This window comes from Hemiscyllium ocellatum, chromosome 15 (assembly GCF_020745735.1).
Source record: "Hemiscyllium ocellatum isolate sHemOce1 chromosome 15, sHemOce1.pat.X.cur, whole genome shotgun sequence".
Classification (NCBI taxonomy): Eukaryota; Metazoa; Chordata; class Chondrichthyes; order Orectolobiformes; family Hemiscylliidae; genus Hemiscyllium; species Hemiscyllium ocellatum.
This window is the reverse complement of record NC_083415.1, coordinates 7,814,082-7,885,306: the sequence shown is the minus strand read 5'-3', so window position 1 is coordinate 7,885,306 and position 71,225 is coordinate 7,814,082.

Genomic DNA, 71,225 nt, shown 5'->3' with positions numbered 1-71,225 from the left:
CCCTCACTACAGCTCACCCTCACTACAGTTCACTCTCAATACAGCTCACACTCACTCCAACTCACTCACACTACAGCTCACTCTCAGTACATCCACTCTCAATACAGCTCACCCTCACTTCTGCCCATGCTCACTACAGCTCACCCACACTACAGCTCACACTCACTACAGCTCACCCTCACTACAGCCCATTCTCACTACAACTCACACTCACTACAGATCACACTCACTCCAGCTCACTCACACTACAGCTCTCTCACTACATCTCACTCTCACTACAGTTCACCCTTACTATAACTCACGCTCACTATAGCTCATTCACACTACAGCTCACACTCACTACAGCTCACTCTCACTCCAGAGCACTCTCACAGCAGCTCACCCTCACTTCAGCCCATACACACTACAGCACATTTTCACTACATCCCACTCTCACTACACTTCGCCCTCACTACAGCTCACTCTCACGACACTTCACCCTCACTACAGCTCACTCCCAATGCAGCTCACACACACTACAGCACACGGTCCCTACAGCTCACCCACACCACAGCTCAACTCACTACAGTTCACTCTCACTACGGAGCACGCTCACTACAGCTCACTCTCACTACAACTCACTAACACTACAGCTCACTCTCAGTACATCCCACTCTCAATACAGCTCACCCTCACTACAGCTCACACTCACTACAGCTCACCCGCACTACAGACCATGTTCACTACAGCTCACTCTCACTACAGCTCACTCTCACTGCAGCTCACACAACAGCTCACGCTCACTACAGCTCACTCTCACTCCAGCTCACTCTCACTGCAGCTCACTCTCACTACAGCTCACCCTCACTATAACCCACGCTCACAACAGCTCACCCGCACAACAGCTCACCCACACTACAGCTCAGTCTTACTACAGCTCACCCTCACTACAGCTCACCCACATTATAGCTCACTCTCACTACAGCTCATTCTCACTACAGTTCACTCTCACTACAGCCCATGCTCATTACAGCTCACCCTCACTCCAGCTCACGCTCACTACAGTTCATTCTCACTACAGCTCACTCTTACTACAGCTCACACTCACTCCAGCTAACCCACACTACAGCTCACACTCACTACAGCTCACGCTCACCACATCTCACCCTCACTACAACCCACGCTCACTACAGCTCACCCACACTACAGCTCACACTCACCACAGCTCACCCACACTACAGCTCACTCTCACTACAGCTCACTCTCACTGCAGCTCACACTCAATGCAGCTCACCCTCACTACAACCCACGCTCACCACAACTCACTACAGCTCACCCTCACTACAGGCCAGGCTCACTACAGCTCACCCACACCACAGCACACTCTCACTATAGCTCACTCTCACTACAGAGCACGCTCACTACAGCTTACACTCACTACTGCTCACACTCACTACAGCTCACTCTGACTACAGCTCACTCTCACTACAGCTCACCCTCACTCCCGCTCAATCACTCTATAGCCCACTCTCACTCCTGCTCACTCTAACTACAGCTCACCCTCATTGAAGCTCACTCTCACTACAGCTCACTCTCACTCCAGCTCACTCTCACTGCAGCTCACCCTCACTACACCTCACCCTCACTACAGCTCACTCTCACTCTCGCTCACTCTCAGTATAGCCGATCTCACTCCTGCTCAGTCTCACTACAGCCCACACTCACTACTGCTCACCCTCACTCCCGCTCAATCTGTCCATAGCCCACTCTCACTCCTGCTCACTCTTATCACAGCCCACACTCACTACAGCTCACTCTCACTGCATCTCACTCTCACTACATCTCACCCTCACTATAACCCACGCTCACTACAGCTCACCCTCACTACAGCTCACCCACATTACAGCTCACTCTCACTACAGCTCACTCTCACTACAGTTCACTCTCACTACAGCCCATGCTCATTACAGCTCACCCTCACTACAGCTCACTCTCACTACAGTTCATTCTCACTACAGCTGACTCTCACTACAGCTCACGCTCACTCCAGCTTACCCACACGACAGCTCACACTCACTGCAGGTCACCCTCACTATAGCCCATGCTCACTACAGCTCACACTCACTACAGCTCACTCTCACCACATCACACCCTCACTACAACCCACGCTCACTACAGCACACCCACACTACAGCTCACTCTCACTACTGCCCACTCTCACTGCAGCTCACACTCAATGCAGCTCACCCGCACTACAACCCACGCTCATTACAGCTCACCCACACCACAGCTCACACTCACTACAGTTCACTCTCACTACAGCGCACTCTCACTGCAGCTCACTCTCACTCTCGCTCACTCTCAGTACAGCTGACTCTCACTCCTGTTCACTCTCACTACAGCCCACACTCACTACTGCTCACCCTCACTCCCGCGCACTCTCACTACAGCTCACCCTCACAACAACCCACGCTCACCAGAGTTCACCCACACTACAGCTCACACTCACTACAGCTCACTCTCACTGCACTTCACCTTCACTACAGCTCACTTTCACTCCAGCTAACCCTCACTCCCGCTCAATCTCTCTATAGCCCACTCTCACTCCTGTTCACTCTTACTACAGCTCACACTCACTACAGCTCACCCTCACTACACTTCACTCTCACTACAGCTCACATTTACTACAACTCACCCTCACTCCAGCTCACCCTCACTCCCGCTCAATCACTCTATAGCCCACTCTCGCTCCTTTTCACTCTTACTACAGCTCACTATCATTGCATCTCACTCTCACTCCAGCTCACTCTCACTCCAGCTCACTCTCACTACAGCTCACATGTACTACAAGTCACCCTCACTACAGCTCACTCCCACTCCATCTCACTCTCACTACAGAGCACGCTCACTACAGCTCACACTCACTACAGCTCACCCTCACTACAGCTCACCCTCACTACAACTCACCCTCACTCCTGCCCAATCACTCTATAGCCCACTCTCACTCCTGCTCACTCTTACTACAGCCCACACTCACTACACCTCACCCTCACTACAGCTCACTCTCACTCTCGCTCGCTCTCAGTATAGCCGTTCTCACTCCTGCTCACTCTCACTACAGCCCACACTCACTACAGCTCACTCTCACCACATCTCACTCTCACTACATCTCACCCTCACTCCTGCTTAATCTCTCTATAGCCCACTCTCACTCCTGCTCACTCTTACTACAGCTCACCCTCATTGCAGCTCACTCTCACCACATCTCACGCTCACTACAGCTCACACTCACTCCAGCTGACCCACACTACAGCTCACACTCACTGCAGGTCACCCTCACTACAGCCCATGCTCACTACAGCTCACACTCACTACAGCTCACTCTCACTACAGCTCACCCTCACTACAGCTCACTCTCACCACAGCTCACCCTCACTACAGCTCACTCTCACTACACCTCACTCTCACTGCAGCTCACACCCAATGCAGCTCACCCGCACTACAACCCACGCTCACTACAGCTCACCCACACCACAGTTCACACTCACTACAGTTCACCCTCACTACACTTCACCCTCACTCAAGCTCACATTCACCACAACTCACCCTCACTCCCGCTCACCCTCACAACAGCCCAATTCCACTCCTGCTCACTCTCACCTCAGATCACCCTCACTACAGCTCACTCTCACTACAGCTCACTCTCAGTAGAGCCGACTCTCACTCCTCACTCTCACTACAGCCCACAATCACTACTGCTCACCCTCACTCCCGCGCACACTCACTACAGCTCACCCTCACAACAACTCACCCTCACTACAGCTCACCCACACTACAGCTCACACTCACCACAGCTCACCCTCACTACAGCTCACTCTCACTACAGCTCACTCTCACTGCAGCTCACCCTCAATGCAGCTCACCCGCACTACAACCCACGCTCACTACAGCTCACTCTCACCACATCTCACTCTCACTATAGCTCACCCTCACTCCTGCTTAATCTCTCTATAGCCCACTCTCACTCCTGCTCACTCTTACTACAGCTCACCCTCATTGCAGCTCACTCTCACCACATCTCACGCTCACTACAGCTCACGCTCACTACAGCTCACCCACATTACAGCTCACTCTCACTACAGTTCACTCTCACTACAGTTCACTCTCACTACAGCCCATGCTCATTACAGCTCACCCTCACTACAGCTCACTCTCACTACAGTTCATTCTCACTGCAGCTCACTCTCACTACAGCTCACACTCACTCCAGCTGACCCACACTACAGCTCACACTCACTGCAGGTCACCCTCACTACAGCCCATGCTCACTACAGCTCACACTCACTACAGCTCACTCTCACTACAGCTCACCCTCACTACAGCTCACTCTCACCACAGCTCACCCTCACTACAGCTCACTCTCACTACACCTCACTCTCACTGCAGCTCACACCCAATGCAGCACACCCGCACTACAACCCACGCTCACTACAGCTCACCCACACCACAGTTCACACTCACTACAGATCGCCCTCACTACACTTCACCCTCACTCCAGCTCACATTCACCACAACTCACCCTCACTGCAGCTTACTCTCACTACAGCTCACTCTCACTCCCGCTCACTCTCACTACAGCCCAATTCCACTCCTGCTCACTCTCACCTCAGATCACCCTCACTACAGCTCACTCTCACTACAGCTCACTCTCACTCTCGCTCACTCTCAGTAGAGCTGACTCTCACTCCTCACTCTCACTATAGCCCACAATCACTACTGCTCACCCTCACTCCCGCGCACTCTCACTACAGCTCACCCTCACAACAACCCACGCTCACCAGAGCTCACCCACACTACAGCTCACACTCACTACACTTCACCCTCACTACAGCTCACTTTCACTCCAGCTCACACTCACTACAGCTCACTCTGACTAGAGCTCACTCTAACTACAGCTCACCCTCACTCCCGCTCAATCACTCTATAGCCCACTCTCACTCCTGCTCACTCTTACTACAGCTCACCCTCACTACACCTCACTCTCACTACAGCTCATGCTTACTACAGCTCACCCTCACTACAGCTCACTCTCACTCTCGCTCACTCTCAGTATAGCCGATCTCACTCCTGCTCACTCTCACTACAGCCCACACTCACTACTGCTCAGCCTCACTCCCGCTCACTCTCACTACAGCTCACCCTCACAACAACCTACGCTCACTACAGCTCACCCATACAACAGTTCACACTCACTCCAGCTCACTCTCTCTGCAGCTCACTCTCACTACAGCTCACTCTCACCACATCTCACTCTCACTACAGCTCACCCTCACTACAGCCCATGCTCACAACAGCTCACACTCACTAAAGCTCGCTCTCACCACATCTCACCCTCACTACAACCCACGCTCACTACAGCTCACCCACACTCCAGCTCACACTCACCACAGCTCACCCTCACTACAGCTCACTCTCACTACAGCTCACTCTCACTGCAGCTCACCCTCAATGCAGCTCACCCGCACTACAACCCACGCTCACTACAGCTCACACACAACACAGCTCACACTCCCCACAGCTCACTCTCACTACAACCCACGCTCACTTCAACTAACACACACTACAGCACACATTCACTACAGCTCACTCTCTATACACTTCACCCTCACTACAGCTCACTCTCACTACAACTCACTCTCAATGCAGCTCACACGCACTGCAGCTCACTCACTACATCGCACTCTCACTACAACTCATCCTCACTACAGCTCACGCTCACTACAGCTCACCCACACTACAGCTCACCCACACTACAGCTCACACTCACTATAGCTCACTCTCACTATACTTCACCCTCAATACAGCTCACTTTCACAACAGCTCACTCTCACTACAGCTCACTCTCACAAAAGATCACCCGCACTACAGCTCTTGTGGGCGGCACGGTGGCACAGTGGTTAGCACTGCTGCCTCACAGCGCCTGAGACCCGGGTTCAATTCCCGCCTCAGGTGACTGACTGTGTGGAGTTTGCACGTTCTCCCCGTGTCTGCGTGGGTTTCCTCCGGGTGCTCCGGTTTCCTCCCACAGTCCAAAGATGTGCGGGTCAGGTGAACTGGCCACGCTAAATTGCCCGTAGTGTTAGGTAACGGGTAAATGTAGGGGTATGGGTGGGTTACGCTTCAGTGGGTCGGTGTGGACTTGTTGGGCCGAAGGGCCTGTTTCCACACTGTAAGTAATCTAATCTAATCTCTCCCTCACTACAGCTCACTCTCACTACAGCCTACCCTCACTACAGCCTACCCTCACTACAGCTAGCCCACACCACAACTCAAACTCACTACTGTTCACCTTCACTACACTTCACCGTCACTACAGCTCAGCTCACTACAGTTCACGCTCTCTACAGCTCACTCTCACAAAAGATCACCCCCACTACAGTTCTCCCTCACTCCAGCTCACCCTCACTACAGCTCACCCTCACTACAGGCCATGCTCACTACTGCTCACTCTCACTGCAGCTCACACTCACTACAGCTCACCCGCACTACAGACCATGCTCACTACTGCTCACTCTCACTGCAGCTCACACTCAATGCAGCTCACCCACACTACAACCCACGCTCACTACAGATCATCCACACCACAGCTCACACTCACTACAGTTCGCCCTCACTACAGCCCATCCTCTCTACAGCTAGCCCACACCACAACTCACACTCACTACTGTTCACTCTCACTACAGCTCACCCTCACTACAGCTCACTCTCACTACAGCTCACACTCACTACAGCTCACCCACACTACAGCTCACTCTCACTACAGGTCACTCTCACTCTCGCTCAGTCTCAATACAGCTGACTGTCATCCTGCTCACTCTCACTACAGCCCACACTCACTACTGCTCACCCTCACTCCCGCGCACTCTCACTACAGCCCACAATCACTACTGCTCACCCTCTCTCCCGCTCACTCTCACTACAGCTCACAATCACTATTGCTCACCCTCACTCCCGCACACTCTCACTACAGCTCACCCTCACAACAACCCACGCTCACCAGAGCTCACCCACACTACAGATCACACTCACTACAGCTCACTCTCACTACACTTCACCCTCACTACAGCTCACTTTCACTCCAGCTCACTCTCACTACAACCCACGCTCACTTCAACTAACACACACTACAGCACACATTCACTACAGCTCACTCTCTATACACTTCACCCTCGCTACAGCTCACGCTCACTACAGCTCACTCACACTGCAGCTCACTCTCACTATATCTCACTCTTTCACTACAGCTCACCCTCCCTACTGCCCACGCTCACTACAGCTCACCCTCAATACAGCTCACTTTCACAACAGCTCACTCTCACTACAGCTCACTCTCACAAAAGATCACCCGCACTACAGCTTTTGTGGGCGGCACGGTGGCACAGTGGTTAGCACTGCTGCCTCACAGCGCCAGAGACCTGGGTTCAATTCCCGACTCGGGCGACTGACTGTGTGGAGTTTGCACATTCTCCCCGTGTCTGCGTGGGTTTCCTCCGGGTGCTCCGGTTTCCTCCCACAGTCCAAAGATGTGTGGGTCAGGTGAATTGGCCATACTAAATTGTCCGTAGTGTTAGGTAAGGGGCAAATGTAGGGGTATGGGTGCGTGGCGCTTCGGCGGGTCGGTGTGGACTTGTTGGGCCGAAGGGCCTGTTTCCACACTGTAAGTAATCTAATCTAATCTCTCACTCACACTGCAGCTCGCTCTCACTACAGCTCGCCCTCACTACAGCTAGCCCACACCACAACTCAAACTCACTACTGTTCACCGTCACTACAGCTCACGCTCTCTACAGCTCACACTCACAAAAGATCATCCGCACTACAGCCCACACTCACTGCAGCTAGCCCACACCACAACTCACACTCACTACAGTTCACCCTCAGTACTTCACCATCACTACAGCTCACACTCACTACAGCTCACCCGCACTACAGTTCACACTCACTACAGCTCAGTCTGACTACAGCTCACTCTCACTACAGCTCTCCCTCACTACAGCTCACACTCACTACAGCTCACCCTCACAACAGACCACGCTCATTGCAGCTCACCCACACCACAGGTCACGTTCACTACAGTTCACTCTCACTACACTTCAACCTCAATACAGCTCACTCTCACTCTGTCACACTCTCACTACAGCTCACTCTCACTCCACCCCATGCTCTCTACAGCTCACTCTCTCTACAGCTCACACTCACTCCAGCTCACTCTCACTTCAGATCACACCTTGTGGGCGGCACGGTGGCACAGTGGTTAGCACTGCTGCCTCACAGCGCCTGTAGACCCGGGTTCAATTCCCGACTCAGGTGACTGACTGTGTGGAGTTTGCACGTTCTCCCTGTGTCTGCGTGGGTTTCCTCCGGGTGCTCCGGTTTCCTCCCACAGTCCAAAGATGTGCGGGTCAGGTGAATTGGCCATGCTAAATTCCCCGTAGTGTTAGGTAGGGGGTGAATGTAGGGGTATGGGTGGGTTGCGCTTCGGCGGGTCGGTGTGGACTTGTTGGGCCGAAGGGCCTGTTTCCACACTGTAAGTCTAATCTCTAATCCCTCACTGCAGCTCACTCTCACTCTCGCTCACTCTCAGTACAGCTGACTCTCATTCCTGCTCACTCTCACTACAGCCCACACTCACTACTGCTCAGCCTCACTCCCGCTCACTCTCACTACAACTCACCTTCACAACAACCCATGCTCACTACAGCTCACCCACACTACAGCTCACTCTTACTACACTTCACCCTCATTACAGCTCACACTCACTACAGCTCACCTTCACTCCAACTCACTCTCATTACAACCCACGCTCACTACAGCTCACTCTCACAACTCACTCTCACTCCAACTCACTCTCAATGCAGCTCACTCTCACTACATCTCACTCTCACTACAGCTCACCCTCCCTACAGCCCACGCTCACTACAGCGCACCGTCACTACAGCTCACAGTCACTACAGTTCACCCTCATTACAGCTCACACTCACTATAGCTCACCCTCAATACAGCTCATCCCCACTACAGCAACCTCACTACACCTCACTTTCTCCCCCGCTCACTCTCACTCCAGCCCACCCCGACTACAACTCACTCTCACTACAGCCCACTCTCACTGCAGCTCACTCTCACTCCAGCTCACCCTCACTACAGCTCACTCTCACTGCAGCTCACCCTCACTCTTGCTCACACCCACTACAGCTCACTCTCACTGAGCTCACCCTCACTGCAGCTCACCCACACTACAGCTCACTCTCACTATTGCTCACCCTCACTACTGCTCACTCTCACTACAGCTCACTCTCATTCTTGCTCACACCCACTACAGCTCACTCTCACTGAGCTCACCCTCACTGCAGCTCACCCACACTACAGCTCACTCTCACTATTGCTCACCCTCACTACTGCTCACTCTCACTACAGCTCACTCTCACTCCCGCTCACACTCACTACACCTCACCCTCACTACAACTCACTCCCACTACAGCTCACCCTCACTACAGCTCACTCTCACTACAGCTCACACTCACTCTCACTCACTCTCACTACTGCTCACCTCCACTCCATCTCACCCTCACTCCAGCTCACTCTCACTCAAGCTCACCCTCAAAGGTTACATTGTACTTTGCTCAAAAACTGCATGAATTTATGTCAAACACTGTTATCTCACCTTTTAGATTAGAATCAATCTAAACATCATGGCATAGACAGAGAACACAGGGGGCTAACACCTTCAACATATTGTCTAGCTATCACCATTGTTAACAGCTAACCCGAGAATGCAACTTTAAAAAGAAAGGTTTTGCGATTTACACATGAAGTGAAGCTATCCCTGTATTCTAACAGATGAAAGGCTTAACAGACAGTCAATTTTTCAATGTATAATTTCAGTTACACGCACTGTAAATTTTTGCTGTAAATTCTGTGTTACGATCGAGCCCTCCACTATCACCTGATGAAGGAACAACGCTCCGAAAGCTAGTGCTTCCAATTAAACCTGTTAGGCTATAACCTGGTGTTGTGTGATTTTTAACTATGTACACCTCAGTCCAACACCGTCGTCTCCAAATCATGGGATAATATGAACATTCAAGTCAGGAGTTGGCACACAATTACCCATGCTCCCTTTCAGATGAGACCTTATCACAGTCACAACTGGTCCTTTATGATGGCCATACCAGAGTCCTTGCACTAACAGGGAAACAGCCAGATACCCTCCCTGATATCCGGGCCCAAATGATGTCTAAACCAAACTCCCACTGCCTTCATCACTGTGCTACTGACCAACGTTTACTATGAAGCCATTAACTGCCTCATCCTCCACACTAAGAATACCATTAGCAGTAAATTAGTCTTCTGGTCATAGAGTAAGGGGGTAATGCTCATAGCTAGGCACTGATATGGAGATTGGTTAGCTTAGATAGTTGGTTTGTGATGCAGACTGACGCCAACAGAATGGGTTCAGTTCCCACACTGGCTGAGATTCCTGTAAAGGAGTCTCCTTCTCAAACTCTCCCCCAGGGACTCGCCCTCTGGTTAAACCATCACCAATTCTCCCTCTCTTTCTCTCTCTAATGAGAGAGCAGCCTCATGTTCAGGAAGGACTATGGTGGTTTTTTGTTTAGACAATGATATAGCAGAAGATTCCAGAGGCTGGAGATGTTCTGCGCAGCCTTCTGTTAACCGTAGTCACAGAAACAGCATAGGGCTAAAGAAAGTGAGATTTTCCCAGCAGTCCAAATTCTAACCACCTCTCCAGATCCCACCAGGGTGATAACCTCTTCCAAGACCAACCCAACTTAATAATCCAGAGAAGTGCCCATTGCTTTTGACAGCACTGCCAATAACTCTGGGTTGCCAACTCTCCATTTGTGGGATGTGGGTGCCCCTGGCTGGGCCAGCACTGATTTCCTGTCCCTAGCTGCCCCTTGAGAAGGTGGGGGTGAGCTGCCTTCTTGAACCGCTGCAGCCCACCTGCTGTGGGTTGACCCACAATGCCCTTATGGAGGGAATTCCAGGATTCTGACCCAGTGCCCCTGAAGGGACAGCGATATATTTCCAAGTCAGGATGAGGAGTGGCTTGGAAGAATTTGCAGGTGGTGCTGTTCCCAAATATCTGCTGCCCTCGTCCTTCTAAATGGAAGTGCTTATAATTTTGGAAAGTACTGAGAGAGGATCTTTGGTGAATTTCTGCAGTGCATCGTGTCGGTAGTACACACTGCTGCTGCTGAGCGTCGGGGGTGGGAGTGGATGCTTGTGGATGTACTGCCATTTAGCAGGTTGCTTTGAACTGAATGGTGTCAAGCTTCATGAGTGTTGTTGGCAGGAGGGGAGTATTCCATCACACTCCTGCATTGTGCTTTGTAGATATTGGCCAGATTTCGGGGGAGTCAGAAGGTGACTTACTCATTGCAGTATTCCTAGCCTCTAACTTGTTCCTGTTCAAAGGTAACCCTCAGGATGTTGATAGCAGGGGATTCAGCAACACCATTGAATGTCAAAGGACGGTGGTTAGATTCTGGAGACGGCCATTGCCTGGCATTTGTATGGCGTAAATGTTGCCGGTGATTTGTCAGCCCTGACGTGCATGTTGCCCAGGACTTGCTGCATTCAGACAGGCTGCTTCAGTGTGGAAGGAGCAATCATTAACGGTGCTGAATGATACTCCTCAATTTTTCATGATTGATCTCTGGGAAACTGCTGCAATAACCCAGGAAGGAAAACATACAAATAGTAAAATAAAAGAAATACCCTTCAAATCATCTCCATAATCGCAACCAAATGAGCAGGTGAGTGAGGAGAGGAGTCAGTAACTAAGGAAATTGGGCCCCAGGAATTTCTATAACACACAGTTTATTACCGATATCAATCCAATACTGAGTGAAAGATCCAGCCGACAAAATCATGCAGGATTGGACAGGATTGATTGAGACAGGTAGGGGAGTCCAGAACTAGAGGGCATAGGTTTAGGGTGAGAGGGGGAAGATATAAAAGAGACCTACGGAGCAACATTTTCACGCAGAGGGTGGTACGTGTAAGGAATGAGCTGCCAGAGGAAGTGGTGGAGGCTGGTACAATTGCAACATTCAAGAGGCATCTGGATAAGTACGTGAATACGAAACGTTTAGAGAGGGTTCAGATGAGATTGACCAGGATGTTGCCGGGGATGGAAGGTTTGAAAGTTATAAAGAAAGGCTGGTTGGGCTGGGAGTTTTTTCACTGGAAGGTTGAGAGGTGACCTTATACAAGTGTATAAAGCATTGTGTATAGATAAAGTTCATGTACGTTGTTTATTTTTGCTAGGATGTGGAATTCCAAGATGAGAGGGCACTTTGTTAAGGTGAGGGGAAAAAGGCTGAAAAAAAGACATGAAGGGGCGATTTTTTTTCACTCAGAGGGTGGCTCATGTGTGGAAGGAACTTCCTGGATGTGGGTACAATTATAACATTTTTTTTTAAAATTGGATAAGTAGGTGAATGGGAAAGGGTTGGAGGGATATGGAGCGGGAGCAGGCAGCTGGGACTAGTTTTTAGATTAGATTACTTACAGTGTGGAAACAGGCCCTTCGGCCCAACAAGTCCACACCGACCCGCCAAAGCTCAACCCACCCAGACCCCTACATTTACCCCTTCACCTAACACTACGGGCAATTTAGCATGGCCAATTCACCTGACCTGCACATCTTTGGACTGTGGGAGGAAACCGGAGCACCCGGAGGAAACCCACGCAGACACGGGGAGAACGTGCAAACTCCACACAGTCAGTCGCCTGAGTCGGGAATTGATCCCGGGTCTCTGCCGCTGTGAGGCAGCAGTGCTAACCACTGTGCCACCGTGCCGCCCATAATCTTTGGGATTATGGTCAGCATGGACCAAAGGGTGTGCTTCTGTGTTGCATGACTCTGTGACACGAAGCAGTGTGAAGGAGGGAGTATTCTAGAGCATTCGGCTGTGCAAATGTACTCATTCCAAGAGAACTTGCTGGTTGTTGTGGTGTTAGCTACAGAGAGCAGCTGGCTGGCTCCCACATGCTGGGCTGTGTACAAAGGACCCTGTGAGAGAGTGCCACAAACCGGCCATCTGTGCTCAAAGTCCTGAAAGTGGGACACCACATGTCGCATTGCTGTTTTATAAAGAGGGCTGCACCAGTTTAAAATGGTCTGCACTGAGCCTTCTGAAATTCACTCAAACTCACTCCTCATCAGAAACACAGGATTTGAACGGTGCTGTTGCTGACTGGAACACAGTCTGAGCACCATTTTGAACCTCGGTTCTCCATTTCCCCATGTGATGGCAATGACCATTTAAATCGCTGGCGGTATGAGAGACGCAGGCGATCATACGGTGAAGGGGGACCGTGTCCATTGGTTAAACCCGCTGTCAGCTGACTATAGAGCAGATATGATTGGCTAGAAAGCAACCCCAGGGACAACGAGGGAGGTTCTTCATCATGGTCACAATATTCCTGTCTGACTCCACTGGCATCAACATAGGACACACTGAGAGCACAAAGAGGGGTCTTTCAAATTCAGTTTTCACTTGTAGGTGTTTCACATGATGTTGGTTTCACTTTGTTCACGTGGCATTTGTTGAGACTGGTTTGGTCAGAGAGTGAGATGTCCTGGCACACCCTGATGGTTGACACACATTGATGGTTACCGGGTCTCTGTGGGTCTTAGCTGAACTCTCAGGGTCAGGCCCTGCTTTGTAAAGATTCTTGTCCGAGATCTGTCTCAGGGAGTATGTTGCTGCCCTCAAAGCCTGCTGTCTGAGATGTATCCAGAAGCATAGAGAATAGGAGCATGGTAGGCCATTCAGCCCTTCAAACCTGCTCCACCATCCGCCATGATTATGCTTCCTGCTTTCACTCCCATACCCTTTGATCCCCTTAGCCCTAAGAACTATACCGAACTCCTTCCTGAAAACATTCAATGTTGGCTTCAACCTGTTCCTGTGGCAGAGAACTCCAGGGGCTTACCACTCTCTGGGAGAAGACATTTCTCCCCATCTCAGTCCCAGGTGACCGACCCCATATCCTTACACTGTGATCCCTGATCCCGGTTATTTACGGTGTCTAGTCCCGTTAGGATGTTATAGGCTTCTTTGTGATGCCCCTCATTTTTCTAAACTCCAGTGAATATAGTCCTAACTGATCCAGTTTGCGTTAGTACATCCGTCCTGCCATCTCAGGACTCATTCTGGTAAACCCCTCCCTCCACAGCCAGACTCGCCTTCCTTCAGACAGTGTTAACCGTTGGTGCACCACCCAGGAACCAGGCGCCTCCCATTTCACTCATCTGTGCTCTCAGCCCCACCACCTGGCCCTGTTTAGACCCTTCCTTCACCAAGCCTGGAGATGACCCCCCACTCCCCTCCCGCCCCCCCCCCCCCACTTCCCTCCTCACCTCTGACTCCCCTCGCCAGGTCTGACACTCTGTGTGCTTGCTTCTGGCCATTGGCTGTTCAGTTAAACACAGGAAACTGCTGAGCTGATGAAGGGCTTATGCCCGGAACGTCGAATTTCCTGTTCCTTGGATGCTGCCTGACCTGCTGCGCTTTAACCAGCAACACATTTTCAGCTCTGAGCTGAAATACCACTCTCCAAAACCAACGGGTGCACCTCTATCTTTAACCCATTACGAACCAGTCATCGTAACAATCTCATCAGCTGCTGATTTTGTCTGAACAGCAGGGTATCATTGGAAAATGCTTCTCATGAATGGATTTTCACAGCATGCAACAATTTCTCAAGCAGGAACCCCCCCCCCACTCTAGGAATGTATCACTCCCAACACACCACAAACATGGCTCCCAGCATGCCACAAACATGGCTCAGAACACACTACAAACATGGCTCCCAACACACTACAAACATGGCTCAGCATACACTATAAACATGGCTCCTAACATGACACAAACATGGCTCAGCACACACTATAAACATGGCTCCTAACATGACACAAACATGGCTCAGAACACATTACAAACATAGCTCCCAATATGACACAAACATGGCTCAGCACACACTACAAACATGGCTCCCAACACGCCAAAAACATGGCTCAGAACACACTACAAACATGGCTCCCAACACACCACAAACATGGCTCAGCACACACTATAAACATGGCTCCTAACATGACACAAACATGGCTCAGAACACATGACAAACATGGCTCCCAATATGACACAAACATGGCTCAGCACACACGACAAACATGGCTCCCAACATGACACAAACATGGCTCAGAACACACTACAAACATGGCTCCCAATACGCCACAAACATGGCTCAGAACACACTACAAACATGGCTCCCAACACACCACAAACATGGCTCAGCACACACTATAAACATGGCTCCTAACATGCCACAAACATGGCTCAGAACACACTACAAACATGACTCCCAACACACCACAAACATGGTCAGAACACACTACAAACATGGCTCCCAACACACCACAAACATGGCTCAGAACACACTACAAACATGACTCCCAACATGACACAAACATGGCTCAGAACACACTACAAACATGACTCCCAACACACCACAAACATGGTCAAAACACACTACAAACATGGCTCAGAACACTCTACAAACATGACTCCCAACATGACACAAACATGGCTCAGAACACACTACAAACATGGTTCCCAACATGACACAAACATAGCTCAGCACACATGACAAACATGACTCCCAGCACGACACAAGCATGGCTCTGAACATACCATAGACATGGCTCTTGACATGGCAGCAACATGACTCCCAACGTGACATGACTCCTGACACCACAAACATGACGCAGAAAGCACCACAAACATGCCATTGACTTTGTACCATTTTGTTTGCATTCCAATTGGTTGGGGAAGTGGGATATCATGGAGAGGTACATGTCGTGCAGCCAATGGCTGCAGTGTTGAGTGAGCAGAATGCTTGGGGGCAGGAGATCATGTGAATGAACCTCCAGTAATGCATCCCACCATACAACCCAATGGCACCACCATGACTTGCCTTGGCAAACAGTCACAATGAAGCCTGCTCTGAACTCCTTAGCAGCACCTTTCCGAACCAATCCCCAGCCTTTCCCATCTCCAGCTGGTGTTGTGCTTTCTGAACTTTCTTGTGTTGCCTTTTGGTTTTCTTGTGAGGCAATGATTCCAATGTGTAACCTCATCAACTGGGCCAGTAGGTCCAGGCTTCAGGCCTGTGTTGAGTTTACCAGGAGGGCCCATCACCCACTCCAGCTCACAGCTCACGCTTAACTTGAGGACAGGATTCTACCTGACCATGATGTCTACAGATGGCCAACAATCCTCACACAGCCCCAAAATACCCTCCATCGGGCCCAGTCAGGCAGGTCAGGCCACATCACAGCCCATGGGGATAATGCTGCAGACTCCGTGAATAACATCCTCACTCCTGAGGCCGATGGTTGAGAGTTCAAGACTTACTTCAGAGGCCTGAGAGCGTAAACATGGCTGACAATCCGACACAGTGCTGGTTGTAAAAGATTAAAACAATGACTGCAGATGCTGGAAAACAGATTCTGGATTAGTGGTGCTGGAAGAGCACAGCAGTTCAGGCAGCATCCAACGAGCAGCAAAATCGACGTTTCGGGCAACAGCCCTTTATCAGGAATAAAGGCAGTGAGCTGGAAGCATGGAGAGATAAGCTTGGGGAGGGTGGGGGTGGGGATAAAGTAGCATAGAGTACAATGGGTGAGGGGAGGGGATGAAGGTGATAGGTCAAGGAGGAGAGGGTAGAGTGGATAGGTGGAAAAGGAGCTAGTCATGTCGGACAAGTCCGGACAAGTCATGGGGACAGTGCTGAGCTGGAAGTTTGAAATTAGGATGAGGTGGGGGAAGGGGAAATGAGGAAACTGTTGAAGTCCACATTGATGCCCTGGGGTTGAAGTGTTCCGAGGCGGAAGATGAGGCGTTCTTCCTCCAGGCGTCTGGTGGTGAGGGAGCGGCGGTGAAGGAGGCCCAGGACCTCCATGTCCTTGGCAGAGTGGGAGGGGGGGTTGAAATGTTGGGCCACGGGGCAGTGGGATTGACTAGTGCAGGTGTGCCAGAGATGTTCCCTAAAGCGCTCTGCTAGGTGGCGCCCAGTCTCCCCAATGTAGAGGAGACTGCATCGGGAGCAACGGATACAATAAATGATATTAGTGGATGTGCAGGTAAAACTTTGGTGGATGTGAAAGGCTCCTTTAGGGCCTTGGATAGAGGTGAGGGAGGAGGTGTGGGCACAGGTTTTACAGTTCCTGCGGTGGCAGGGGAAAGTGCCAGGATGGGAGGGTGGGTCGTAGGGGGGCGTGGACCTGACCAGGTAGTCACAGAGGAAATGGTCTTTGCGGAAGGTGGAAAGGGGTGGGGAGGGAAATATATCCCTGGTGGTGGGGTCTGTTTGGAGGTGGCGGAAATGTCGGCGGTTGATTTGGTTTATGCGAAGGTTGGTAGGCTGGAAGGTGAGCACCAGGGGTGTTCTGTCCTTGTTATGGTTGGAGGGGTGTGGTCTGAGGGCTGAGGTGTGGGATGTGGATGAGATGCGTTGGAGGGCATCTTTAACCACGTGGGAAGGAAAATTGTGGTCTCTAAAGAAGGAGGCCATCTGGTGTGTTCTATGGTGGAACTGGTCTTCCTGGGAGTAGATATGGCGGAGGCGGAGGAATTGGGAATACGGGATGGCATTTTTGCAAGAGATAGGGTGGGAAGAGGTGTAATCCAGGGATCTGTGGGAGTCATTGGGTTTGTAAAAAATGTCAGTGTCAAGTCGGTCGTCAGTAATGGAGATGGAGAGGTCCAGGAAGGGGAGGGAGGTGTCAGAGATGGTCCAGGTAAATTTAAGGTCAGGGTCGAAAGTGTTGGTGAAGTTGATGAATTGCCCAACCTCCTCGTGGGAGTGCTGGTTGAGTTGTTTCAACTGGAGGCAAAATTGTGCTTGATGAAAAATAAACTAAATCTCCTTCTGCCCTCTCAAGTGGGCAAAAGATCCTGAGGCACTACTCTCAAGAAACCCAGCGTATTCTTGCTGTGTTCAGGATATCCCCTGATGATGATGCAGAGCTGAACTTCCCACAAACACGCCCACTTCACACCAATTTCAATACAATATTGGCCATGATCACTTTGAATGGTGAAGCAAGCTCGAGGGGTCGAATGGCCTCCTGGCTTAAAGATGGGGTCACAGCCAAACAACATCCACTTAGATTTCCAAAGGCCTGGACTGGCCAGAAACCTCCAAGTTCTTTGTGTTTGACAGCAGCTTGGCTTAAAATATTTAAGCTGAAAACGTGTTGCTGGAAAAGCGCAGCAGGTCAGGCTGCATCCAAGGAGCAGGAGAGTCGACGTTTCGGGCATGAGCCCTTCTTCAGGAAAGCTCTTCTTCAGCCCTTTCCTGAAGAAGGGCTCATGCCCGAAACGTCGATTCTCCTGCTCCTTGGATGCTGCCTGACCTGCTGCGCTTTTCCAGCAACACGTTTTCAGCTCTGATCTCCAGCGTCTGCAGTCCTCACTTTCTGCTTAAAATATTTAATGTTGCATATTCAAAACTCAGCTACACAAATAATTGCTAGGTTGTGATTGAACGAGAGCATTTTCACTTGTGTCGATGTCAGCCAGTGTGATCTCACTTTGTTAATGTAATGTGCTTTTGAATATTCACGGAGGAATGTCACTCTGGTACAGAGCTTCCTGAGCAGTCAACACTTGCAACTTTTCTTTGCATTTAGTTGCTGGGGGAAGGGACATGACAGACAGTGCCTACAATCCATTAAGACAAGTAGCATTGAAGGGTACTCCACTGGAGTGCCTGATGATTTATTGTCACCAAGCCTGGAAATTCACAGAACAGTCAGATTCACACTCGGTATGATCCCGGTCCATTCCGATTCACACTTGGAATGATTACAGTCCAATCAGATTCACACTCGGAATGATCCCAGCCCAGTCAGTTTCACACTCAGAGTAATTCCGGTCCAGTCAGATTCACACTCGGAATGACCCCGGCCCAGTCAGATTCTTGCTCCTTAAACAATAGACCAGAGACTTTATAAGTTCTAAACCAGTCACCCTGCGCTACCTGAAAGCAAGTGAAAGATCAAGGGGCAGTGACAACCCAGTGAACTCTGGGTTCGGGTTAGGGTTAGGCTTCGTGAACTCTGTGGACAGGGAGCACTGAACTTCTTTTCCAGTCTTCCCTGGCACACCATTAGTTGATTCATTACTTCCCACAAAGACTTTATCCCATTGTCCCAGCTCCCCCAACTCCATTGCACCTGCTCTGATGATGCCAGCTTTGACAGGACAGCCTCTGAAATGTCTACCTTCCCCCTCAACTAAGGATTCTCCAGCACCTCAGCCCCCAAGGCCCTCAGCCAGGTCGGACCCATCTCCCACACTTCAGCCCTCACACCCTCTCTTCCCTCCCACAACATCGATAGGATTGCCCTTGTCATTATCTGCCATCTCGCCAGCATTCATGTCCAGAGGGTCATCAGCCGTCATTTCCATCACCTCCAGCAGGATGACACCACCAGACACCTATTCCCCTCCACTCCCTTGTCTGCCTTCTGGAGAGACCGCTCCTTCTGGGACACCCTGGTCCACTCCTCCTTTACCCCCAACAAACCCCCACAGCCCCATGGCTCCTTCCCCTGCAACTGCAGAATGTGTAATACCTACCTGTTTACTTCCTCCATCCTTAGTATGCAAGGGCCTAAACGGTGGCTCAGTGGTTAGCACTGCTGCCTCACAGCGCCAGGGATCCAGGTTCAATCCCAGCCTCGGGCAACTGGGTGTGTGGAGTTTGCACATTCTCCCCGTGTCTGCGTGAGTTTCCTCCGGGTGCTCCGGTTTCCTCCCACAGTCCAAAGATGTGCGGGTCAGGTGAATTGGCCATGCTAAATTGCCCGTAGTGTTCGGGGATGTGTAGGCTAGGTGCCATTAGTCAGGGGTAAGTGTGGGGCAATAGGATAGGGGAATGAGTCTGGGTGGTTGCTCTTCAGAGGGTCGGTGTGGACTTGTTGGGCTGAAGGGCCTGTTTCCAGGGATTCTATGAAACACCTTCCAGGTGAAGCAGCGCTTTACCTGGATTTCACACAATCTAGTTTAGTACGTTTGCTGCTCACAATGTGGTCTCCTCTACATTGGGGAAATGAAGTGTAGACTGAGAGACTATTTCACAGAACATCTACATTCTGTCTGCACAAAAGACCCTGAGCTTCCAGCTGCCTGCCACTTCCACACCCCACCCTGTTCCCTGGCCAACGTCTCTGTCTCAGACATGCTGCAGTGCTCCAGTGAAGCTCAGAGTGAGCTGGTAGAACAGCACCTCTTGTTCCACTTGGTAACCCAACAGCCTTTTATTCTCAATATTGGATTCAACAACTTTATGGCTTGAGGAACCTTCTCCCAAGGTTCCCCACACACCAGGTCTTGTCACATGGTCTGCTATTACACACACGACCCATTGTTAGCTTCTGACGATCGCCATTCGCAGTTGAGAGTATGGTACTAGAAAAGCACAGCAGGTCAGGCAGCATCCGAGGAGCAGGAAAATCGACGTTTCGGGCAAAAGCCCTTCATCAGGCATGCCTGAGGATGCTGCCTGACCTGCTGTGCTTTTCCAGCACCACACTCGACTCTAATCTCCAGCATCTGCAGTCCTCACTTTTGCCTAATCCCCATTAGCAGCCATTCGTTCTCCCAGGCTGACCACTATCCACTCCTTTGTCTGTCCAAATGTTCTTCCCTCTGGATGTAGGTTTGCTCGCTGAGCTGGAAGGTTCATTTCCAGATGTTTCGTTACCGTGTCGGTAACATCTTCAGTGGGCCTCATGCGAAGCAATGCTGAAAATTCCTGCTTTCTATTTATATGTTTGGGTTGGTGATGTCATTTCCTGTGGTGATGTTATTTCCTGTGGTGAAGTCACTTCTTGTTCCTTTTCTCAGAGGGTGGTAGATGGGGTCTAACTGTTTGTTGATAGAGTTCCGGCTGGAATGCCATGCTTCTAGGAATTCTCATGCGTGTCTGTGTTTGGCTTGTCCTAGGATGGATGTGTTGTCCCAGACGAAGTGGTGTCCTTCCTCATCTGTATGTGAGGATACCAGTGAGAGAGGGTCATCTCATTTTGTGGCTAGGTGATGTTCATGTACCCTGGTGGCTAGTTTTCTGCCTGTTTGTCCAATATAGTGTTTGTTACAGTCCTTGCAAGGTATTTTGTAAATGACGTGAGTTTTGCTTGTTGTCCGAATGGGGTCTTTCAAGTCCATTAGCTGCTGTTTTAGTGTGTTGGGGGGTTTGTGGGCTACCATGATGCCAAGGGGTCTGAGTAGTCTGGTAGTCAATTCTGAGACGTCTTTGATGTAGGGGAGAGTGGCTAGTGTTGTGTCTGCTTGTTTGGGTTTGTTGCTGAGAGATCGGCGGACTGTGTTCATTGGGTACCCATTCTTTTTGATTACACTGTATAGGTGATTTTCCTCTGCTCTGCGCAGTTCCTCTGTGCTACAGTGTGTGTTGGCTCATTGAAGTAATGTTCTGATGCAGCTTCGTTTGTGGCTGTTCAGTGTTTCCTTGGCCAGGTTAATGTTGATGGATGTGAACAGGGCTGTTACAGCAAAGGAGACCAATATTTCATCCTCTTCTATCTTTGTATCTTTGGAAGTCTTCAGGAATTCTTGGGTGAAGTGGATGGAGTAGCGTGAGTCTTCCACTCAGTGTTTTAGTCATTGGTGTAGCTCCTTGGCTAATCTGTAAGTTGGTGTTCCAGGTAGCGAGACTATGGGTCTGAGGGGATTGTGAATTTTGGGAATCTGTAGAAGCGTGGTGTGTTGGATCCGTCTGGTTTCGTTTTTTGGAAATCGGTCTTATCTATTTGTCCAGATTTCTGAAGTTTTTTGAGTAGGGCTGTGACTCGGTTCTCTAATTGTGGGGTGAGGAGGTCTATCGCCACTAGTTGGATGTGGATGACACCTTTGCCATCACTAAACGAAACAAATTGGAGGAAACCTTCAAGACCATCAATAAAACCCTTACTGGCATAAAATTCACTGAAGAGGAGGAAAACAACAGCAAACTGCCAACCCCAGATGTCACAGTAGAGCAAACAGCCAATGGGGAACTTCAAACCAGCATCTACAGAAAAATAACACATACAGACCAAATACTGAACTACAGAAGCAATCATCCCAACACCCACAAACGAAGCTGCATCAGAACATTATTTCAATGAGCCACCACACACTGCAGCACAGTGTTTCCATGCTGTACATCTCTATGACTGTGTGTGTCCTTTGACCTCCTCCCTTCTCACTGTTCAGTGCCCAAGACACTCCTTCCAAACGAACTAAGAATTGCTCCTGCTACTTTTGATACAGTGCAGCCCCAGAGTAAACTCGGAAGTGTGTGTGCTCAAATGGCCAACAGCAGCAGGTCAGGTTGAGAAAGGAGTACAAATACAATCCATGAGAAACAGAGGAACAGAGCACAAGAGCAAGGAGGTTGTGATGAACTTGTATAAAAACACTGATTCAGCCTCAACTAGAGCACTGTGTCCAGCTCCAGGAGAGTTACTTAAGGAGAAAAGAGAATGCATGGAGGATGGCAATGGCCTTACGGTATCATTGCTGAACTGTTAATCCAGAGACCCTGGTAATGACCTGGGATGGGGTTCAAAGGCAGATGGTGGAATTCGAATTCATTAAAAATCTGGAATTAAGAGTCTAATGATGACCATTAAACCATTGTTGACTGTCAGAAAAAAAAACACCCGGCTCTCTAATATCCTTTATCATAGAATCCCTACTGTGTGGAAACAGGCCCTTCGGCCCAACAAATCCACCCCGACCCTCTGAAGAGTATCCCACCCAAACCCATTCCCCTACCTCATTACTCTACATTCACCCCTAACCTACACATCCCTGAAGACTATGGGGAATTTAGCATGGCCAATTCACCCAACCTGCACATCTCGGGATTGGTGTTTAGGGAAGGAAACTGCCATCCTTACCTGATCTGGCCGACATGTCAAACCAGACCCACAGCCATGCGGTTAACTCTTTACTACCCACTGCCCAGCAAGGATGGGCAATAAACATTGGCCAAGCCAGTGATGCCCTCATCATCCCATGAATGAATACCAAAACATTCACAATGTAGGAGCTCTGATAAAGAGTCATCTAGACTCAAAACATTAGCTTGCTCTCTCTCCACGGATGCTGTCTGACCCACTGCGATCTCCAACATTTGTTGTCTTCAAAAGATTCACAAGAATGCTTCCAAAAATAAGACATTTCAGGTGCACAGATAGATTTCAGTAGTTCAAATTATTCTCCTTCACAAGGTCAAGATTTACAGGAGATTTGATCAAGGTATTCAAAATCCTGAAAGGTCTGGGTAGAGTTGGTAGAGAGAAATTGTCCCCATGGGTGGAAAGATAAAATCCTGAGGGCTCTGATACAACATGATACCAAACAGACGACTGACAATGTACAGACAAGGGTCCTTAACTCCTTGTCTATTGGCATCTAAATTCTCCCCCCTCTGTCCCTTATCCCCACCCTGACCCCTCCTGCCTTCTGCCTCTTACTCTGTTCCAGTAAAGCTTGATGTAAGTTGGAAGCCCCCCCCCCCCCACCCCCCCCACCTGGACTCAGTTTCCTGCTCAGTGATTTCAGATCCGAGCCTCCATGTCCAGTTTCGGAGCCGGTAGCGATTAGGAAGGATTCTAATAGCCACTTTGCTAACAGTGCTGGAACAAGCATTCCCATTGCGCCAAGGGGGACATTGCAGAGTGGCAGTGGGAGCGGGTGGTGACTTGGTCAGGATGGCGTTTCGTGTCACCACTCCCCTGGGGAGGGAGGGGAGCCCAGGAACCCTTGTTTCAGCAGCTTCCCATTACAACAACAACTCTGAACCTGCCTGGCACCAAACCACGGTCTTGTCAGCCCAGTCTGAGCTGAGAGTGGGGCACAGAGACAGTGACAGGCATCTGCCTATGCTGGGACAGGTGCTGAAACACCAAACACTGCAGCACCACCCAGGCCAACTGTGCCATCTTGCAGTTGGTCATCACTTCCATTTGGGAAAGGATTGGCCCCAGTCTCTAGGTGCAACCCTGTATCCCAGGGAGAGTCCGATATTCCCGATGCAGCTCCTCAGCACTGACGTGGGATTCCGTGACAGAGTTTCTCAACCCCCACCATCAATGTCCCATTAGAACAGAACTCAGTCTCTGGGGAGGGAGCAGACATACCATGGCAGCAGAGGGAGTCTGGGTAAAACTCTCCACTGGTTGGAGTCAAATCGGGCACAAAGGAAGATGGCCGTGGTTGTTGGAGGTCAATCATCTCAGCTCCAGGACATCTCTGCAGGAGTTCCTCAGGGTAGTGTCCTAGGCCCGACCATCTTCAGCTGCTTTAACAATGACCTCCCCTCCATCCCAGAGTTAGAAAGAGGGATGCTCACTGATGATTACACAATGTTCAGCACTGTTCACAACTCCTCAGTTACCGGAGCAGTCCGTGTTCAAATGCAACAAGGTCTGGACAATATCCAGGCTTGGGCTGACAAATGCCAAGTAACATTCCCACCACACAAATGCTCGGAAATGACCATCGCCAGAAGGGAATAGTTCCCCAAATGGTTTGTGTCACATCAAGTCTGCTTTTCCCTCCTGTTTGGTTCCCTCAACACCTGCTGCAGACCCAGTCTAGCAGCTATTTCCTTTCAGACCTGACCAGTACTGCTGCTGCTGAGCCCCTCCTGGTGCTGGTGGACATTGAAATCCCTCTCCTAGAGTAAACCTTGCACCCTTGCCACCCTCAGTCCTTCCTCCAAAATGGAGGAGGCCGAGGGAGGATGGTACGTAGTAATCAGCAGGTGTTCCCTTGTCCACGTTTAACCCGAAGCCACGAGACGTCACGGGTCTGGAGTCAATCTTGTCAGTGTGTGTGGCTCTGAACAGTTCCATGTGTAGCTATAGATCTCTGTGACTGTGTCTGTGTGGATCATTTTTTGCTTTAGGTCAGCCTGCACTGCCCTTTGGTGGTTTATCACGCTGGATTTTGCAGTCACTGTACTCATCATTGACCTCAAAGCAAGGCACTAAAAGGTGAAATGAGGGAACCTATTGCTGCTGGTTTCGGGATCTAGATCTAGGAGCAAAACCTAAACATTAGAGACCGACCTCAAATGAGAGAAATAAGAAATATTACAAAACATAAAGGCTTCTGGAAGCTTGGAACTCCAAATTGATGGTTGATCAATCATAAATCTATCAACAATAATATTCACCAAAGCTATGGCAGCGTTATGCATTAAGGACGGATCTGGCATCAACCGTCCCACATCAGTGATGTCATCAGAGTAGCAGCCAATCACGTTGAAGTAATCTCACAGTTAGGTAAAACAGGAAGTTTAAAGCCCTGAAAAACATCATGTTTTATTTTTAACGATAGCCAATTTTTTAAAAAAGGCACCTTGGGGTGCAGGTTCATAGTTTCAGAAATTAAAATCACAGGTGGACAAGGTAGTAAAGAAAGGGTTGGGTACGTTGGTCTTTATTAACCATTGCAATGAGAATGGGAGTTGGGATGTCATGTTGTGGCTTTATGGGGCATTGGTTAGGCCACTTCCAGAATACTGTGCTCAGTTCTGGTTTCCCTGTTCTGGTTTCTGGAAACATATTGTTCAACTTGAAAGGGCTCAAAAAAGATTTTCCAGGATGTTGCTGGGGTTGGAGGGTGTGAGGTGAAGGGAGAAGCTGAATAGGCTGGGGATGTTTTCCCTGGAGTGTCAGAGGCTGAGGGGGCGACCTAATAGTTGATTATAAAATCACGAGGGGCATGGATAGGGTAAAAAGTCAAGATCTTTTTCCCAAGGTATGGGGATCCAAAGCTAGGGAGCATAGGTTGAAGGTGAGAAGGGAAAGATATAAAAGGACATAAGGGGCAATGTTTTTCATGCGGGGGATGCATGTATGGAATGAGCTGCCAGAGGAAGTAGTGGAGGCTGGTACAATTACACCGTTCAAAATCATCTGGATGGGTATATGAATAGGAAGGGTTTAGAGGGATATGGGCAAAATGCTGGCAGGTGGGACTAGATTAAGTTAGAATATCTGGTCAGCATGGACAAGTTGGACCGAAGGGTCTGTTTCCATACTGTATGACTCTACGACTCATAAAGTTAATTGTTCAGGGTCAATAAACTACATTAACTGTTAAAGGCCACATTTAATATTCAACAATGTTTTCAAAGTCTTTTACCTGTGACACTAACAGCTTAGAAAGGAAAGTTCTCCCTAGATGTGTGATTCCTATTTGATTACAGTCTGGGTATTTCATTAACTCACTCTGGGAATATAGAGATTCATGGACAGAATCTTCAAAGAATAGTTTCACGCATTATTATCACAACATCTCCAGCATTGTTAGCTTTTGGAGCTCCCTCTGAAATGAAGCCACTTGAATATTGCAGAGTGCTCTGCAATAATATCCTGCAGACTATCCATAAGAAAGCTTGTAAATGCTTGTGCAGTATATGGTTGTGGTTTTAACTTCCACGCCTGTCATAAGGAACTTTCCCCAGCGTGGGATAGGAGGGCAGACTGGAGATACACACATTTGGAAATGGCAATCACAGGTTTGCTACAGGATTTACAGAGTCATTCAGGTTTTGGAAGTTGGTGTAAGAAGTGATGTGAAGCATGGGTGACCCACGGTTTGGATGCAGGAACCATACAAAAGGAAATCGTACTTCCTTCTTCGGATGTTCTGAAACACAACAGAACATGTTCCATCCTTTTACTACAGTGAGTGATGAAAGAGCTCTTGACTGAAAAAGTGAGTTTTAAATGCTGTGATTAATAGGATATTACTTCTGACATCTGGTAAGCCGTCAGGCGAAGGAACAGGAGAGAAAGTGTATTTCAGAACATTAACTAACAGATAAATACAGTTCTGCACTGCACAATGGATGAAAGGTCAGCTCAGTTTGAACTCCAATGCTGATATATGAACTTACTACTGTTTTAAGTAGTTTCTTCAGATCTATTTGACTTTTTCAGAGATGTTACAGATGACTCAGCTTTTGGCTGTGCTCAAAGACTCGAACAGGTTCTGTTCAGTTGAGCACATTGACACAATTCTTCAATGCAATATCATTTTGAATGCTTTGATGCTTTCAAAATTAGTAATGGATTCTGCTCAGCAAACGCTATTCAGACAGCTGGTCAGAGGGAGAGGGTTTTATTCATTTTGAAAGAGAGATGTGTGTACAGAGAGCTGGGACTACAATCCCAGGGATGGAGTGTGTACAGGAAGCAGGGCCTACGGTCCCGGGGGTGGAGTGTGTACAGAAAGGTGGGCCTACAGTCCTGGGGGTGGAGTGTGTACAGGGAGCAGGAACTACAGTCCTGGGGGTGGTGTGTGTACAGGAAGCAGGAACTACAGCCCTGGGGGTGGTGTGTGTACAGGAAGCTGGGCCTACAGTCCCGGGGGTGGAGTGTGTACAGGGAGCAGGGCCTACAGTCCCTGGGGTGGAGTGTGTACAGGAAGCAGGGCCTACAGTCCCGGGGGTGAAGTGTGTACAGGAAGCAAGGCCAACAGTCCTGGGGGTGGTGTGTGTACAGGAAGCTGGGCCGACAGTCCCGGGGGTGGAGTGTGTACAGGGAGCAGGGCCTACAGTCCCTGGGGTGGAGTGTGTACAGGAAGCAAGGCCAACAGTCCTGGGGGTGCAGTGTGTACAGGAAGTTGGGCCGACATGCCCAGGGGGTGGAGTGTGAACAGGAAGCAGTACCTACAGTCCCTGGGGTGGAGTGTGTACAGGAAGCAAGGCCTACAGTCCCGGGGGTGGAGTGTGTACAGGGAGCAGGGCCTACAGTCCCGGGGGTGGAGTTTGTACAGGGAGCTGGGCCTAAAGTACCGGGGGTGGAGTGTGTACAGGAAGCAGGGCATACAGTCACGGGGGAGGAGTGTGTACAGGGAGCAGGGCCTACAGTACCGGGGGTGGAATGTGTACAGGGAGCAGGGCCTACAGTTCCTGGGGTGGAGTGTGTACAGGAAGCAGGGCCTACAGTCCCGGGGGAGGAGTGTGTACAGGGAGCAGGGCCTACAGTCCCGGGAGTGGAGTGTGTACAAGGAGCAGGGCCTACAGTCCCGGAGGTGGAGTGTATACAGGAAGAAGGGCCTATACTCCCGGGGGTGAAGTGTGTACAGGAAGCAGGGCCTACAGTCCCGGGGGTGGAGTGTGTACATTCAGCAGGGCCTACAGTCCGGGGGTGGAGTGGGTACAGGGAGCAGGGCCTACAGTCCCGGGGGAGAAGTGTGTACAGGGAGCAGGGCCTACAGTACCGGGGGTGGAGTGTGTACAGGGAGCTGGGCCTACAGTCCGTGGGGTGGAGTGTGTACAGGAAGCAGGGCCTACAGTCCCGGGGGTGGAGTGTGTACAGGGAGCTGGGCCTACAGTCCCGGGAGTGGAGTGTGTACAAGGAGCAGGGCCTACAGTCCCGGAGGTGGAGTGTGTACAGGGAGCAGGGCCTACACTCCCGGGGGTGGAGTGTGTACAGGGAGCAGGGCCTACAGTCCCGGGGGTGGAGTGTGTACAGGGAGCAGGGCCTACAGTCCCGGGGGTGGAGTGTGTACAGGAAGAAGGGCCTATACTCCCGGGGGTGAAGTGTGTACAGGAAGCAGGGCCTACAGTCCCGGGGGTGGAGTGTGTACACGGAGCAGGGCCTACAGTCCCTGGGGTGGAGTGTGTACAGAGAGCAGGGCGTACAGTCACGGGGGTGGAGTGTGTACAGGAAGCAGGGCCTTCAGTCCCGGGGGTGGCGTATGTACAGGAAGCAGGGCCTACAGTCCCGGGGGTGGCGTATGTACAGGAAGCAGGGCCTACAGTCCCGGGGGTGGCGTATGTACAGGAAGCAGGGCCTACAGTCCCGGGGGTGGCGTATGTACAGGAAGCAGGGCCTACAGTCCCAGGTGCGGAGTGTGTACAGGGAGCAAGGCCTACAGTACCGGGGGTGGAGTGTGTACAGGGAGCAGGGCCTACAGTCCCTGGGGTGTAGTGTGTACAGGAAGCAGGGCCTACAGAACCGGGGGTGGAGTGTGTACAGGGAGCAGGGCCTACAGTCCCTGGGGTGGAGTGTGTACAGGGAGCAGGGCCTACAGTCCCTGGGGTGTAATGTGTACAGGGAGCAGGGCCTACAGTCCCGGGAGTGGAGTGTGTACAGGGAGCAGGGCCTACAGTCCCGGGAGTGGAGTGTGTACAGGGAGCAGGGCCTACAGTCCCGGGGGTGGAGTGTGTACAGGCAGCAGGGCTTACAGTCCCGCGGGTGGAGTGTGTACAGGAACCTAGACCTACAGTCCCGGGGGTGGAGTGTGTACAGGAAGCAGGGCAGACAGTCCCGGGGGTGGAGTGTGTACAGGAAGCAGGAACTACAGCCCTGGGGGTGGTGTGTGTACAGGAAGCTGGGCCTACAGTCCCGGGGGAGGAGTCTGTACAGGAAGCAGGACCTACAGTCCCGGGGTGGAGTGTGTAAAGGAAGAAGGGCCTATACTCCCGGGGGTGGAGTGTGTACAGGCAGCTGGGCCAACAGTGCCGGGGGTGGAGTGTATACAGGGCGCAGGGCCTACAGTCCCGGGGGCGGCTTATGTACAGAGAGCAGGGCCTACAGTCCTCAGGGTGGAGTGTGTACAGGGAGCAGGGCCTACCGTCCTGGGGGTGGTGTGTGTACAGGAAGCTGGGCCTACAGTCCCGGGGGTGGAGTGTGTACAGGGAGCAGGGCCTACAGTCCCGGGGGTGGAGTGTGTACAGGAAGCAGGGCCAACAGTCCCGGGGGTGGAGTGTGTACAGGAAGCAGGGCCAACAGTCCCAGGTGTGCAGTGTGTACAGGGAGCAAGGCCTACAGTACCGGGGGTGGAGTGTGTACAGGAAGCAGGGCCTACAGAACTGGGGGTGGAGTGTGTACAGGGAGCAGGGCCTACAGTCCCTGGGGTGTAGTGTGTACAGGAAACAGGGCCTACAGTCCCGGGGGTGGAGTGTGTACAGGGAGCAGGGCCTAAGGTCCCGGGAGTGGAGTGTGTACAGGGAGCAGGGCCTACAGTCCCGGGGGTGGAGTGTGTACAGGCAGCAGGGCTTACAGTCCCGCGAGTGGAGTGTGTACAGGAACCTAGACCTACAGTGCCGGGGGTGGAGTGTGTACAGGGAGCAGGGCCTTCAGTCCTGGGCGTGGAGTGTGTACAGGAAGCAGGGCAGACAGTCCCGGGGGTGGAGTGTGTACAGGAAGCAGGAACTACAGCCCTGGGGGTGGTGTGTGTACAGGAAGCTGGGCATACAGTCCCGGGGGTGGAGTCTGTACAGGAAGCAGGACCTACAGTCCCGGGGTGGAGTGTGTACAGGAAGAAGGGCCGATACTCCCGGGGGTGGAGTGTGTACCGGCAGCTGGGCCAACAGTGCCGGGGGTGGAGTGTGTACAGAGAGCAGGGCCTACAGTCCTGAGGGTGGAGTGTGTACAGGGAGCAGGGCCTACCATCCTGGGGGTGGTGTGTGTACAGGAAGCTGGGCCTACAGTCCCGGGGGTGGAGTGTGTACAGGGAGCAGGGCCTACAGTCCCTGGGGTGGAGTGTGTACAGGAAGCAGGGCCAACAGTCCCGGGGGTGGAGTGTGTACAGGAAGCAGGGCCTACAGTGCCGGGTGAGGAGTGTGTACAGGAAGCAGGAACTACAGTCCCGGGGGTGGAGTGTGTACAGGAAGAAGGGCCAATACTCCCGGGGGTGGAGTGTGTACAGAGAGCAGGGGCTACAGTCCCGGGGGTGGAGTGTGTACAGGGAACAGGGCCTACAGTCCCGGGGGTGGAGTGTGTACAGGAAGAAGGGCCTATACTCCCGGGGGTGAAGTGTGTACAGGAAGCAGGGACTACAGTCCCGGGGGTGGAGTGTGTACATTCAGCAGGGCCTACAGTCCCGGGGGTGGAGTGTGTACAGGGAGCAGGGCCTACAGTCCCTGGGGTGGAGTGTGTACAGAGAGCAGGGCGTACAGTCACGGGGGTGGAATGTGTACAGGGAGCAGGGCCTACAGTTCCTGGGGTGGAGTGTGTACAGGAAGCAGGGCCAACAGTCCCGGGGGTGGAGTGTGTACAGGAAGCAGGGCCTACAGTCCCGGGAGTGGAGTGTGTACAAGGAGCAGGGCCTACAGTCCCGGAGGTGGAGTGTGTACAGGAAGAAGGGCCTATACTCCCGGGGGTGAAGTGTGTACAGGGAGCAGGGCCTACAGTCCCGGAGGTGGAGTGTGTACATTCAGCAGGGCCTACAGTCCCGGGAGTGGAGTGTGTACAGGGAGCAGGGCCTACAGTCCCGGGGGTGGAGTCCGTACAGGAAGCAGGGCCTACAGTCCCGGGGGTGGCGTGTGTACAGGAAGCAGGGCCTACAGTCCTGAGGGTGGAGTGTGTACAGAGAGCAGGGCCTACAGTCCCGAGGGTGGAGTGTGTACAGGGAGCAGGGCCTACAGTCCCGGGGGTGGAGTGTGTACAGGAAGCAGGGCCAACAGTGCCGGGGAAGGAGTGTGTACAGGAAGCAGGGCCTAGAGTGCCGGGGGAGGAGTGTGTACAGGAAGCAGGGCCAACAGTGCCGGGGAAGGAGTGTGTACAGGAAGCAGGAACTACAGTCCCGGGGGAGGAGTGTGTACAGGAAGCAGGGCCTACAGTCCCGGGGGTGGAGTGTGTACAGAGAGCAGGGCCTACACTCCCGGGGGTGGAGTGTGTACTGGAAGCAGGGCCTACAGTCCCGGGGGTGGAGTGTTTACAGGAAGCAGGGCATACAGTCCCTGGGGAGGAGTGTGTACAGGGAGCAGGGCCTACACTCCCGGGGGTGGAATGTGTACAGGGAGCAGGGCCTACAGTTCCTGGGATGGAGTGTGTACAGGAAGCAGGGCCTACAGTCCCGGGGGTGGAGTGTGTTCAGGGAGCAGGGACTACAGTCCCGGGGGTGGAGTGTGTACAGGAAGCAGGGCCAACAGTGCCGGGGAAGGAGTGTGTACAGGAAGCAGGGCCTAGAGTGCCGGGGGAGGAGTGTGTACACGAAGCAGGAACTACAGTCCCGGGGGTGGAGTGTGTACAGAGAGCAGGGCCTACACTCCCGGGGGTGGAGTGTGTACTGGAAGCAGGGCCTACAGTCCCGGGGGTGGAGTGTTTACAGGAAGCAGGGCATACAGTCCCTGGGGAGGAGTGTGTACAGGGAGCAGGGCCTACACTCCCGGGGGTGGAATGTGTACAGGGAGCAGGGCCTACAGTTCCTGGGATGGAGTGTGTACAGGAAGCAGGGCCTCCAGTCCCGGGGGTGGAGTGTGTACAGGGAAGAGGGCCTACAGTCCCGGGGGTGAAGTGTGTACAGGAAGCAGGGCCTACAGTCCCGGGGGTGGAGTGTGTTCAGGGAGCAGGGACTACAGTCCCTGGGGTGGAGTGTGTACAGTGAGCAGGGCCTACAGTCCCGGGGGTGGAGTGTGTACAGGAAGCAGGACCTACAGAACCGGGGGTGGAGTGTGTAGAGGGAGCAGGGCCTACAGTCCCTGTGGTGTAGTGTGTACAGGAAGCAGGGCCTACAGAACCGGGGGTGGAGTGTGTACAGGGAGCAGGGCCTTCAGTCCTGGGTGTGGAGTGTGTACAGGAAGCAGGGCCTACAGTCCCGGGAGTGGAGTGTGTACAGGGAGCAGGGCCTACAGTCCCGGGGGTGGAGTGTGTACAGGCAGCAGGGCTTACAGTCCCGCGGGTGGAGTGTGTACAGGAACCTAGACCTACAGTCCCGGGTGTGGAGTGCGTACAGGCAGCTGGGCCAACAGTCCCGGGGGTGGAGTGTGTTCAGGGAGCAGGGACTACAGTCCCGGGGGTGGAGTGTGTACAGAGAGCAGGGCCTACAGTCCCGGGGGTGGAGTGTGTACTGGAAGCAGGGCCTACAGTCCCGGGGGTGGAGTGTTTACAGGAAGCAGGGCATACAGTCCCTGGGGAGGAGTGTGTACAGGGAGCAGGGCCTACACTGCCGGGGGTGGAATGTGTACAGGGAGCAGGGCCTACAGTTCCTGGGATGGAGTGTGTACAGGAAGCAGGGCCTACAGTCCCGGGGGTGGAGTGTGTACAGGAAGCAGGGCCTACAGTCCCGGGGGTGGAGTGTGTTCAGGGAGCAGGGACTACAGTCCCTGGGGTGGAGTGTGTACAGTGAGCAGGGCCTACAGTCACGGGGGTGGAGTGTGTACAGGAAGCAGGGCCTTCAGTCCCGGGGTGGCATATGTACAGGGAGCAGGGCCTACAGTCCTAGGGGTGGCGTATGTACAGGAAGCAGGGCCTACAGTCCCGGGGGTGGAGTGTGTACAGGAAGCAGGACCTACAGAACCGGGGGTGGAGTGTGTAGTGGGAGCAGGGCCTACAGTCCCTGTGGTGTAGTGTGTACAGGAAGCAGGGCCTACAGAACCGGGGGTGGAGTGTGTACAGGAAGCAGGGCCAACAGTCCCGGGGGTGGAGTGTGTACAGGAAGCAGGGCCTACAGTCCCGGGGGAGGAGAGTGTACAGGAAGCAGGGCCTACAGTCCAGGGGGAGGAGTGTGTACAGGGAGCAGGGCCTACACTCCCGGGGGTGGAGTGTGTACAGGGAGCTGGGCTTACAGTCCCTGGGGTGGAGCGGGTACAGGGAGCAGGGCCTACAGTCCCGGGGGAGAAGTGTGTACAGGGAGCAGGTCCTATAGTACCCGGAGTGGAGTGTGTACAGGGAGCTGGGCAAACAGTCCCTGGGGTGGACTGTGTACACTAAGCAGGGCCTACAGTCCCGGGGGTGGAGTGTGTACAGGGAGCAGGGCCTACAGTCCCGGGAGTGGAGTGTGTACAAGGGGCAGGGCCTACAGCCCCGGAGGTGGAGTGTGTACAGGAAGAAGGGCCTATACTCCCGGGGGTGAAGTGTGTACAGGAGGCAGGGCCTACAGTCCCGGGGGTGGAGTGTGTACAGGGCGCAGGGCCAACAGTCCCGGGGGTGGCTTGTGTACAGAGAGCAGGGCCTACAGTCCTGAGGGTGGAGTGTGTACAGGGAGCAGGGCCTACAGTCCCGGGGGTGGAGTGTGTACAGGGAGCAGGGCCTACAGTCCCGGGGGTGGAGTGTGTACAGGAAGCAGGGCCAACAGTGCCGGGGAAGGAGTGTGTACAGGAAGCAGGGCCTACAGTGCCGGGGGAGGAGTGTGTACACGAAGCAGGAACTACAGTCCCGGGGGAGGAGTGTGTACTGGAAGCAGGGCCTACAGTCCCGGGGGTGGAGTGTTTACAGGAAGCAGGGCATACAGTCCCTGGGGAGGAGTGTGTACAGGGAGCAGGGCCTACACTCCCGGGTGTGGAATGTGTACAGGGAGCAGGGCCTACAGTTCCTGGGATGGAGTGTGTACAGGAAGCAGGGCCTACAGTCCCGGGGGTGGAGTGTGTACAGGGAGGAGGGCCTACAGTCCCGGGGGTGAAGTGTGTACAGGAAGCAGGGCCTACAGTCCCGGGGGTGGAGTGTGTTCAGGGAGCAGGGACTACAATCCCTGGGGTGGAGTGTGTACAGTGAGCAGGGCGTACAGTCACGGGGGTGGAGTGTGTACAGGAAGCAGGGCCTTCAGTCCCGGGGTGGCGTATGTACAGGGAGCAGGGCCTACAGTCCTAGGGGTGGCGTATGTACAGGAAGCAGGGCCTACAGTCCCGGGGGTGGAGTGTGTACAGGAAGCAGGGCCTACAGTCCCGGGAGTGGAGTGTGTACAGGGAGCAGGGCCTACAGTCCCGGGGGTGGAGTGTGTACAGGCAGCAGGGCTTACAGTCCCGCGGGTGGAGTGTGTACAGGAACCTAGACCTACAGTGCCGGGGGTGGAGTGTGTACAGGGAGTAGGGCCTTCAGTCCTGGGTGTGGAGTGTGTACAGGAAGCAGGGCAGACAGTCCCGGGGGTGGAGTGTGTACAGGAAGCAGGACCTACAGTCCCGGGGGTGGAGTGCGTACAGTGCGCAGGGCCAACAGTCCCGGGGGTGGCTTGTGTACAGAGAGCAGGGCCTACAGTCCTGAGGGTGGAGTGTGTACAGAGAGCAGGGCCTACAGTCCCGAGGGTGGAGTGTGTACAGGGAGCAGGGCCTACAGTCCCGGGGGTGGAGTGTGTACAGGAAGCAGGGCCAACAGTGCCGGGGGAGGAGTGTGTACAGGAAGCAGGGCCTAGAGTGCCGGGGGAGGAGTGTGTACAGGAAGCAGGGCCAACAGTGCCGGGGAAGGAGTGTGTACAGGAAGCAGGAACTACAGTCCCGGGGGAGGAGTGTGTACAGGAAGCAGGGCCTACAGTCCCGGGGGTGGAGTGTGTACAGAGAGCAGGGCCTACACTCCCGGGGGTGGAGTGTGTACTGGAAGCAGGGCCTACAGTCCCGGGGGTGGAGTGTTTACAGGAAGCAGGGCATACAGTCCCTGGGGAGGAGTGTGTACAGGGAGCAGGGCCTACACTCCCGGGGGTGGAATGTGTACAGGGAGCAGGGCCTACAGTTCCTGGGATGGAGTGTGTACAGGAAGCAGGGCCTACAGTCCCGGGGGTGGAGTGTGTTCAGGGAGCAGGGACTACAGTCCCGGGGGTGGAGTGTGTACAGGAAGCAGGGCCAACAGTGCCGGGGAAGGAGTGTGTACAGGAAGCAGGGCCTAGAGTGCCGGGGGAGGAGTGTGTACACGAAGCAGGAACTACAGTCCCGGGGGTGGAGTGTGTACAGAGAGCAGGGCCTACACTCCCGGGGGTGGAGTGTGTACTGGAAGCAGGGCCTACAGTCCCGGGGGTGGAGTGTTTACAGGAAGCAGGGCATACAGTCCCTGGGGAGGAGTGTGTACAGGGAGCAGGGCCTACACTCCCGGGTGTGGAATGTGTACAGGGAGCAGGGCCTACAGTTCCTGGGATGGAGTGTGTACAGGAAGCAGGGCCTCCAGTCCCGGGGGTGGAGTGTGTACAGGGAAGAGGGCCTACAGTCCCGGGGGTGAAGTGTGTACAGGAAGCAGGGCCTACAGTCCCGGGGGTGGAGTGTGTTCAGGGAGCAGGGCCTACAGTCCCGGGGTGGAGTGTGTACAGGAAGCAGGACCTACAGAACCGGGGGTGGAGTGTGTAGAGGGAGCAGGGCCTACAGTCCCTGTGGTGTAGTGTGTACAGGAAGCAGGGCCTACAGAACCGGGGGTGGAGTGTGTACAGGGAGCAGGGCCTTCAGTCCTGGGTGTGGAGTGTGTACAGGAAGCAGGGCCTACAGTCCCGGGAGTGGAGTGTGTACAGGGAGCAGGGCCTACAGTCCCGGGGGTGGAGTGTGTACAGGCAGCAGGGCTTACAGTCCCGGGGGTGGAGTGTGTTCAGGGAGCAGGGACTACAGTCCCGGGGGAGGAGTGTGTACAGGAAGCAGGACCTACAGAACCGGGGGTGGAGTGTGTAGTGGGAGCAGGGCCTACAGTCCCTGTGGTGTAGTGTGTACAGGAAGCAGGGCCTACAGAACCGGGGGTGGAGTGTGTACAGTGAGCAGGACCTACAGTCCCAGGGGTGGAGTGTGTACAGGAAGCAGGGCCAACAGTCCCGGGGTGGAGTGTGTACAGGAAGCAGGGCCTACAGTCCCGGGGGAGGAGAGTGTACAGGAAGCAGGGCCTACAGTCCAGGGGGAGGAGTGTGTACAGGGAGCAGGGCCTACACTCCCGGGGGTGGAGTGTGTACAGGGAGCTGGGCTTACAGTCCCTGGGGTGGAGCGGGTACAGGGAGCAGGGCCTACAGTCCCGGGGGAGAAGTGTGTACAGGGAGCAGGTCCTATAGTACCCGGAGTGGAGTGTGTACAGGGAGCTGGGCAAACAGTCCCTGGGGTGGACTGTGTACACTAAGCAGGGCCTACAGTCCCTGGGGTGGAGTGTGTACAGGGAGCAGGGCCTACAGTCCCTGGGGTGGAGTGTGTACAGAGAGCAGGGCGTACAGTCACGGGGGTGGAGTGTGTACAGAGAGCAGGGCCTTCAGTCCCGGGGGTGGCGTATGTACAGGAAGCAGGGCCTACAGTCCCAGGGGTGGAGTGTGTACAGGAAGCAGGGCCCACAGTCCCAGGGGTGGAGTGTGTACAGGCAGCAGGGCTTACAGTCCCGGGGGAGGAGTGTGTACAGGGAGCAGGGCCTACACTCCCGGGGGTGGAATGTGTACAGGGAGCAGGGCCTACAGTTCCTGGGATGGAGTGTGTACAGGAAGCAGGGCCTACAGTCCCGGGGGTGGAGTGTGTTCAGGGAGCAGGGACTACAGTCCCGGGGGTGGAGTGTGTACAGGAAGCAGGGCCTAGAGTGCCGGGGGAGGAGTGTGTACACGAAGCAGGAACTACAGTCCCGGGGGTGGAGTGTGTACAGAGAGCAGGAACTACAGTCCCGGGGGAGGAGTGTGTACTGGAAGCAGGGCCTACAGTCCCGGGGGTGGAGTGTTTACAGGAAGCAGGGCATACAGTCCCTGGGGAGGAGTGTGTACAGGGAGCAGGGCCTACACTCCCGGGTGTGGAATGTGTACAGGGAGCAGGGCCTACAGTTCCTGGGATGGAGTGTGTACAGGGAGGAGGGCCTACAGTCCCGGGGGTGAAGTGTGTACAGGAAGCAGGGCCTACAGTCCCGGGGGTGGAGTGTGTTCAGGGAGCAGGGACTACAGTCCCTGGGGTGGAGTGTGTACAGTGAGCAGGGCCTACAGTCACGGGGGTGGAGTGTGTACAGGAAGCAGGGCCTTCAGTCCCGGGGTGGCGTATGTACAGGGAGCAGGGCCTACAGTCCCGGGGGTGGAGTGTGTACAGGAAGCAGGACCTACAGAACCGGGGGTGGAGTGTGTAGAGGGAGCAGGGCCTACAGTCCCTGTGGTGTAGTGTGTACAGGAAGCAGGGCCTACAGAACCGGGGGTGGAGTGTGTACAGTGAGCAGGGCCTACAGTCCCGGGAGTGGAGTGTGTACAGGGAGCAGGGCCTACAGTCCCGGGGGTGGAGTGTGTACAGGCAGCAGGGCTTACAGTCCCGCGGGTGGAGTGTGTACAAGGACCAGGGCCTACAGTCCCTGTGGTGTAGTGTGTACAGGAAGCAGGGCCTACAGAACCGGGGGTGGAGTGTGTACAGGAAACAGGGCCTACAGTCCCGGGAGTGGAGTGTGTACAGGGAGCAGGGCCTACAGTCCCGGGGGTGGAGTGTGTACAGGCAGCAGGGCTTACAGTCCCGCGGGTGGAGTGTGTACAGGAAACAGGGCCTACAGTCCCGGGAGTGGAGTGTGTACAGGGAGCAGGGCCTACAGTCCCGGGGGTGGAGTGTGTACAGGCAGCAGGGCTTACAGTCCCGCGGGTGGAGTGTGTACAGGAACCTAGACCTACAGTGCCGGGGGTGGAGTGTGTACAGGGAGTAGGGCCTTCAGTCCTGGGTGTGGAGTGTGTACAGGAAGCAGGGCAGACAGTCCCGGGGGTGGAGTGTGTACAGGAAGCAGGACCTACAGTCCCGGGGGTGGAGTGCGTACAGGCAGCTGGGCCAACAGTGCCGGGGGTGGAGTGTGTACAGGGCGCAGGGCCTACAGTCCCGGGGGTGGCTTGTGTACAGAGAGCAGGGCCTACAGTCCTGAGGGTGGAGTGTGTACAGGGAGCAGGGCCTACCGTCCTGGGGGTGGTGTGTGTACAGGAAGCTGGGCCTACAGTCCCGGGGTGGAGTGTGTACAGGGAGCAGGGCCTACATTCCCGGGGGTGGAGTGTGTACAGGAAGCAGGGCCAACAGTCCCGGGGGTGGAGTGTGTACAGGAAGCAGGGCCTACAGTGCCGGGGGAGGAGTGTGTACAGGAAGCAGGACCTACAGTCCCAGGGGTGGAGTGTGTACAGGAAGAAGGGCCTATACTCCCGGGGGTGGAGAGTGTACAGAGAGCAGGGCCTACAGTCACGGGGGTGGAGTGTGTACAGGGAGCAGGGCATACAGTCCCGGAGGAGGAGTGTGTACAGGGAGCAGGGCCTACAGTACCGGGGGTGGAGTGTGTACAGGAAGAAGGGCCTATACTCCCGGGGGTGAAGTGTGTACAGGAAGCAGGGCCTACAGTCCCGGGGGTGAAGTGTGTACAGGGAGCAGGGCCTACAGTCCCGGGAGTGGAGTGTGTACAAGGAGCAGGGCCTACAGTCCCGGAGGTGGAGTGTGTACAGGGAGCAGGGCCTACACTCCCGGGGGTGGAGTGTGTACAGGAAGCAGGGCCTACAGTCCCAGGGGTGGAGTGTGTACAGGGAGCAGGGCCTACAGTCCCGGGGGTGGAGTGTGTACAGGGAGCAGGGCCTACAGTCCAGGGGGTGGAGTGTGTACAGGAAGAAGGGCCTATACTCCCGGGGGTGAAGTGTGTACAGGAAGCAGGGCCTACAGTCCCGGGGGTGGAGTGTGTACATTCAGCAGGGCCTACAGTCCCGGGGGTGGAGTGTTTACAGGGAGCAGGGCCTACAGTCCCTGGTGTGGAGTGTGTACAGAGAGCAGGGCGTACAGTCACGGGGGTGGAGTGTGTACAGGAAGCAGGGCCTTCAGTCCCGGGGGTGGCGTATGTACAGGAAGCAGGGCCTACAGTCCCGGGGGTGGCGTATGTACAGGAAGCAGGGCCTACAGTACCGGGGGTGGAGTGTGTAGAGGCAGCAGGGCCTACAGTCCCTGGGTTGTAGTGTGTACAGGAAGCAGGGCCTACAGAACCGGGGGTGGAATGTGTACAGGGAGCAGGGCCTACAGTCCCAGGGGTGGAGTGTGTACAGGAAGCAGGGCCTACAGTCCCGGGGTGGAGTGTGTACAGGGAGCAGGGCCTACAGTCCCGGGAGTGGAGTGTGTACAAGGAGCAGGGCCTAAAGTCCCGGAGGTGGAGTGTGTACAGAGAGCAGAGCGTACAATCACGGGGGTGGAGTGTGTACAGGAAGTAGGGCCTACAGTCCCGGGGGTGGAGTGTGTACATTCAGCAGGGCCTACAGTCCCGGGGGTGGAGTGTGTACATTCAGCAGGGCCTACAGTCCCAGGGGTGGAGTGTTTACATGGAGCAGGGCCTACAGTCCCTGGGGTGGAGTGTGTACAGAGAGCAGGGCGTACAGTCACGGGGGTGGAGTGTGTACAGGAAACAGGGCCTTCAGTCCCGGGGTGGCGTATGTACAGGAAGCAGGGCCTACAGTCCCGGGGGTGGCGTATGTACAGGAAGCAGGGCCTACAGTCCCGGGGGTGGCGTATGTACAGGAAGCAGGGCCTTCAGTCCCGGGGGTGGAGTGTGTACAGGCAGCAGGGCTTACAGTCCCGCGGATGGAGTGTGTACAGGAACCTAGACCTACAGTGCCGGGGGTGGAGTGTGTACAGGGAGCAGGGCAGACAGTCCCGGGGGTGGAGTGTGTACAGGAAGCAGGAACTACAGCACTGGGGGTGGTGTGTGAACAGGAAGCTTGGCCTCCAGTCCCGGGGGTGGAGTCTGTACAGGAAGCAGGACCTACAGTCCCGGGGTGGAGTGTGTACAGGAAGAAGGACCTATACTCCCGGGGGTGGAGTGTGTACAGGCAGCTGGGCCAACAGTGCCGGGGGTGGAGTGTATACAGTGCGCAGGGCCAACAGTCCCGGGGGTGGCTTGTGTACAGAGAGCAGGGCCTACAGTCCTGAGGGTGGAGTGTGTACAGAGAGCAGGGCCTACAGTCCCGAGGGTGGAGTGTGTACAGGGAGCAGGGCCTACAGCCCCGGAGGTGGAGTGTGTACAGGAAGAAGGGCCTATACTCCCGGGGGTGAAGTGTGTACAGGAAGCAGGGCCTACAGTCCCGGGGGTGGAGTGTGTACAGGGAGCAGGGCCTACAGTCCCTGGGGTGGAGTGTGTACAGAGAGCAGGGCGTACAGTCACGGGGGTGGAGTGTGAACAGAGAGCAGGGCCTTCAGTCCCGGGGGTGGCGTATGTACAGGAAGCAGGGCCTACAGTCCCAGGGGTGGAGTGTGTACAGGAAGCAGGGCCCACAGTCCCAGGGGTGGAGTGTGTACAGGCAGCAGGGCTTACAGTCCCGGGGGAGGAGTGTGTACAGGGAGCAAGGCCTACAGTACCGGGGGTGGAGTGTGTACAGGGAGCAGGGCCGACAGTCCCTGGGGTGTAGTGTGTACAGGAAGCAGGGCATACAGTACCGGGGGTGGAGTGTGTACAGGGAGCAGGGCCTCCAGTCCCTGGGGTGTAGTGTGTACAGGAAGCAGGGCCTACAGTCCCGGGGGTGGAGTGTGTACAGGGAGCAGGGCCTACAGTCCCGGGAGTGGAGTGTGTACAGGGAGCAGGGCCTACAGTCCCGGGAGTGGAGTGTGTACAGGGAGCAGGGCCTACAGTCCCGGGGGTGGAGTGTGTACAGGCAGCAGGGCTTACAGTCCTGCGGGTGGAGTGTGTACAGGAACCTAGACCTACAGTCCCGGGGGTGGAGTGCGTACAGGCAGCTGGGCCAACAGTCCCGGGGGTGGAGTGTGTTCAGGGAGCAGGGACTACAGTCCCGGGGGTGGAGTGTGTACAGGAAGCAGGGCCAACTGTGCCGGGGGTGGAGTGTGTACAGAGAGCAGGGCCTACACTCCCGGGGGTGGAGTGTGTACAGGAAGCAGGGCCTAGAGTGCCGGGGGAGGAGTGTGTACACGAAGCAGGAACTACAGTCCCGGGGGAGGAGTGTGTACTGGAAGCAGGGCATACAGTCCCTGGGGAGGAGTGTGTACAGGGAGCAGGGCCTACACTGCCGGGGGTGGAATGTGTACAGGGAGCAGGGCCTACAGTTCCTGGGATGGAGTGTGTACAGGAAGCAGGGCCTACAGTCCCGGGGGTGGAGTGTGTACAGGAAGCAGGGCATACAGTCCCTGGGGAGGAGTGTGTACAGGGAGCAGGGCCTACACTGCCGGGGGTGGAATGTGTACAGGGAGCAGGGCCTACAGTTCCTGGGATGGAGTGTGTACAGGAAGCAGGGCCTACAGTCCCGGGGGTGGAGTGTGTACAGGAAGCAGGGCCTACAGTCCCGGGGGTGGAGTGTGTTCAGGGAGCAGGGACTACAGTCCCTGGGGTGGAGTGTGTACAGGAAGCAGGGCGTACAGTCACGGGGGAGGAGAGTGTACAGGAAGCAGGGCCTACAGTCCAGGGGGAGGAGAGTGTACAGGAAGCAGGGCCTACAGTCCAGGGGGAGGAGTGTGTACAGGGAGCAGGGCCTACACTCCCGGGGGTGGAGTGTGTACAGGGAGCTGGGCTTACAGTCCCTGGGGTGGAGTGGGTACAGGGAGCAGGGCCTACAGTCCCGGGGGAGAAGTGTGTACAGGGAGCAGGTCCTATAGTACCCGGAGTGGAGTGTGTACAGGGAGCTGGGCAAACAGTCCCTGGGGTGGACTGTGTACACTAAGCAGGGCCTACAGTCCCGGGGGTGGAGTGTGTACAGGGAGCAGGGCCTACAGTCCCGGGAGTGGAGTGCGTACAAGGGGCAGGGCCTACAGCCCCGGAGGTGGAGTGTGTACAGGAAGAAGGGCCTATACTCCCGGGGGTGAAGTGTGTACAGGAAGCAGGGCCTACAGTCCCGGGGGTGGAGTGTGTACAGGGAGCAGGGCCTGCAGTCCCTGGGGTGGAGTGTGTACAGAGAGCAGGGCGTACAGTCACGGGGGTGGAGTGTGTACAGAGAGCAGGGCCTTCAGTCCCGGGGTGGCGTATGTACAGGAAGCAGGGCCTACAGTCCCAGGGGTGGAGTGTGTACAGGAAGCAGGGCCCACAGTCCCAGGGGTGGAGTGTGTACAGGCAGCAGGGCTTACAGTCCCGGGGGAGGAGTGTGTACAGGGAGCAAGGCCTACAGTACCGGGGGTGGAGTGTGTACAGGGAGCAGGGCCTACAGTCCCTGGGGTGTAGTGTGTACAGGAAGCAGGGCATACAGTACCGGGGGTGGAGTGTGTACAGGGAGCAGGGCCTCCAGTCCCTGGGGTGTAGTGTGTACAGGAAGCAGGGCCTACAGTCCCGGGGGTGGAGTGTGTACAGGGAGCAGGGCCTACAGTCCCGGGAGTGGAGTGCGTACAGGGAGCAGGGCCTACAGTCCCGGGGGGGAATGTGTACAGGCAGCAGGGCTTACAGTCCCGCGGGTGGAGTGTGTACAGGAACCTAGACCTACAGTGCCGGGGGTGGAGTGTGTACAGGGAGTAGGGCCTTCAGTCCTGGGTGTGGAGTGTGTACAGGAAGCAGGGCAGACAGTCCCGGGGGTGGAGTGTGTACAGGAAGCAGGACCTACAGTCCCGGGGGTGGAGTGCGTACAGGCAGCTGGGCCAACAGTGCCGGGGGTGGAGTGTATACAGGGCGCAGGGCCTACAGTCCCGGGGGTGGCTTGTGTACAGAGAGCAGGGCCTACAGTCCTGAGGGTGGAGTGTGTACAGGGAGCAGGGCCTACCGTCCTGGGGGTGGTGTGTGTACAGGAAGCTGGGCCTACAGTCCCGGGGGTGGAGTGTGTACAGGGAGCAGGGCCTACAGTCCCGGGGGTGGAGTGTGTACAGGAAGCAGGGCCAACAGTCCCGGGGGTGGAGTGTGTACAGGAAGCAGGAACTACAGTCCCGGGGGTGGAGTGTGTACAGGAAGAAGGGCCTATACTCCCGGGGGTGGAGAGTGTACAGAGAGCAGGGCCTACAGTCACGGGGGTGGAGTGTGTACAGGGAGCAGGGCATACAGTCCCGGAGGAGGAGTGTGTACAGGGAGCAGGGCCTACAGTACCGGGGGTGGAGTGTGTACAGGAAGAAGGGCCTATACTCCCGGGGGTGAAGTGTGTACAGGAAGCAGGGCCTACAGTCCCGGGGGTGGAGTGTGTACAGGAAGCAGGGCCTACAGTCCAGGGGGAGGAGTGTGTACAGGGAGCAGGGCCTACAGTCCCGGGGGTGGAGTGTGTACTGGGAGCTGGGCCTACAGTCCCGGGAGTGGAGTGTGTACAAGGAGCAGGGCCTACAGTCCCGGAGGAGGAGTGTGTACAGGGAGCAGGGCATACAGTCCCAGGGGAGAAGTGTGTACAGGGAGCAGGGCCTACAGTACCGGGGGTGGAGTGTGTACTGGGAGCTGGGCCTACAGTCCCTGGGGTGGAGTGTGTACAGGAAGCACGGCCTACAGTCCCGGGGGTGGAGTGTGTACAGGGAGCAGGGCGTACAGTCCCGGGAGTGGAGTGTGTACAAGGAGCAGGGCCTACAGTCCCGGAGGTGGAGTGTGTACAGGAAGCAGGGCCTACAGTCCCAGGGGTGGAGTGTGTACAGGGAGCAGGGCCTACAGTCCCGGGGATTGAGTGTGTACAGGGAGCAGGGCCTACAGTCCAGGGGGTGGAGTGTGTACAGGAAGAAGGGCCTATACTCCCGGGGGTGAAGTGTGTACAGGAAGCAGGGCCTACAGTCCCGGGGGTGGAGTGTGTACATTCAGCAGGGCCTACCGTCCCGGGGGTGGAGTGTTTACAGGGAGCAGGGCCTACAGTCCCTGGAGTGGAGTGTGTACAGAGAGCAGGGCGTACAGTCACGGGGGTGGAGTGTGTACAGGAAGCAGGGCCTTCAGTCCCGGGGGTGGCGTATGTACAGGCAGCAGGGCCTACAGTCCCGGGGGTGGCGTATGTACAGGAAGCAGGGCCTACAGTCCCGTGGGTGGAGTGTGTACAGAGAGCAGGGCCTACAGTCACGGGGCTGGAGTGTGTACAGGGAGCAGGGCATACAGTCCCGGAGGAGGAGTGTGTACAGGGAGCAGGGCCTACAGTACCGGGGGTGGAATGTGTGCAGGGAACAGGGCCTACAGTTCCTGGGGTGGAGTGTGTACAGGAAGCAGGGCCTATACTCCCGGGGGTGAAGTGTGTACAGGAAGCAGGGCCTACAGTCTCGGGGGTGGAGTGTGTACATTCAGCAGGGCCTACAGTCCCGGGGGTGGAGTGTGTACAGGAAGCAGGGCCTACAGTCCCTGGGGTGGAGTGTGTACAGAGAGCAGGGCGTACAGTCACAGGGGTGGAGTGTGTCCAGGAAGCAGGGCCTACAGTCCCGGGGGTGTAGTGTGTACAGGAAGAAGGGCCTATACTCCCGGGGGTGGAGAGTGTACAGAGAGCAGGGCGTACAGTCACGGGGGTGGAGTGTGTACAGGGAGCAGGGCCTACAGTCCTGGGGGTGGAGTGTGTAGAGGGAGCAGGGCCTACAGTCTCGGGGGTGGAGTGTGTACAGGAAGCAAGGCCTACAGTCCCGTGGGTGGAGTGTGTACAGGATGAACGGCCTACAGTTCCGCGGGTAGAGTGGGCGCAGGGAGCAGGGCCTACTCTCCCGGGGGTGGAGTGGGTACAGGCAGCAGGGCCTAAAGTCCCGGGTGTGGAGTGTGTACAGGCAGCAGGTCCGACAGTGCCGGTGGTGGAGTGTGTACAGGGAGCTGGGCCTACAGTCCCGGGGGTGGAGTGTGTACAGGGAGCAGGGCCTACAGTACCGGGGGTGGAGTGTGTACAGGCAGCAGGGCCTACAGTCCCGGGGGTGGAGTGTGTACAGGGCGCAGGGCCTAACGTCCCCGGGATGGAGTGTGTACAGGAAGCAGGGCCTACAGTCTCGGGGATGGTGTGTGTACAGGAAGCAAGGCCTACAGTCCCGGTGGTGGAGTGTGTACAGGATGTAGGGCCTACAGTTCCGCGGGTAGAGTGGACGCAGGGAGCAGGGCCTACTCTCCCGGGGGTGGAGTGGGTACAGGCAGCAGGGCCAAAAGTCCTGGGGGTGGAGTGTGTACAGGAAGCAGGGCCTACAGTGCCGGGGGTGGAGTGTGTACAGGCAGCAGGGCCTACAGTCCCGGAAATGAGTGTGTACAGGCAGCAGGGCCTACAGTCCATGGGGGTGGAGTGTGTACAGGGAGCAAGGCCTACAGTCCCGGGGGTGGAGTGTGTACAGGGAGCAGGGCCTACAGTCCCGGGGGTGGAGTGTGTACAGGGAGCAGGGCCTACAGTCCTGGGGGTGGAGTGTGTACAGGGAGCAAGGCCTCCAGTCCCGGGGGTGGAGTGTGTACAGGGAGCAGGGCCTACAGTCCCGGGGGTGGATTGTGTACAGGCAGCAGGGCCTACAGTTCCGGGGGTGGAGTGTGGACAGGGAGCAGGGCCGACAGTCCCCGGGGTGGAGTGTGTACAGGCAGCAGGGCCTACAGTCCCGGGAATGAGTGTGTACATGCAGCAGGGCCTAAAGTGCCGGGGGTGGAGTGTGTACAGGAATCATGGCCTACAGTGCCGGGGGTTGAGTGTGTACAGGCAGCAGGGCATACAGTCCCCGGGGTGGAGTGTGTACAGAAAGCAGGGCCTACAGTCTCTGGGGTGGAGTGGGTACAGGCAGGAGAGTCTACAGTGCCGGGGGTGGAGTGTGTACAGTCAGCAGGGCCTACAGTCCCGGGAATGTGTGTGTACAGGCAGCAGGGCCTACAGTCCATGGGGGTGGAGTGTGTAAAGGAAGCAGGGCCTACAGTCCTGGTGGTGGAGAGTGTACAGGAAACAGGGCCTACAGTCCCGGGGGTGGAGTGTGTACAGGGAGCTGCGCCTCTAGTGCCGGGGGTGGAGTGTGTACAGTGAGCAGGGCCTACAGTCCCGGGGGTGGAGTGTGTACAGGCAGCAGGGCCTACAGTCCCGGGGGTGTAATGTGCACAGGAAGCAAGGCCTACATTCCTGTGGGTGGAGTGTGTACAGGGAGCAGGGCCTACAGTCCCGGGGTTGGAGTGTGTACAGGGAGCAGGGCCTACAGTCCCGGGGGTGGAGTGTGTACAGGCAGCAGGGCCTACAGTCACGGGGGTGGTGTATGTACAGGGGGCATGGCCCACAGTCCCGGGGGTGGAGTGTGTACAGGAAGCAGGGCCTACATTCCCGGGGGTGGAGCGTGTACAGGGAGCAGGCACTACAGTCCTGGGGGTGGAGTGTGTACACGGAGCAGGGCCTACAGTCCCGGGGGTGGAGTTTGTACAGGGAGCAGGGCCTACAGTCCCGGGGGTGGAGTTTGTACAGGGAGCAAGGCCTACAGTCCCGGGGGTGGAGTGTGTATAGGGAGCAGGGCCTACAGTCACGGGGGTGGAGTGTGTACAGGATGCAGGGCCTACAGTCCCGGGGGTGGAGTGTGTACAGGGAGCAGGGCCTACAGTCCTGGGGGTGGAGTGTATACAGGCAGCAGGGCCTACAGTCCCCGGGGTGGAGTGTGTACAGGTAGCAGGGCCTGCAGGCCCGGGCGTGGAGTGTATACGGGCAGCAGGGCCTACAGACCCGGGGGTGGAGTGTGTACAGGCAGCAGGGCCTACAGTCCCATTATTGGAGTGTGTACAGGGAGCAGGGCCAACAGTCCCAGGGTTGGAGTGTGTACAGGGAGCTGGGCCTCCAGTCCCAGGGGTGGAGTGTGTACAGGCAGCAGGGCCTACAGTCCCAGGGGTGGAGTGTGTACAGGGGGCAGGGCCTACAGTCCCGGGGGTGGAGTGTGCAGAGGGAGCAGGGCCTACAGTCCCGGGGTTGGAGTGTGTACAGGAAGCAGGGCCTACAGTCCCGGGGGTGGAGTGTGTACAGGGAGCAGGGCCTACAGTCCCGGAGGTGGAGTGTGTACAGGGAGCAGGGCCTACAGTCCCGGGGGTGGATTGTGTACTGGAAGCAGGGCCTACATTCCCGGGGGTGGAGTGTGTAATAGAAGCAGGGCCTACAGTCCCGGGGTTGGAGTGTGTAAAGAGAGCAGGGCCTACAGTCCCGGGGTGGAGTGTGTACAGGATGCAGGGCCTACAGTCCCGGAGGTGGAGTGTGTACAGGGAGCAGGGCCTACAGTCCCGGGGGTGGAGTGTGTTCAGGAAGCAAAGCCTACAGTCCCGGGAGTGGAGTGTGTACAGGAAGCAGGGCCAACAGTCCCGGGGGTGGAGTGTGTACAGGATGCAGGGCCTACAGTCCCGGGGGTGGAATGTGTACAGGAAGCAGGGCCTACAGTCCCGAGGGTGGAGTGTGTACAGGAAGCTGGGCCTACTGTCCCGGGGGTTGAGTGAGTACAGGGAGCAGGGCCTACAGTCCCGGGGATGGAGTGTGTACAGGCAGCAGGGCCTACAGTCCCGGGGGTGGAGTGTGTACAGGAAGCAGGGCCTGCAGTCCCGGGGGTGTAGTGTGTACAGGGAGCAGAGCCTGCAGTCCTTGGGGTGGAGTGTATACAGGAAGAAGAGCCTGCTGTCCCGGGGGTGGAGTATATACAGGAAGCAGGGCCTACAGTCCCGGGGGTGGTGTGTGTACAGGAAGCAGAGCCTACAGTCCCGGGCGTGGAGTGTGTTCCGGGAGCAGGGCCTACAGCCCGGGGGTGAAGTGTGTACAGAGAGCTGGGCCTACAGTCCCGGGGGTGGAGTGTTACGGGGAGAAGGGCCTGCAGTCCCAGGGGTGGAGTGTGTACAGGAAGCAGGGCCTACAGCCCCGGGGTTGGAGTGTATAAAGCAAGCAGGGCCTACAGTCCCGGGGGTGGAGTGTGTACGGGGAGCAGGGCCTACAGTCCCGGGGGTGGAGTGTGTACAGAGAGCTGGGCCTACAGTCCCGGGCTTGGAGTGTGTACCGGGATCAGGGCCTACAGTCCCGGGGGTGGAGTGTGTAAAGGCAGCAGGGCCTACAGTCTCGGTAGTGGACTGTGTACAGACAGCAGGGCCTACAGTCCCAGGCTGGAGTGTGTACAGGAAGCGGGGCCTACAGTCCCTGGGGTGGAGTTTGTACAGAGTACTGGGCCTACAGTCCCAGGGTGGAGTGTGTACAGGAAACAGGGCCTACATTCCCGGGGGTGGAGTGTGTAAAGGAAGCGGGGCCTACAGTCCCTGGGGTGGAGTGTGTACAGAGTACTGGGCCTACAGTCCCAGGGTGGAGTGTGTACAGGAAACAGGGCCTACATTCCCGGGGGTGGAGTGTGTACAGGAAGCAGGGCCTACAATCCCGGAGGTGGAGCATGTACAGGAAGCAGGGCCTATAATCCCGGGGGTGGACTGTGTACAGGAAGCAGGGCCTATAATCCCGGGGGTGGAGTGTGTACAAGAAGCAGGGCCTACAGTCCCGGGAATGAGTGTGTACAGGCAGCAGGGCCTACAGTCCATGGGGGTGGAGTGTGTAAAGGAAACAGGGCCTACATTCCCGGGGGTGGAGTGTGTACAGGAAGTAGGGCCTACAATCCCGGAGGTGGAGTATGTGCAGGAAGCAGGGCCTAAAGTCCCGGGGGTGGAGTGTGTATAAGAAGCAGGGCCTACAGTCCCGGGGGGTGGAGTGTGTACTGGAAGCAGGGCCTGCAGTCCCGGGGGTGGAGTGTGTACAGGAAGCAGGGCCTAAAGTCCCGGGGGTGGAGTGTGTACAGGGAGCTGGGCCTGAAGTCCCGGGGGTGGAGTGTGTACAGGGAGCTGGGCCTGAAGTCCCGGGGGTGGAGTGTGTACAGGGAGCTGGGCCTGAAGTCCCGGGGGTGGAGTATGTACAGGAAGCAGGGCCTACAGTCTCGGGGGTGGAGTGTGTACAGGACATAGGGCCTACAGTCCCGGGGGTGGAGTGTGTACAGGCAGCAGGGCCGACACTCCTGGGGGTGGAGTGTGTACAGGACGTAGGGCCTACAGTCCCGGGAGTGGAGTGTGTACAGGCAGCAGGGCCTACAGTCCCGGGTTGGAGTGTGTACAGGGAGCAGCGCCTCCAGTCCCGGGTCTGGATTGTGAACTGAGATCTGGGCATACATTCCCGAGGGTGGAGAGTGCACAGTAAACAGGGACAACAGTCCCGGGGGTGGAGTGTGTACATGCAGCAGGGCCTACAGTCCCAGGGTGGAGTGTGTACAGGAAGCAGGGCCGACAGTGCCGGCAATGAGTGTGGACAGGCAGCAGGGGCTACAGTCCATGGGGTGGAGTGTGTACAGAGTACTGGGCCTACAGTCCCGGGGTGGAGTGTGTACAGGAAACAGGGCCTGCAGTCCCTGGGGTGGAGTGTGTACAGAGTACTGGGCCTACAGTCCCGGGGTGGAGTGTGTACAGGAAACAGGGCCTACAGTCCCGGGGGTGGAGTGTGTACAGGGAGCAGCGCCTCCAGTCCCGCGGGAGGAGTGTGCACAGAGAGCTGGGCCTACAGTCCCGGGGGAGGAGTGTGTACAGAGAGCAGGGCCTACAGTCCCGGGGTGGAGTGTGTACAGGGAGCAGGGCCTACAGTCCCGGGGTTGGAGTGTGTACAGGAAGCAAGGCCTACAGTCCCGGGGGTGGGGTGTGTACAGGAAGCAGGGCCTACAGTCCCGGGGGTGGAGTGTGTACAGGTAGCAGGGCCTACAGTCCCGGCGGTAGAGTGTGTACAGAGAGCTGGGCCTACAGTCCCGGGGATGGAGTGTGTACAGGACGTAGGGCCTACAGTCCCGGGGGTGGAGTGTGTCCAGAACGTAGGGTCTACAGTCCCGGGGGTGGAGTGTGTACAGGCAGCAGGGCCTACAGTCCCGGGGGTGGAGTGTGTACTGGAAGCAGGGGCTACAGTCCCGGGGGTTGAGTGTGTACAGGCAGCAGGGCCTACAGTCCCGGCGGTGGAGTGAGTACAGGAAGAAGGGCCTACAGTCCCGGGGGTGGAGTGTGTACAGGGAGCAGGGCCTCCAGTCCCCGGGGTGGAGTTTGGACAGGACGTAGGGCCTACAGTCCCAGTGGTGGAGTGTGTACGAGGATCAGGGCCTACAGTCCCTGGGGTGGAGTGTGTACAGTGAGCAGGGCCTACAGTCCCGGGGGTGGAGTGTGTACAGGCAGTAGGCCTAGAGTTCCGGGGGTGGAGTGTGTACAGGAAGCAGGGGCTACAGACCCGGGGGTGGAGTGTGTACAAGGACCAGGGCCTACAGTCCCAGGGGTGGAGTGTGTACAGACAGCAGGGCCTACAGTCCCGGGGATGGAGTGTGTACAGGGAGCAGGGACTACATTCCCGGGGGTGGAGTGTGTACAGAGAGCTGGGCCTACAGTCCCGGGGGTGTAGTGTGTACAGGGAGCAGGGCCTACAGTCCCGGGGGTGGAGTGTGTACAGGGAGCAGGGGCTACAGTCCCGGGTCTGGAGTGTGTACAGGGAGCAGGGCCTACTGTCCCGGGTCTGGAGTGTGTACAGGGAGCAGGGCCTACAGTCCCGGGTCTGGAGTGTGGACCGGGAGCAGGGCCTACAGTCTCGGGGGTGGAGTGTGTACAGAAAACAGGGACAACAGTCCCGGGAGTGGAGTGTGTACAGGCAGCAGGGCCTACAGTCCCGGGTTGGAGTGTGTACAGGGAGCAGGGCCTACAGTCCCCGGTCTGGATTGTGAACTGAGATCTGGGCATACATTCCCGAGGGTGGAGAGTGCACAGTAAACAGGGACAACAGTCCCGGGGGTGGAGTGTGTACGTGCAGCAGGGCCTACAGTCCCGGGGTGGAGTGTGTACAGGAAGCAGGGCCGACAGTGCCGGGGGTGGAGTGTGTACAGGCAGCAGTGCCTACAGTCCCGGCAATGAGTGTGGACAGGCAGCAGGGGCTACAGTCCATGGGGTGGAGTGTGTACAGAGTACTGGGCTTACAGTCCCGGGGTGGAGTGTGTACAGGAAACAGGGCCTGCAGTCCCTGGGGTGGAGTGTGTACAGGGAGCAGGGCCTACAGTCCCGAGGTGGAGTGTGTACAGGGAGCAGCGCCTCCAGTCCCGGGGGTGGAGTGTGTACAGAGAGCTGGGCCTACAGTCCCGGGGGAGGAGTGTGTACAGAGAGCAGGGCCTACAGTCCCAGTGGAGGAGTGTGTACGAGGATCAGGGCCTACAGTCCCGGGGGTGGAGTTTGTACAGGACGTAGGGCCTACAGTCCCAGTGGTGGAGTGTGTACGAGGATCAGGGCCTACAGTCCCTGGGGTGGAGTGTGTACAGTGAGCAGGGCCTACAGTCCCGGGGGTGGAGTGTGTACAGGCAGTAGGCCTAGAGTTCCGGGGGTGGAGTGTGTACAGGAAGCAGGGGCTACAGACCCGGGGGTGGAGTGTGTACAAGGACCAGGGCCTACAGTCCCAGGGGTGGAGTGTGTACAGGATGCAGGGCCTACAGTCCCGGTGGTGAAGTGTGTACAGGGAGCAGGGCCTACAGTCCCGGGGGTGGAATGTGTACAGGAAGCAGGGCCTACAGTCCCGGGGGTGGGGTGTGTACAGAGAGCTGGGCCTACAGTCCCGGGGGTGGAGTGTGTACAGGACGTAGGGCCTACAGTCCCGGGGGTGGAGTGTGTACAGGGAGCAGGGGCTACAGTCCCGGGTCTGGAGTGTGTACAGGGAGCAGGGCCTACTGTCCCGGGTCTGGAGTGTGTACAGGGAGCAGGGCCTACAGTCCCGGGTCTGGAGTGTGGACCGGGAGCAGGGCCTACAGTCTCGGGGGTGGAGTGTGTACAGAAAACAGGGACAACAGTCCCGGGAGTGGAGTGTGTACAGGCAGCAGGGCCTACAGTCCCGGGTTGGAGTGTGTACAGGGAGCAGGGCCTACAGTCCCCGGTCTGGATTGTGAACTGAGATCTGGGCATACATTCCCGAGGGTGGAGAGTGCACAGTAAACAGGGACAACAGTCCCGGGGGTGGAGTGTGTACGTGCAGCAGGGCCTACAGTCCCGGGGTGGAGTGTGTACAGGAAGCAGGGCCGACAGTGCCGGGGGTGGAGTGTGTACAGGCAGCAGTGCCTACAGTCCCGGCAATGAGTGTGGACAGGCAGCAGGGGCTACAGTCCATGGGGTGGAGTGTGTACAGAGTACTGGGCTTACAGTCCCGGGGTGGAGTGTGTACAGGAAACAGGGCCTGCAGTCCCTGGGGTGGAGTGTGTACAGGGAGCAGGGCCTACAGTCCCGAGGTGGAGTGTGTACAGGGAGCAGCGCCTCCAGTCCCGGGGGTGGAGTGTGTACAGAGAGCTGGGCCTACAGTCCCGGGGGAGGAGTGTGTACAGAGAGCAGGGCCTACAGTCCCAGTGGAGGAGTGTGTACGAGGATCAGGGCCTACAGTCCCGGGGGTGGAGTTTGTACAGGACGTAGGGCCTACAGTCCCAGTGGTGGAGTGTGTACGAGGATCAGGGCCTACAGTCCCTGGGGTGGAGTGTGTACAGTGAGCAGGGCCTACAGTCCCGGGGGTGGAGTGTGTACAGGCAGTAGGCCTAGAGTTCCGGGGGTGGAGTGTGTACAGGAAGCAGGGGCTACAGACCCGGGGGTGGAGTGTGTACAAGGACCAGGGCCTACAGTCCCAGGGGTGGAGTGTGTACAGGATGCAGGGCCTACAGTCCCGGTGGTGAAGTGTGTACAGGGAGCAGGGCCTACAGTCCCGGGGGTGGAATGTGTACAGGAAGCAGGGCCTACAGTCCCGGGGGTGGGGTGTGTACAGAGAGCTGGGCCTACAGTCCCGGGGGTGGAGTGTGTACAGGACGTAGGGCCTACAGTCCCGGGGGTGGAGTGTGTCCAGGACGTAGGGTTTACAGTCCCGGGGGTGGAGTGTGTACAGGAAGCAGGGCCTACAGTCCCGGGGGTGGAATGTGTACAGGAAGCAGGGCCTACAGTCCCGGGGGTGGGGTGTGTACAGAGAGCTGGGCCTACAGTCCCGGGGGTGGAGTGTGTACAGGACGTAGGGCCTACAGTCCCGGGGTGGAGTGTGTCCAGGACGTAGGGTTTACAGTCCCGGGGGTGGAGTGTGTACAGGAAGCAGGGCCTACAGTCCCGGGGGTGGACTGTGTACAGAAAGCAGGGCCTACAGTCCCGGGGGTGGAGTGTGTACAGGAAGCAGGGCCTACAGTCCCAGGGGTGGAGTGTGTACGAGGATCAGGGCCTACAGTCCCGGGGGTGGAGTTTGTACAGGACGTAGGGCCTACAGTCCCAGTGGTGGAGTGTGTACGAGGATCAGGGCCTACAGTCCCGGGGGTGGAGTGTGTACGAGGATCAGGGCCTACAGTCCCGGGGTTGGAGTGTGTACAGGAAGCAGGGACTACAGTCTCGGGGGTGGAGTCTGTACAGGAAGCAGGGACTACAATCCCGGGGGTGGAGTGTGTACAGGCAGCAGGGCCTACAGTCCCGGGGGGGAGTGTGTACTGGAAGCAGGGGCTACAGTCCCGGGGGTTGAGTGTGTACAGGCAGCAGGGCCTACAGTCCCGGCGGTGGAGTGTGTACTGGGAGCAGGGCCTACAGTCCCGGGTCTGGAGTGTGTACAGGGAGCAGGGCCTACAGTCCCGGGGGTGGAGTTTGTACAGGACGTAGGGCCTACAGTCCCGGTGGTGGAGTGTGTACGAGGATCAGGGCCTACAGTCCCGGGGGTGGAGTTTGTACAGGACGTAGGGCCTACAGTCCCAGTGGTGGAGTGTGTACGAGGATCAGGGCCTACAGTCCCTGGGGTGAAGTGTGCACGAGGATCAGGGCCTACAGTCCCTGGGGTGGAGTATGTACAGTGAGCAGGGCCTAGAGATCCGGGGGTGGAGTGTGTACAGGAAGCAGGGGCTACAGACCCGGGGGTGGAGTGTGTACAAGGACCAGGGCCTACAGTACCAGGGGTGTAGTGTGTACAGGGAGCAGGGGCTACAGTCCCGGGTCTGGAGTGTGTACAGGGAGCAGGGCCTACAGTACCGGGGGTGGAGTGTGTACAGGGAGCAGGGCCTACAGTCTCGGGGGTGGAGTGTGTACAGAAAACAGGGACAACAGTCCCGGGAGTGGAGTGTGTACAGGCAGCAGGGCCTACAGTCCCGGGTTGGAGTGTGTACAGGGAGCAGCGCCTACAGTCCCGGGTCTGGATTGTGAACTGAGATCTGGGCATACATTCCCGAGGGTGGAGAGTGCACAGTAAACAGGGACAACAGTCCCGGGGGTGGAGTGTGTACATGCAGCAGGGCCTACAGTCCCGGGGTGGAGTGTGTACAGGAAGCAGGGCCGACAGTGCCGGGGGTGGAGTGTGTACAGGCAGCAGTGCCTACAGTCCCGGCAATGAGTGTGGACAGGCAGCAGGGGCTACAGTCCATGGGGTGGAGTGTGTACAGAGTACTGGGCCTACAGTCCCGGGGTGGAGTGTGTACAGGAAACAGGGCCTGCAGTCCCTGGGGTGGAGTGTGTACAGAGTACTGGGCTTACAGTCCCGGGGTGGAGTGTGTACAGGAAACAGGGCCTGCAGTCCCTGGGGTGGAGTGTGTACAGAGTACTGGGCCTACAGTCCCGGGGTGGAGTGTGTACAGGAAACAGGGCCTACAGTCCCGGGGGTGGAGTGTGTACAGAGAGCTGGGCCTACAGTCCCGGGGGAGGAGTGTGTACAGAGAGCAGGGCCTACAGTCCCGGGGGTGGAGTTTGTACAGGACGTAGGGCCTACAGTCCCGGTGGTGGAGTGTGTACGAGGATCAGGGCCTATAGTCCCGGGGGTGGAGTTTGTACAGGACGTAGGGCCTACAGTCCCAATGGTGGAGTGTGTACGAGGATCAGGGCCTACAGTCCCTGGGGTGGAGTGTGTACAGTGAGCAGGGCCTACAGTCCCGGGGGTGGAGTGTGAACAGGCAGTAGGCCTAGAGTGCCGGGGGTGGAGTGTGTACAGGAAGCAGGGGCTACAGACCCGGGGGTGGAGTGTGTACAAGGACCAGGGCCTACAGTCCCAGGGGTGGAGTGTGTACAGGATGCAGGGCCTACAGTCACGGTGGTGAAGTGTGTACAGGGAGCAGGGCCTACAGTCCCGGGGGTGGAATGTGTACAGGAAGCAGGGCCTACAGTCCCGGGGGTGGGGTGTGTACAGGAAGCTGGGCCTACTGTCCTGGGGGTGGAGTGTGTACTGGGAGAAGGGCCTACAGTCCCGGGGGTGGAGTGTGTACAGGGAGCAGGGCCTACAGTCCCGGGGGTGGAGTGTGTACAGGTAGCAGGGCCTACAGTCCCGGCGGTAGAGTGTGTACAGAGAGCTGGGCCTACAGTCCCGGGGGTGGAGTGTGTACAGGACGTAGGGCCTACAGTCCCGGGGGTGGAGTGTGTCCAGGACGTAGGGTCTACAGTCCCGGGGGTGGAGTGTGTACAGGAAGCAGGAACTACAGTCTCGGGGGTGGAGTCTGTACAGGAAGCAGGGACTACAATCCCGGGGGTGGAGTGTGTACAGGCAGCAGGGCCTACAGTCCCGGGGGTGGAGTGTGTACTGGAAGCAGGGGCTACAGTCCCGGGGGTTGAGTGTGTACAGGCAGCAGGGCCTACAGTCCCGGCGGTGGAGTGAGTACAGGAAGCAGGGCCTACAGTCCCGGGGGTGGACTGTGTACAGGAAGCAGGGCCTACAGTCCCTGGGGTGGAGTGTGTACAGGAAACAGGGCCTAAAGTCCCGGGGGTGGAGTGTGTACAGGGAGCAGGGCCTACATTACCGGGGGTGGTGTGTATACAGGGAGCAAGGCGTACAGTCCCGGGGGTGGAATGTGTACAGGAAGCAGGGCCTACAGTCCCGGGGATGGAGTGTGTCCAGGCAGCAGGGTCTGCAGTCCCGGGGGTGGAGTGTGTACAGGGAGCAGGGCCTGCAGTCCCAGGTGTGGAGTGTGTACAGGGAGCAGGGCCTACAGTCCCGGGGGTGGAGTGTGTACCGGGAGCAGGGCCTACAGTCCCGGGGGTGGAGTGTGTACAGGCAGCAGGGCCTACAGTCCCGGGAGTGGAGTGTGTACAGGCAGCAGGTCCTACAGTCCCGGGGTGGAGTGTGTACAGGCAGCAGGGCCTCCTGTCCCGGAGGTGGAGTATGTACAGGAAGCAGGGCCTAAAATCCCGGGGGTGGAGTATGTACAGGCAGCAGGGCCTACAATCGCGGAGGTGGAGTATGTACAGGAAGCAGGGCCTACAATCCCGGGGGTGGAGTGTGTACAGGAAGCAGGGCCTACAGTCCCGGAGGTGGAGTATGTACAGGAAGCAGGGCCTACAAACCTGGGGGTGGAGTGTGGACAGGAAGTAGGGCCTACAATCCCGCAGGTGGAGTATGTACAGGAAGTAGGGCCTACAATCCCGGAGGTGGAGTATGTACATGAAGCAGGGCCTACAGTCCCGGGGGTGGAGTGTGTACTGGAAGCAGGGCCTACAGTCCCGGGGGTGGAGTGTGTACAGGGAGCAGGGCCTACAGTCCCGGGGGTGGAGTGTGTACAGGGAGCTGGGCCTACAGTCCCGGTGGTGGAGTGTGTACAGGGAGCAGGGCCTACAGGCCCGGGGGTGGAGTGTGTACTGGGAGCAGGGCCTACAGTCCCGGGGGTGGAGTGTGTACAGGGAGCAGGGCCTACAGTCCCGGGGGTGGAGTGTGTACAGGGAGCAGGGCCTACAGTCCCGGGGGTGGAGTTTGTACAGGACGTAGGGCCTACAGTCCCAGTGGTGGAGTGTGTACGAGGATCAGGGCCTACAGTCCCGGGGTGGTGTGTGTACAGTGAGCAGGGCCTACAGTCCCGGGGGTGGAGTGTGTACAGGCAGTAGGGCCTAGAGTTCCGGGGGTGGAGTGTGTACAGGGAGCAGGGCCTACAGTCCCGGGGGTGGAGTGTGTACAGACAGCAGGGCCTACAGTCCCGGGGTGGAGTGTGTACAAGGATCAGGGCCTACAGTCCCGGGGGTGAAGTGTGTACACGGAGCAGGGCCTACAGTACCGGGGGTGGAGTGTGTACAGGGAGCAGGGCCTACAGTCCCGGGGGTGGAGTGTGTACAGAAAACAGGGACAACACTCCCGGGAGTGGAGTGTGTACAGGCAGCAGGGCCTACAGTCCCGGGTTGGAGTGTGTACAGGGAGCAGCGCCTACAGTCCCGGGTCTGGATTGTGAACTGAGATCTGGGCATACATTCCCGAGGGTGGAGTGTGTACTGTGAGCAGGGCCTACAGTCCCGGGGGTGGAGTGTGTACTGGGATCAGGGCCTACAGTCCCGGGGGTGGAGTGTGTACAGGAAGCAGGGGCTACAGACCCGGGGGTGGAGTGTGTACAGGGATCAGGGCCTACAGTTCCGGGAGTGGAGTGTGTACAGGACGCAGGGCCGACAGTCCCGGGTCTGGAGTGTGTACCGGGAGCAGGGCCTACAGTCCCGGGTCTGGAGTGTGTACAGGGAGCAGGGCCTACAGTCCCGGGGTAGAGTGTGTACAGGGAGCAGGGCCTACAGACCCGGGGGTGGAGTGTGTACAGGGAGCAGGGCCTACAGTCCCGGGGGTGGAGTGTGTACAGGAAGCAGGGCCTACAGTCCCGGGTCTGGAGTGTGTACAGGGAGCAGGGCCTACAGTCCCGGGGTGGAGTGTGTACAGGGAGCAGGGCCTACAGACCCGGGGGTGGAGTGTGTACAGGGAGCAGGGCCTACAGTCTCGGGGGTGGAGTGTGTACAGAAAACAGGGACAACAGTCCCGGGAGTGGAGTGTGTACAGGCAGCAGGGCCTACAGTCCCGGGTTGGAGTGTGTACAGGGAGCAGCGCCTACAGTCCCGGGTCTGGATTGTGAACTGAGATCTGGGCATACATTCCCGAGGGTGGAGTGTGTACTGTGAGCAGGGCCTACAGTCCCGGGGGTGGGGTGTGTACTGTGAGCAGGGCCTACAGTCCCGGGGGTGGGGTGTGTACATGCAGCAGGGCCTACAGTCCCAGGGGTGGAGTGTGTACAGCACGAAGGGCCTACAGTCCCGGGGGTGGAGTGTGTCCAGGACGTAGGGCCTACAGTCCCGGTGGTGGAGTGTGTACAGGACGCAGGGCCGACAGTCCCGGGTCTGGAGTGTGTACCGGGAGCAGGGCCTACAGTCCCGGGTCTGGAGTGTGTACAGGGAGCAGGGCCTACAGTCCCGGGGTTGAGTGTGTACAGGGAGCAGGGCCTACAGACCCGGGGTGGAGTGTGTACAGGGAGCAGGGCCTACAGTCCCGGGGGTGGAGTGTGTACAGGAAGCAGGGCCTACAGTCCCGGGTCTGGAGTGTGTACAGGGAGCAGGGCCTACAGTCCCGGGGTGGAGTGTGTACAGGGAGCAGGGCCTACAGACCCGGGGGTGGAGTGTGTACAGGGAGCAGGGCCTACAGTCCCGGGAGTGGAGTGTGTACAGGGAGCAGCGCCTACAGTCCCGGGGGTGGATTGAGTACAGAGATCTGGGCATACATTCCACGAGGTTGGAGAGTGCACAGTAAACAGGGTCAACAGTCCCGGGGGTGGAGTGTGTACAGGGAGCAGGGCCTACAGTCCCGGGGGTGGAGTGTGTACAGGGAGCAGGGCCTACAGTCCCCGGGTGGAGTGTGTACAGAAAACAGGGACAACAGTCCCGGGAGTGGAGTGTGTACAGGGAGCAGGGCCTACAGTCTCGGGGGTGGAGTGTGTACAGAAAACAGGGACAACAGTCCCGGGAGTGGAGTGTGTACAGGGAGCAGCGCCTACAGTCCCGGGTCTGGATTGTGAACTGAGATCTGGGCATACATTCCCGAGGGTGGGGTGTGTACTGTGAGCAGGGCCTACAGTCCCGGGGGTGGGGTGTGTACATGCAGCAGGGCCTACAGTCCCAGGGGTGGAGTGTGTACAGCACGAAGGGCCTACAGTCCCGGGGGTGGAGTGTGTCCAGGACGTAGGGCCTACAGTCCCGGTGGTGGAGTGTGTACGGGGATCAGGGCCTACAGTCCCGGGGGTGGAGTGTGTACAGGAAGCAGGGGCTACAGACCCGGGGGTGGAGTGTGTACAGGGAGCAGGGCCTACAGTACCGGCGGTGGAGTGTGTACAGAGATCTGGGCATACATTCCCGAGGGTGGAGAGTGCACAGTAAACAGGGACAACAGTCCCGGGGGTTGAGTGTGTACAGGCAGCAGTGCCTACAGTCCCGGCAATGAGTGTGGACAGGCAGCAGGGGCTACAGTCCATGGGGTGGAGTGTGTACAGGAAACAGGGCCTACAGTCCCGGGGGTGGAGTGTGTACAGGGATCAGGGCCTACAGGCCCGAGGTGGAGTGTGTACAGGGAGCAGCGCCTCCAGTCCCGGGGATGGAGTGTGTACAGAGAGCTGGGCCTACAGTCCCGGGGGTGGAGTGTGTACAGGGAGCAGGGCCTACAGTCCCGGGGGAGGAGTGTGTACAGAGAGCAGGGCCTACAGTCCCGGGGTTGGAGTGTTTACAGGAAGCAAGGCCTACAGTCCCTTGGGGGGAGTGTGTACAGGATGCAGGGCTTACAGTCCCGGTGGTCAAGTGTGTTCAGGGAGCAGGGCCTACAGTCCCGGGGTTGGAATGTGTACAGAAAGCTGGGCCTACTGTCCTGGGGGTGGAGTGTGTACAGGGAGCAGGGCCTACAGTCCCGGGGGTGGAGTGTGTACAGGTAGCAGGGCCTACAGTCCCGGCGGTAGAGTGTGTACAGAGAGCTGGGCCTACAGTCCCGGGGGTGGAGTGTGTCCAGGACGTAGGGTCTACAGTCCAGGGGGTGTAGTGTGTACAGGAAGCAGGGACTATAGTCCCGGTGGTGAAGTGTGTACTGTGAGCAGGGCCTACAGTCCCGGGGGTTGAGTGTGTACAGGCAGCAGTGCCTACAGTCCCGGCAATGAGTGTGGACAGGCAGCAGGGGCTACAGTCCATGGGGTGGAGTGTGTACAGGAAACAGGGCCTACAGTCCCGGGGGTGGAGTGTGTACAGGGAGCAGGGCCTACAGGCCCGAGGTGGAGTGTGTACAGGGAGCAGCGCCTCCAGTCCCGGGGATGGAGTGTGTACAGAGAGCTGGGCCTACAGTCCCGGGGGTGGAGTGTGTACAGGACGTAGGGCCTACAGTCCCGGGGGAGGAGTGTGTACAGAGAGCAGGGCCTACAGTCCCGGGGTTGGAGAGTGTACAGGAAGCAAGGCCTACAGTCCCTTGGGGGGAGTGTGTACAGGATGCAGGGCTTACAGTCCCGGTGGTCAAGTGTGTTCAGGGAGCAGGGCCTACAGTCCCGGGGTTGGAATGTGTACAGAAAGCTGGGCCTACTGTCCTGGGGGTGGAGTGTGTACAGGGAGCAGGGCCTACAGTCCCGGGGGTGGAGTGTGTACAGGTAGCAGGGCCTACAGTCCCGGCGGTAGAGTGTGTACAGAGAGCTGGGCCTACAGTCCCGGGGGTGGTGTGTGTACAGGAAGCAGGGACTATAGTCCCGGTGGTGAAGTGTGTACAGGGAGCAGGGCCTACAGTCCCAGGGGTGGAATGTGTACAGGAAGCAGGGCCTACAGTCCCGGGGGTGGAGTGTGTACAGGAAGCTGGGCCTACTGTCCTGGGGGTGGAGTGTGTACAGGGAGCAGGGCCTACAGTCCCGGGGGTGGAGTGTGTACAGGTAGCAGGGCCTACAGTCCCGGGTGTGGAGTGTGTACAGAGAGCTGGGCCTACAGTCCCGGGGGTGGAGTGTGTACAGGGAGCAGGGTCTACAGTCCCGGGGGTGGAGTGTGTACAGGAAGCAGGGACTACAGTCCCGGGGGTGGAGTCTGTACAGGAAGCAGGGACTACAGTCCCGGGGGTGGAGTGTGTACAGGCAGCAGGGCCTACAGTCCCGGGGGTGGAGTGTGTACAGGCAGCAGGGCCTACAGTCCCGGGGGTGGAGTGTGTACAGGGAGCAGGGCCTACAGTCCAGGGGGTGGAGTGTGTACGGGGAGCTGGGCCTGCAGTCCCGGTGGTCGAGTGTGTACAGGGAGCAGTGCCTACAGGCCCGGGGGTGGAGTGTGTACTGGGAGCAGTGCCTACAAGCCCGGGGGTGGAGTGTGTACTGGGAGCAGGGCCTACAGTCCCGGGGGTGGAGTGTGTACAGGACGTAGGGCCTACAGTCCCGGGGGTGGAGTGTGTACAGGGAGCAGGGTCTACAGTCCCGGGGGTGGAGTGTGTACAGGAAGCAGGGACTACAGTCCCGGGGGTGGAGTCTGTACAGGAAGCAGGGACTACAGTCCCGGGGGTGGAGTGTGTACAGGCAGCAGGGCCTACAGTCCCGGGGGTGGAGTGTGTACAGGCAGCAGGGCCTACAGTCCAGGGGGTGGAGTGTGTACGGGGAGCTGGGCCTACAGTCCCGGTGGTGGAGTGTGTACAGGGAGCAGGGCCTACAGGCCCGGGGGTGGAGTGTGTACTGGGAGCAGTGCCTACAGGCCCGGGGGTGGAGTGTGTACTGGGAGCAGGGCCTACAGTCCCGGGGGTGGAGTGTGTACAGACAGCAGGGCCTACAGTCCCGGGGGTGGAGTGTGTACAAGGTCCAGGGCCTACAGTCCCAGGGGTGGAGTGTGTACAGGGAGCAGGGCCTACAGTACCTGGGGTGGAGTGTGTACAGACAGCAGGGCCTACAGTCCCGGGGGTGGAGTGTGTACAGAGAGCTGGGCCTACAGTCCCGGGTCTGGAGTGTGTACAGGGAGCAGGGCCTACAGTCCCCGGGTGGAGTGTGTACAGAAAACAGGGAGAACAGTCCCGGGAGTGGAGTGTGTACAGGGAGCAGGGCCTACAGTACCGGGGGTGGAGTGTGTACAGGGAGCAGCGCCTACAGTCCCGGGGGTGGATTGTGTACAGAGATCTGGGCATACATTCCCGAGGGTGGAGAGTGCACAGTAAACAGGGACAACAGTCCCGGGGGTGGAGTGTGTACATGCAGCAGGGCCTACAGTCCCGGCGGTAGAGTGTGTACAGAGAGCTGGGCCTACAGTCCCGGGGGTGGAGTGTGTACAGGACGTAGGGCCTACAGTCCCGGGGGTGGAGTGTGTACAGGGAGCAGGGTCTACAGTCCCGGGGGTGGAGTGTGTACAGGAAGCAGGGACTACAGTCCCGGGGGTGGAGTCTGTACAGGAAGCAGGGACTACAGTCCCGCGGGTGGAGTGTGTACAGGCAGCAGGGCCTACAGTCCCGGGGGTGGAGTGTGTACAGGGAGCAGGGCCTACAGTCCAGGGGGTGGAGTGTGTACGGGGAGCTGGGCCTACAGTCCCGGTGGTGGAGTGTGTACAGGGAGCAGTGCCTACAGGCCCGGGGGTGGAGTGTGTACTGGGAGCAGTGCCTACAGGCCCGGGGGTGGAGTGTGTACTGGGAGCAGGGCCTACAGTCCCGGGGGTGGAGTGTGTACTGGGAGCAGGGCCTACAGTCCCGGGGGTGGAGTGTGTACAGGGAGCAGGGTCTACAGTCCCGGGGGTGGAGTTTGTACAGGACGTAGAGCCTACAGTCCCAGTGGTGGAGTGTGTACGAGGATCAGGGCCTACAGTCCCGGGGTGGTGTGTGTACAGTGAGCAGGGCCTACAGTCCCTGGGGTGGAGTGTGTACAGGCAGTAGGGCCTAGAGTTCCGGGGGTGGAGTGTGTACAGGGAGCAGGGCCTACAGTCCCGGGGGTGGAGTGTGTACAGACAGCACGGCCTACAGTCCCGGGGGTGGAGTGTGTACAAGGATCAGGGTCTACAGTCCCAGGGGTGGAGTGTGTACAGGGAGCAGGGCCTACAGTACCGGGGGTGGAGTGTGTACAGGGAGCAGGGCCTACAGTCTCGGGGTTGGAGTGTGTACAGAAAACAGGGACAACAGTCCCGGGAGTGGAGTGTGTACAGGCAGCAGGGCCTACAGTCCCGGGTTGGAGTGTGTACAGGGAGCAGCGCCTACAGTCCCGGGTCTGGATTGTGAACTGAGATCTGGGCATACATTCCCGAGGGTGGAGTGTGTACTGTGAGCAGGGCCTACAGTCCCGGGGGTGGGGTGTGTACATGCAGCAGGGCCTACAGTCCCGGGGGTGGAGTGTGTACAGCACGAAGGGCCTACAGTCCCGGGGGTGGAGTGTGTCCAGGACGTAGGGCCTACAGTCCCGGTGGTGGAGTGTGTACGGGGATCAGGGCCTACAGTCCCGGGGGTGGAGTGTGTACAGGAAGCAGGGGCTACAGACCCGGGCGTGGAGTGTGTACAGGGATCAGGGCCTACAGTTCCGGGAGTGGAGTGTGTACAGGACGCAGGGCCGACAGTCCCGGGTCTGGAGTGTGTACAGGGAGCAGGGCCTACAGTCCCGGGTCTGGAGTGTGTACAGGGAGCAGGGCCTACAGTCCCGGGGTGGAGTGTGTACAGGGAGCAGGGCCTACAGACCCGGGGGTGGAGTGTGTACAGACAGCAGGGCCTACAGTCCCGGGGGTGGAGTGTGTACAGGAAGCAGGGCCTACAGTCCCGGGTCTGTAGTGTGTACAGGGAGCAGGGCCTACAGTCCCGGGTGGAGTGTGTACAGAAAACAGGGAGAACAGTCCCGGGAGTGGAGTGTGTACAGGGAGCAGGGCCTACAGTACCGGGGGTGGAGTGTGTACAGGGAGCAGCGCCTACAGTCCCGGGGGTGGATTGTGTACAGAGATCTGGGCATACATTCCCGAGGGTGGAGAGTGCACAGTAAACAGGGACAACAGTCCCGGGGGTGGAGTGTGTACATGCAGCAGGGCCTACAGTCCCGGGGGTGGAGTGTGTACAGGCAGCAGTGCCTACAGTCCCGGCAATGAGTGTGGACAGGCAGCAGGGGCTACAGTCCATGGGGTGGAGTGTGTGCAGAGTACTGGGCCTACAGTCCCGGGGTGGAGTGTGTACAGGAAACAGGGCCTACAGTCCCGGGGGTGGAGTGTGTACAGGGAGCAGGGCCTACAGGCCCGAGGTGGAGTGTGTACAGGGAGCAGCGCCTCCAGTCCCGGGGATGGAGTGTGTACAGAGAGCTGGGCCTACAGTCCCGGGGGTGGAGTGTGTACAGGACGTAGGGCCTACAGTCCCGGGGGAGGAGTGTGTACAGGAAGCAAGGCCTACAGTCCCTTGGCGGGAGCGTGTACAGGATGCAGGGCTTACAGTCCCGGGGGTGGAGTGTGTACAGAGAGCTGGGCCTACAGTCCCGGGGGTGGAGTGTGTACAGGGAGCAGGGACTACAGTCCCGGGGGTGGAGTCTGTACAGGAAGCAGGGACTACAGTCCCGGGGGTGGAGTGTGTACAGGGAGCAGGGCCTACAGTCCAGGGGGTGGAGTGTGTACGGGGAGCTGGGCCTACAGTCCCGGTGGTGGAGTGTGTACAGGGAGCAGGGCCTACAGGCCCGGGGGTGGAGTGTGTACTGGGAGCAGTGCCTACAGGCCCGGGGGTGGAGTGTGTACTGGGAGCAGGGCCTACAGTCCCGGGGGTGGAGTGTGTACAGACAGCAGGGCCTACAGTCCCGGGGGTGGAGTGTGAACAAGGTCCAGGGCCTACAGTCCCAGGGGTGGAGTGTGTACAGGGAGCAGGGCCTACAGTACCTGGGGTGGAGTGTGTACAGACAGCAGGGCCTACAGTCCCGGGGGTGGTGTGTGTACAGTGAGCAGGGCCTACATTCCCAGGGGTGGAGTGTGTACAGGCAGTAGGGCGTACAGACCCCGGGTGGAGTGTGTACAGAAAACAGGGAGAACAGTCCCGGGAGTGGAGTGTGTACAGGGAGCAGGGCCTACAGTACCGGGGGTGGAGTGTGTACAGGGAGCAGCGCCTACAGTCCCGGGGGTGGATTGTGTACAGAGATCTGGGCATACATTCCCGAGGGTGGAGAGTGCACAGTAAACAGGGACAACAGTCCCGGGGGTGGAGTGTGTACATGCAGCAGGGCCTACAGTCCCGGGGGTGGAGTGTGTACAGGCAGCAGTGCCTACAGTCCCGGCAATGAGTGTGGACAGGCAGCAGGGGCTACAGTCCATGGGGTGGAGTGTGTACAGAGTACTGGGCCTACAATCCCGGGTGTGGAGTGTGTACAGGAAACAGGGCCTACAGTCCTGGGGGTGGAGTGTGTACAGGGAGCAGGGCCTACAGGCCCGAGGTGGAGTGTGTACAGGGAGCAGCGCCTCCAGTCCCGGGGATGGAGTGTGTACAGAGAGCTGGGCCTACAGTCCCGGGGGTGGAGTGTGTACAGGACGTAGGGCCTACAGTCCCGGGGGAGGAGTGTGTACAGAGAGCAGGGCCTACAGTCCCGGGGTGGAGTGTGTACAGGGAGCAAGGCCTACAGTCCCTTCGGGTGGAGTGTGTACAGGATGCAGGGCCTACAGTCCCGGTGGTGAAGTGTGTACAGGGAGCAGGGCCTACAGTCCCGGCGGTGGAATGTGTACAGCAAGCAGGGCCTACAGTCCCGGGGGTGGAGTGTGTACAGGTAGCAGGTCCTACAGTCCCGGCGGTAGAGTGTGTACAGAGAGCTGGGCCTACAGTCCCGGGAGTGGAGTGTGTACAGGCAGCAGGTCCTACAGTCCCGGGGTGGAGTGTGTACAGGCAGCAGGGCCTACAGTCCCGGCGGTAGAGTGTGTACAGAGAGCTGGGCCTACAGTCCCGGGGGTGGAGTGTGTACAGGACGTTGGGCCTACAGTCCCGGGGGTGGAGTGTGTCCAGGACGTAGGGTCTACAGTCCCGGGGGTGGAGTCTGTACAGGAAGCAGGGACTACAGTCCCGGGGGTGGAGTGTGTACTGGAAGCAGGGGCTACAGTCCCGGGGGTGGAGTGTGTACAGGCAGCAGGGCCTACAGTCCCGGGGGTGGAGTGTGTACTGGAAGCAGGGGCTACAGTCCCGGGGGTAGAGTGTGTACAGGCAGCAGGGCCTACAGTCCCGGCGGTGGAGTCTGTACAGGAAGCAGAGCCTACAGTCCCGGGGATGGAGTGTGTCCAGGCAGCAGGGCCTACAGTCCCGGGGGTGGAGTGTGTACGGGGAGCAGGGCCTGCAGTCCCAGGGGTGGAGTGTGTACGGGGAGCAGGGCCTACAGTCCCAGGGGTGGAGTGTGTACGGGGAGCAGGGCCTACAGTCCCGGGGGTGGAGTGTGTACAGGCAGCAGGGCCTACAGTCCCGGGAGTGGAGTGTGCACAGGCAGCAGGTCCTACAGTCCCGGGGGTGGAGTATGTACAGGAAGCAGGGCCTACAATCCCGGGGGTGGAGTATGTACAGGAAGCAGGGCCTACAATCCCGGGGGTGGAGTATGTACAGGAAGCAGGGCCTACAATCCCGGAGGTGGAGTGTGTACAGGAAGCAGGCCCTACAGTCCCGGAGGTGAAGTATGTACAGGAAGCAGGGCCTACAAACCCGGCGGTGGAGTGTGTACAGGAAGTAGGGCCTACAATCCCGGAGGTGGAGTGTGTACAGGAAGCAGGGCCTACAGTCCCGGGGGTGGAGTGTGTACAGGAAGCAGGGCCTACAGTCCCGGGGGTGGAGTGTGTACAGGGAGCAGGGCCTACAGTCCCGGGGGTGGAGTGTGTACAGGGAGCAGGGCCTACAGTCCCGGGGGTGGAGTGTGTGCAGGGAGCAGGGCCTACAGGCCCGTGGGTGGAGTGTGTACAGGGAGCAGGGCCTACAGTCCCGGGGGTGGAGTGTGTACAGGGAGCAGGGCCTACAGTCCCGGGGGTGGAGTTTGTACAGGACGTAGGGCCTACAGTCCCAGTGGTGGAGTGTGTACGAGGATCAGGGCCTACAGTCCCGGGGGTGGAGTGTGTACAGGCAGTAGGGCCTAGAGTTCCGGGGGTGGAGTGTGTACAGGGAGCAGGGCCTACAGTCCCGGGGGTGGAGTGTGTACAGACAGCAGGGCCTACAGTCCCGGGGGTGGAGTGTGTAGAAGGACCAGGGCCGACAGTACCGGGGGTGGAGTGTGTACAGACAGCAGGGCCTGCAGTTCCGGGGGTGGAGTGTGTACAGGGAGCAGGGCCTGCAGTCCCGGGTCTGGAGTGTGTACAGGGAGCAGGGCCTACAGTCTCGGGGGTGGAGTGGGTACAGAAAACAGGGACAACAGTCCCGGGAGTGGAGTGTGTACTGGCAGCAGGGCCTACAGTCCCGGGTTGGAGTGTGTACAGGGAGCAGCGCCTACAGTCCCGGGTCTGGATTGTGAACTGAGATCTGGGCATACATTCCCGAGGGTGGAGTGTGTACAGTGAGCAGGGCCTACAGTCCCGGGGGTGGGTTGTGTTCAGGCAGCAGGGCCTACAGTCCCAAGGATGGAGTGTGTACAGCACGAAGGGCCTACAGTCCCGGGGGTGGAGTGTGTCCAGGACGTAGGGCCTACAGTCCCGGGGGTGGAGTGTGTACAGGAAGCAGGGGCTACAGACCCGGGGGTGGAGTGTGTACAGGGATCAGGGCCTACAGTTCCGGGGGTGGAGTGTGTACAGGACGCAGGGCCTACAGTCCCGGGTCTGGAGTGTGTACAGCGAGCAGGGCCTACAGTCCCGGGGTGGAGTGTGTACAGGGAGCAGGGCCTACAATCCCGGGGGTGGAGTGTGTACAGGGAGCAGGGCCTACAATCCCGGGGGTGGAGTGTGTACAGGGAGCAGGGCCTACAGTCCCGGGGGTGGAGTGTGTACAGGAAGCAGGGCCTACAGTCCCCGGGTGGAGTGTGTACAGAAAACAGGGACAACAGTCCCGGGAGTGGAGTGTGTACAGGCAGCAGGGCCTACAGTCCCGGGTTGGAGTGTGTACAGGGAGCAGCGCCTACAGTCCCGGGGGTGGATTGTGTACAGAGATCTGGGCATACATTCCCGAGGGTCGAGTGTGTACAGTGAGCAGGGCCTACAGTCCCGGGGGTGGAGTGTGTACAGGCAGCAGGGCCTACAGTCCTGGGGGTGGAGTAGGTACAGGCAGCAGGGCCTACAGGCCCGGGGTGGAGTGTGTACAGGGAGCCGGGCCTACGGTCCCAGGGGCGGAGTGTGTACAGAGTGCTGGGCCTACAGTCCCAGGGTGGAGTGTGTACAGTAAACAGGGACAACAGTCCTGGGGGTGGAGTGTGTACAGCCATAAGGGCCTACAGACCCGGGGTGGAGTGTGTACAGGGAGCAGCGCTAACAGTCCCGGGGGTGGAGTGTGTACAGGCAGCAGGGCCTACAGTCCATGGGGGTGGAGTGTGTACAAGAAACAGGGCCTACCGTCCCGGGGGTGGAGTGTGTACAGGAAGCTGGGCCTACTGTCCCGGGGGTGGAGTGAGTACAGGGAGCAGGGCCTACAGTCCCGAGGGTGGAGTGTGTACAGGCAGCAGGGCCTATAGTCCCGGGGGTGGAGTGTGTACAGGGAGCAGTGCCTACAGTCCCGGGGATGGAGTGTGTACAGGACGTAGGGCCTACAGTCCCGGGGATGGAGTGTGTCCAGGACCTAGGGTCTACAGTCCCAGGGGTGGAGTGTGTACAGGGAGCAGGGCCTACAGTCCCGGGGGTGGAGTGTGTACAGACAGCAGGGCCTACAGTCCCGGGGGTGGAGTGTGTACAAGGACCAGGGCCTACAGTCCCAGGGGTGGAGTGCCTACAGACAGCAGGGCCTACAGTACCGGGGGTGGAGTGTGTACAGGGACCAGGGCCTACATTCCCGGGGGTGGAGTGTGTACAGAGAGCTGGGCCTACAGTCCCGGGGGTGTAGTGTGTACAGGGAGCAGGGCCTACAGTCCCGGGGGTGGAGTGTGTACAGGAAGCAGGGCCTACAGTCCAGGGTCTGGAGTGTGTACAGGGAGCAGGGCCTACAGTCCCCGGGTGGAGTGTGTACAGAAAACAGGGACAACAGTCCCGGGAGTGGAGTGTGTACAGGCAGCAGGGCCTACAGCCCCGGGTTGGAGTGTGTACAGGGAGCAGCGCCTACAGTCCCGGGGGTGGATTGTGTACAGAGATCTGGGCATACATTCCCGAGGGTGGAGTGTGTACAGTGAGCAGGGCCTACAGTCCCGGGGGTGGATTGTGTACAGGCAGCAGGGCCTACAGTCCCGGGTGGAGTGTGTACAGGGAGCCGGGCCTACGGTCCCAGGGGTGGAGTGTGTACAGTAAATAGGGACAACAGTCCCGGGGGTGGAGTGTGTACAGCCATAAGGGCCTACAGTCCCGGGGTGGAGTGTGTACAGGGAGCAGCGCTAACAGTCCCGGGGGTGGAGTGTGTACAGAGAGCTGGGCCTACATTCCCGGGTGTGGAGTGTGTACAGTAAGCAGGGCCTACAGTCCCGGGGGTGGAGTGTGTACAGGGAGCAGGGCCTACAGTCCCAGGGGTGGAGTGTGTCCCGGGAGCAGGGCCTACGGTCCCAGGGGTGGAGTGTGTACAGAGTTGTGGGCCTACAGTCCCAGGGTGGAGTGTGCACAGTAAACAGGGGCAACAGTCCCGGGGGTCGAGTGTGTACAGAGAGCTGGGCCTACTGTCCCGGGGATGGAGTGTGTACAGGACGTAGGGCCTACAGTCCCGGGGATGGAGTGTGTCCAGGACCTAGGGTCTACAGTCCCGGGGGTGGAGTGTGTACAGGCAGCAGGGACTACAGTCCCGGGGGTGGAGTGTGTACAGGGAGCAGTGCCTACTGTCCCGGGGATGGAGTGTGTACAGGACGTAGGGCCTACAGTCCCGGGGATGGAGTGTGTACAGGACGTAGGGCCTACAGTCCCAGTGGTGGAGTGTGTACGAGGATCAGGGCCTACAGTCCCGGGGGTGGAGTGTGTACAGGGAGCAGTGCCTACAGTCCCGGGGGTGGAGTGTGTACAGGGAGCAGGGCCTACAGTCCTGGGGGTGGAGTGTGTACAGACAGCAGGGCCTACAGTCCCGGGGGTGGAGTGTGTACAGGGAGCAGGGCCTACATTCCCAGGGGTGGAGTGTGTACAGAGAGCTGGGCCTACAGTCCCGGGGGTGGTATGTGTACAGAGAGCTGGGCCTATAGTCCCGGGGGTGTAGTGTGTACAGGGAGCAGGGCCTACAGTCCCGGGGGTGGAGTGTGTACAGGGAGCAGGGCCTACAGTCCCGGGGGTGGAGTGTGTACAGGGACCAGGGCCTACAGTCCCGGGAGTGGAGTGTGTACAGGCAGCAGGGCCTAGAGTTCCGGGGATGGAGTGTGTCCAGGACCTAGGGTCTACAGTCCCGGGGGTGGAGTGTGTACAGGGAGCAGGGCCTACAGTCCCGAGGGTGGAATGTGTACAGGACGTAGGGCCTACAGTCCCAGTGGTGGAGTGTGTACGAGGATCAGGGCCTACAGTCCCGGGGGTGGAGTGTGTACAGGGAGCAGGGCCTACAGTCCTGGGGGTGGAGTGTGTACAGACAGCAGGGCCTACAGTCCCGGGGGTGGAGTGTGTACAGGGAGCAGGGCCTACATTCCCAGGGGTGGAGTGTGTACAGAGAGCTGGGCCTACAGTCCCGGGGGTGGTGTGTGTACAGAGAGCTGGGCCTATAGTCCCGGGGGTGTAGTGTGTACAGGGAGCAGGGCCTACAGTCCCGGGGGTGGAGTGTGTACAGGGAGCAGGGCCTACAGTCCCGGGGGTGGAGTGTGTACAGGGAGCAGGGCCTACAGTCCCGGGGGTGGAGTGTGTACAGGGACCAGGGCCTACAGTCCCGGGAGTGGAGTGTGTACAGGCAGCAGGGCCTAGAGTTCCGGGGGTGGAGTGTGTCCAGGACGTAGGGCCTACAGTCCCGGTGGTGGAGTGTGTACGG